Source organism: Helianthus annuus, chromosome 17 (genome assembly GCF_002127325.2).
Source record: "Helianthus annuus cultivar XRQ/B chromosome 17, HanXRQr2.0-SUNRISE, whole genome shotgun sequence".
NCBI classification, from domain to species: Eukaryota; Viridiplantae; Streptophyta; class Magnoliopsida; order Asterales; family Asteraceae; genus Helianthus; species Helianthus annuus.
Genome location: NC_035449.2, coordinates 194,728,208 through 194,800,296, shown reverse-complemented (window position 1 = coordinate 194,800,296; position 72,089 = coordinate 194,728,208). Strand labels below are relative to the sequence as shown.

At 36.0% G+C, this 72,089-nt stretch overlaps 3 protein-coding genes, 1 long non-coding RNA gene and 2 other non-coding genes across 8 annotated transcripts in view; 3 read left to right on the top strand and 3 right to left on the bottom strand.

The window, feature by feature from the left end:
* Window positions 1–30,474: 30,474 nt before the first annotated feature.
* Window positions 30,475–31,937, top strand: LOC110925502. 2 transcript variants are annotated; one of them, XR_004885568.1, is made up of 6 exons: window positions 30,475–30,535; window positions 30,613–30,863; window positions 31,310–31,417; window positions 31,512–31,580; window positions 31,672–31,740; window positions 31,834–31,937. It is a non-coding gene; the product is annotated as an uncharacterized LOC110925502 (long non-coding RNA). The 2 variants fall into 2 exon arrangements; XR_002584501.2 differs by lacking the exon at window positions 31,834–31,937 and having other exon boundaries at window positions 31,672–31,814.
* A 9,230-nt stretch (window positions 31,938–41,167) lies between these two features.
* On the top strand, window positions 41,168–41,239 carry TRNAD-GUC. Its single transcript has one exon. It is a non-coding gene; the product is annotated as a tRNA-Asp (tRNA).
* Window positions 41,240–41,329: 90 nt separating this feature from the next.
* LOC110921417 lies at window positions 41,330–53,234 on the top strand. Its single transcript, XM_022165737.2, has 13 exons — window positions 41,330–41,554; window positions 43,204–43,311; window positions 43,405–43,539; window positions 45,079–45,582; window positions 46,219–46,363; window positions 46,783–47,076; window positions 47,738–48,435; window positions 49,206–49,291; window positions 49,385–49,603; window positions 50,139–50,267; window positions 51,072–51,437; window positions 52,711–52,826; window positions 52,961–53,234. Exons 1-13 carry the CDS (start codon window positions 41,447–41,449, stop codon window positions 53,080–53,082), a joined length of 3,030 nt encoding a protein of 1,009 aa, XP_022021429.1. The 5' UTR covers window positions 41,330–41,446; the 3' UTR covers window positions 53,083–53,234.
* Window positions 53,235–53,609: 375 nt separating this feature from the next.
* Window positions 53,610–55,610, bottom strand: LOC110922925 (probable 6-phosphogluconolactonase 1). Of its 2 annotated transcripts, XM_022167115.2 has the most exons (4): window positions 55,512–55,610; window positions 55,208–55,392; window positions 54,406–54,541; window positions 53,610–54,169 (listed from the first exon to the last, which is right to left on the bottom strand). In XM_022167115.2, exons 2-4 carry the CDS (start codon window positions 55,381–55,383, stop codon window positions 53,687–53,689), a joined length of 795 nt encoding a protein of 264 aa, XP_022022807.1. In that variant the 5' UTR covers window positions 55,384–55,392; window positions 55,512–55,610; the 3' UTR covers window positions 53,610–53,686. The 2 variants fall into 2 exon arrangements, with proteins under 2 accessions (XP_022022807.1, XP_022022805.1); XM_022167113.2 differs by lacking the exon at window positions 55,512–55,610 and having other exon boundaries at window positions 55,208–55,449.
* Window positions 55,611–65,766: 10,156 nt separating this feature from the next.
* TRNAW-CCA lies at window positions 65,767–65,838 on the bottom strand. Its single transcript has one exon. It is a non-coding gene; the product is annotated as a tRNA-Trp (tRNA).
* A 787-nt stretch (window positions 65,839–66,625) lies between these two features.
* Window positions 66,626–72,089, bottom strand: part of LOC110921348 (cell division control protein 48 homolog B) — a 9,777-nt gene continuing 4,313 nt past the window's right edge. The window contains exons 7-12 of the mRNA XM_022165663.2: window positions 72,055–72,089; window positions 71,018–71,187; window positions 69,764–69,892; window positions 68,723–68,810; window positions 67,227–67,304; window positions 66,626–67,150 (exon numbers count right to left, since the gene is read on the bottom strand). The exon at window positions 72,055–72,089 is cut by the window's right edge and continues 247 nt beyond it. Of these exons, the coding sequence (XP_022021355.1) occupies window positions 66,683–67,150; window positions 67,227–67,304; window positions 68,723–68,810; window positions 69,764–69,892; window positions 71,018–71,187; window positions 72,055–72,089 (968 nt within the window). The 3' untranslated portion in view covers window positions 66,626–66,682. The remainder of the gene's footprint in view (window positions 67,151–67,226; window positions 67,305–68,722; window positions 68,811–69,763; window positions 69,893–71,017; window positions 71,188–72,054) is intronic.

Below are 72,089 nucleotides of genomic sequence, written 5' to 3'. Positions count from 1 at the left end.
AATTGAACATGCGTCAACGTCGATGGGTTGAACTACTCAATGATTACAAATGTGCCATCAAGTACCATCCAGGCAAAGCCAACGTTGTGGCTGACACTCTCAGTCGAAAAGACACTCTACCTAGACACGTGCGAGCACTACAGCTTACCATTCAGTCTGGTCTTCCTGCACAGATACGAGATGCTCAGGTAGAAGCATTGAAACCAGAAAACGTCAGGGCTGAAGCCCTACGCGGCTCAAGGCAACGATTAGAACAGAAGGAGGACGGTGCCTACTATGTAACACGGCGAATTTGGGTTCCACTTTATGGCAATTTACGCGAGCTGGTAATGGACGAAGCTCATAAGTCTCGTTACTCGGTACATCCAGGCTCAGATAAAATGTACCACAATCTCAGAACTACGTATTGGTGGCCTAGCATGAAGGCCCACATAGCGACTTACGTTAACAAGTGCTTGACATGTGCAAGAGTCAAGGCAGAGTATCAGAAACCATCAGGCTTACTTCAGCAACCCAAGATACCACAGTGGAAATGGGAGGAAATTTCCATGGATTTCGTTACTAGCCTGCCTAGATCCCAGCGTGGGAACGATACTATTTGGGTAATCGTGGATCGACTCACCAAGCCTACTCATTTCTTGGCAATCAAAGAAACAGACAAGTTCTCCGCATTAGCAGACATTTACTTGAAGGAAGTAGTCTCGAGGCACGGGGTGCCCCTCTCCATCATTTCGGATCGTGATGCACGATTTACTTCAGAACTGTGGCAAGCAATGCACAAATCTTTTTGCTCTCGATTAGACATGAGCACAGCTTATCACCCTCAGACGGATGGGCAGTCTGAGCGCACGATTCAAACCCTAGAAGACATGCTTCGGGCATGTGTCATCGATTTCGGCAACAGCTGGGAAAAGCATCTCCCTTTAGTGGAGTTCTATTACAATAACAGTTACCACACCAGCATTCAAGCCACTCCATTCAAGGCATTGTACGGACGTAAATGCCAGTCACCTCTCTGTTGGGCAGAGGTGGGGGATAGTCAGATCACAGGACCAGAAATGGTAGTTGATGCTACTGAACGGATTGCACAGATACGGCAACGCATGGCGGCGGCTCGTGACCGTCAGAAAAGTTATGCTGATAAGCGCAGAAAGCCAATCGAGTTCCAAGTTGGGGATCGAGTGCTACTCAAAGTCTCACCCTGGAAGGGTGTGGTTCGTTTTGGTAAACGGGGCAAACTCAATCTGCGGTACGTCAGACCGTTCGAAATCATAGAAAGAATAGGTAAGGTAGCCTACAAACTAAACCTACCAGCAGAACTCGGTGCAGTTCACAACGTTTTTCACGTGTCGAATCTGAAGAAGTGCCTGTTAGATGAGACCCTCATAGTTCCTTTGAAGGAGCTCACTATCGACGAACAGTTACACTTCGTCGAGGAACCAGTTGAAATCACGGACCGGGATGTTAAGGTCCTCAAGCACAAGAGAATCCCTCTTGTTCGAGTTCGTTGGAACTCCCGTCGTGGCCCGGAGTACACCTGGGAACGTGAAGATGAAATGAAGCAAAAATATTCTCAATTGTTCGCGAACAGTACACCTACTACTGAGGCTGAAGCTACCACGGAATTTCGGGACGAAATTCCAGATCAACGGGGGGAGGATGTGACACCCCAGGAAAACCATGCAACTTAACTAGCTTCCTCAGTGAGTACGTACCAAATTTCGGGACGAAATTTCTTTTAAGTTGGGGATAATGTGACAACTCGTAATTCGAACCTACTTTGTGTAACGTTACGTGCTTATGTGAACTTTGTTGATTAAACGAATGTTTTGTTTGATTTGTACTTGTATGTATGTATGTATGCAATCGGCCCAAATACACCACTCACACCCGATCGCACAACCTATTCGGGCTTTACACTTGCACACGGATCGAGGGCAGCCCAAGTGAGGGATTCGGCCCACCTCTCTTTACACGCATAACCGAGGTAGGAGGGGTGTATACTCCTCATTTGTTACATCAAGACTTCACACATAAAACCCTACTTGCTCTCTCTTCTCTCCCTCGAAGCCGACGGCACCAAGGCTCACTGTTTGGATCGTTCTTGCATTACCTACAATCGGTTAGTGTTTTGTTTGTGAGTTCTTGTTGAATGATGTTATGATTCCATGCTTAGATTAAACCAATTAGGGTTGTATATGTGATAATAAGCTAGAACCGATTTGATGTTACTAGGTTGCTATGCCTTGTTTTCGGATTGATTGGTGTGATGATTTAAGTTTTGAATGAATGTAATCGGATATGTTATTGTTGTTGTTCGGCTATCATGAATTGATGTTTAAGATTAAACATATGTAACCGGGTGAATGTTCATGAAATCGGACCGAATCATAAGAGTTGATTAGATATTGTTCATGCTATGATTTGGTTAGGGTTTATGTGAATCGGTTGTAACAACCCTGTTTGATCGAAATCTAACATGTTTTGAAACTGATTAGTTGTTGATTGATAATCACATGTTTGGAAACTATTGATTGTGTAACCGAATAAGCATAAAAATCGGGATCTAAGAACCAATCGCACAAGGGGCTCCGATCGCACAAGAGCCCCCATCACACAAGTTAGTCAATCGCACAAGGGAGTCCATTCGTACAAGGCTCCTGGTCGCACAAGGCCTGTTAATTGGGTCGTGTTTATAGTTCATGTTGGACTGTTATTGTTACTGGGCCGGACCGCCCAAGACCCCACTCGCACAAGACGTATCTATCGCACAAGTAATAATGTTGTTAAGCTGTTGGGCCGAACAAGCCCAAACCCAGTCGCGCAACCCAAGCAGATCGCACAAGTCTGCTCGGATCGCACAAGTCACTTATGTGTTGTTTAATTGGGCCGAGAATGTGTTATTGATCTGTTATGATAATTGGGCCGGGATATGTTGGATCGCACAACATGTTGTGGAGCGCACAACATGTTGGGCCAAGTACTACTGGGCTTATTTAAATCGCACAAGTTGGATGAATTGCTTGATTGTTAAAGTGTTGCCATGATCTTTACGTGCTTGTAACATGTTAACTTGTGTGAAACTTATGTGCTTTTCACGAAACCAAAACCTGACTTGTATGGTAACCCTGTTAGGACGTGGTTGACCACTCTTAGTTCAAGAAACCTTTTTGTGTATCTGCCGAGCAAACCAAGGTGAGTTCACACAGCCAAGGCATGGGGTTCCCAGGGTGGGAATGGGATTAGATGATTTACTTGTACTTACCTAGCTAATGGAACTTAATGATATGGTCCTCGGGTGAGGAAGGGTTATTGATAAGATACGACTAGACTAGTGATACTAATAGAACTGATCTTCGCACACACGCCGGGGTTGGCTGCGATAATATGACTAATCTTCGCACACATGCCTGGGATGGCTGCGAACCATACACTAAACTTCGCACACATGCCGGGTGGCTGCGATACAAATATACCTAGTCTAGAATACTTGGGAAAACTTCCCCTAATCTTCGCATACATGCCTCGATGGCCGCGATGCAAACTAATACTATACATGATCTAACGAACGAACATAAAGCTACTCATACTATTACAATTACTGAACTATCAACTGTGAACTCGCTCAACTAGTTGTTGACTCTCTGCGGCATGCCTTGCGGGACCTTAGGTACATATGGAGCTTGCACGGGGAGGAGCATGTCGTTGTGGGACATGGATCGTGGATGCCATGTTAAACGTTTAAACATTTGAACTTATGATTTACTTTGGGTTTACATACTTATGCTTCCGCTACTCAAATTATGTTTTGCTAAACACCAGTTATATTGTGATGGGTTGAATTGATAACTTTTATTATTTAATTACTACGTTCAATATGATTGGTGGCTTGATCCTGGTCATGTCACGCCTCCAAGCGGTGGTAGTCCGCGTGTGGATTTTTGGGGGTGTGACAATGACCATTAAGGAAATTGACCATCCTGATTTTCCATTGGGGGTATTCCTCTCTGACCAGAGTCGGAGGTTTGGACATAGAACCAATGTTAAAAGCATTATTCCAGGTTTGAAAGCTGGTCATATTTAGAAAAAAAGAAGAAGAGCGATTGATCGTTTGAAAATAATTTATTCAATCGGCTCTGATACCAATTGTTGGACCCAGTATGGCCTTAACAACTTCTTTTTACTTAATATGGCAAGTGATTTCAGTATATGTGAAAATGATGTGCGGAAATGGAAATCAGACTTTCAAGAAACAAGACCTACAGAATTATCAAGTTTATATCACTTTGAAACAAATTAGTTTAAAAAGGTGATTGTAAGATTATTATCTAATACAAATGAATCTTGATTTCTGTGGGTGAGAAGAGCAGTTGGAGTTTGAGTGTTTGTATGTGAATGCTAAGCTTTAAACTCAAGTATCTTCTGCCTCTCGAGCCTTCTATTTATAGACGGATGTGGGCATGAATAAACAATTGTTTATTCATGCAATAAGTCCTGCATAAAGTAGCAATTTGACATATTCATTGAATCCATCGTTCAAGTTGTATTTGTAATCATGAAAACCAATAATGTCATGCTTCGGTCATGGGTGGCAGGATAGAGTTGTGGTTTTAGACAAGTGGGTCTGTCATCAGAATTTCTGATAAGCCACTTCATCAGAAATTCTGGTGAACAAATCATCAGAAAGTTTGATGATCAGAATTTGTCAGAAACTGATGATATTTCATCAGAAATATCATCAGATCCATCGGAAATGACCTTCTCTGATAATCCAAATCAACTCTTTATCAACTTGAGATTCTTTGTAGTAGATACTTTGCTTTTCGGTTGTCCCAACTATTTTTCTTCATCTTGCTGTGTTCTTCAGGACTGTTATCTTCTTCAGAGATCCAGTTGATTGAGATTTTCTTCAATACTTACAAATAAAGTTTCCTAACAGTGAGTTCCATGAAGAAAAGGGTCACCAGACCAATGATTGCTTCCAGCTCAAGAAAAGAATTGAAGAGGCTGTCAAGTCCGGGGAACTCGCTCACTTGGTAAAAGGGGTTCGGGACAAAATGGCTGAAGGAAAGGGTAAGGAAGTCAATATGGTGGACTCTGATGAAAGGGTTCCTCATAAAAGACAACAGTTGGAAGCTTGGGAGCTTCAGTGTGTTTGCTTTCCCCCAACAGAAAAAGGCCCTCTTTCAAGCCCTCTTGTCGTAGAAGCTACTGTGGGAACGTTGAAAACATATAGGGCATACATAGACACTGGAGCGGCCACTGAAATCATGTTCGAGAAATTCTTCAACCGTTTGAGTAATGAAGAACGTTCAAGGCTTCAACCCTCTGGAACCTCCATAAATGGTATTGCTGATATCCCCCTCAAGCCTTTAGGGCAACTGACACTAAATGTTCATTTTAACGAAGGTCAGAAAGAAAGAAAGAATCCAACCACTCACCTTTGTGGTTATCAACATACCTTCAAACTATGATGTGATCATAGGAAGACCAGGACAGTGTGCCTTCTACATGGCTGTGTCTGTTGGACATGGCACAGTAAAATTTCCAACTGAAAGAGGGATAGCAACCCTTCAACCCTCTCAAGAGGCCTACCTGGTTAAAGGTGAAAGTCCCAGAAGCGAAGAAGACAAGCAAAGGCTAATCATAAATTCTAAGTACCCTGAACAAAGAATAAGGGTCAATCCAAGCCTTTCACAGGAAACTCTCTCTTATCTGGAAAAGTTGTTAACATATTACAGCGATGTCTTCGCTTGGTGTCCAGAAGACATGACAGGAATGTCACACCCCCAAAATCCACACGTGGAGTATCACCGCTTGGGAGCGTGACTGACCAGGATCAAGCCACCAATCATATTGAACATAGTATATAATAATCGAAGTAGTTTGTAAAAACCGAATTCAATACAATTGATGTTCAAACCAAACTTAGTTTAAGTAGCGGAAGCATAATATGAAAACCCAATGTATGTAATAAGTTCAAGTGTTATAAAGTTTAACATAACGACCACGATCCATGCTCCACAACGACCTGCTCCTCCCTGTGCAAGCTCCATATGTACCTAAGGTCCTGCAAGGCATGCAGCAGAGAGTCAACAACTAGTTGAGCGAGTTCACAGTTTATAGTTCAGTAATTGTAATAGTATAGTAAGCCTTGTGTTCGTTCATTAAGTCATGTATCGTATTAGTTCGTATCGCGGCCCTCTAGGCATGTATGCGAAGATTAGGGAAAGTTTCCAAGTATTCTAGACTAGGTATATTTGTATCGCGGCCACCCGGCACATGTGCGAAGCTTAGTGTATAGTTCGCAGCCTTCCTAGGCATGTGTGCGAAGATTAGTCATATTATCGCGGCCAACCCCGGCGTGTGTGCAAAGATCAGTTCTATAAGTATCACTAGTCTAGTCGTATCTTATCAATAACCCTTCCTCACCCGAGGATCATATAACTAAGTTCCATAAGTTAGGTAAGTACAAGTAAATAATCCAAAACCCATTCCCACCCTGGGAACCCCATGCCTTGGCTGTGTGAACTCACCTTGATTTGCTCGGTATGTTATTGCTTCTAGAGTTAATTAGTGTTTAAGTCCGTTACACACGACCTAAGGTACATTGCACATGATTCGATGTAAGTGTTTGCAAACAATTAGGGTTTACAAGTCTTTGTTATCCAAAAAATTGTGTTATGTGCGTTCAGTGTGTACGGAATGATATGATAAAGGTTGTTCGTGCATACGGTATTATTCAGTAAATTACAATATCATATAATCACATACAGGTAGTGTGACAACTCGTAATTCGAACCTACTTTGTGTAACGTTACGTGATTATGTGAACTTTATTTGATTAACATGTTATACGTACCTTGTGTAAATTGTGTAATGTACGAATGTTATATTATGTGTGTATGCCCGTATGAACCGAATCGCACAACATTTACACGATCGCACAAGCCCACTTGGGGCCGTATCTTTTGTAATCGGACCATAAGGGTGGCCCATGTATGGGTTCGGCCCACTCTCCTTATACGCATAACACATTAGGATGTTGTAAACATTTCACACTTTTACGAAAACACTTCACACACAAAACCCTACTCCCTCTTTCCCCCTCTTGAAGCCGACGGCGGTTCCCAAAGCCGAAGCCACCTCGTGAAGCTTTCTAACCGGATCACCCTTGTGTTACCTCTTAATCAGTTAGTGTGTTTATGATTGTTTTCATGATTGATTGATGTTATGATTCATATGTGTAATTGCTAATGTTCATGTAAATCGGATTGTTCATGATGTATGAAAACCGAATGTTTGATAAATCGGCCGTATGTTGTATGTGTGTGAGATTATATGATGAGATGATACATGATTGCTAGATTAATCCTACTGTCCGAATTATGTTACACAAGAACTCGGATAATATGTTTAGATTATAGGATTAATCCGATTGAATGTTATGATGCTTGTTCATGTTATGATGTTTGTTCATGTTGAATCGGATTAGGGTTCTTATGAGTTAGTCGATAACAACCTTGTTTGATCGAAATCTATCATGTTTTGAAACTGATTAGTTGTTGATAATCATATGTTTGGAAACTATTGAATGTGTAACCGAACAAGCATAAAAATCGGGATTTAAAAACCAATCGCACAAGGGGCTCTGATCGCACAAGAGACCCCATCACACAAGACTAGTCAATCGCACAAGGGAGTCCATTCGTACAAGGCTCCTGGTCGCACAAGGCCTGTTTATTGGGCCGTGTTTATAGTTCATGTTGGACTGTTATTGTTATTGGGCCGGACCGCCCAAGACCCCACTCGCACAAGATGTTTCAGTCGCACAACTCATCCGGATCGTGCAAGGTTACCCGAATCGCACAAGTCACATATATGATATTTATTGGGCCGAACAGGCTGTTGGATTACTTAATGTTTGGGCCGGGTTGTTACGGATCACACAACATGTTGTGGATCGCACAACATGTTGGGCCGACTTTCTTGTGGGCTTATTTTCATCGCACAAGTTGAATGTATTGTTTGACTGTTAAGTGTTGCCATGATCTATACGTGCTTGTAACATGTTAACTTGTGTGAAACATACGTGCATTACCTGACTTGTATGGTAATCCTGTTAGGACGTGATTGATCACTCTTAGTTCAAGAAACCTTTTTGTGTATCTGCCGAGCAAACCAAGGTGAGTTCACACAGCCAAGGCATGGGGTTCCCAGGGTGGGAATGGGATTGGATGATTTATTCGTACATACTCAGATGATAGAATTTAATGATATGGTCCTCAGGGTGAGGATGGTAGTTGATAAGATACGGCTAGACTAGTATACCAATTGAACTGATCTTCGCACACACGCCGGGGTTGGCCACGATATTATGACTGATCTTCGCACACATGCCTTGGAAAGGCCACGAACTATATACTAAAACTTCGCTCACATGCCAGGGTGGTCGCGATACAAATATACATAGTCTAGAATAATTGGGAATATTTCCCCTAATCTTCGCATACATGCCTAGAGGGCCGCGATGGAAACTAATACGAGACATGACTTAACGAACGAACATAATGCTACTCATACTATTACAATTACTGAACTATACACTGTGAACTCGCTCAACTAGTTGTTGACTCTCTGCTGCATGCCTTGCAGGACCTTAGGTACATATGGAGCTTGCACAAGGAGGAGCAGGTCGTTGTGGACAAAGATTCGTGAATGCTTGTTAAACGTTTATGACATTACACACTTAATACTTAAGTTTGGGTTTTTACATTTATGCTTCCGCTACACTTGATTATGTTGGTTTTGAAAACACCTTTCGTATTGTTGAATAACGATTACTACTTATTTACATGTTCAATATGATTGGTGGCTTGATCCTGGTCATGTCACGCCTCCAAGCGGTGGTACTCCGCGTGTGGATTTTGGGGGTGTGACAGATTGGTATCAGAGCCATTGGTTATAGAGAACTTGGTTTTAATATGGGGAAAAAACGTTTTTATTAAAACCAGACTATAACCAGAACAATGCTCAACGATTCACAACGACGCTTCGCTCCACGTGCAAGACTCGACATCCTAGGTAATATGGTTTATGTATATTACCTGCTTGCTAGAATTACATAGAACTTTGCTCGTAGTACGCTTAGATACACATGACTCTATTACGTGAGAATACCTATGTGCTTACACTCTTCTGTCATCGCACTACTCGCGAACCATTCTCACTTACGCTACTTTTACTATGAAGATCATGTCTTTACGAATTAACATGACTCAAGCCCAGTTGACGGCTCTCATTAACGAACAAGTTGCTGCGGCACTTGCAGCCGCACAAGCAGGAGGTATATCCTGTAGTCATAACTCACGCTAGGATCTTTAGATCCTACACTCCTAAACCAACTCTCGTGTTTGACTTTGTCCTATTCGTACACAATAGGTCAACACGCACAGCAACCTATCTGCACTTTCAAGAACTTCATGGACTGTCGTCCAAGCACATTCAGTGGCACAGAAGGAGCAGTGGGACTACTCCATTGGTTTGAGAAGCTCGAGTCGGTATTCGAGATGTGTGAATGCCCTGAGGCTCGCAGGGTTAAGTACGCCACTGGTACTTTGGAAGGAATCGCCCTAACCTGGTGGAACGCGCAAGTTCAGATTCTAGGGTTGGCAGCTGCTAACGCCACCCCTTGGAACGATTTTAAGGAACTCATTAAGTGAGAATACTGCACGCGTGATGACATTCACAAGTTGGAAGATGAGTTTTACCATCTGAAAATGACGGGGTCGGAAATTGAAGCTTATACGAAACGGTCGAACGAACTGGCCATCTTGTGTCCAACCATGGTGGACCCTCCAATCAAGCGCATCGAGTTATACCTCAAGGGTCTAGCCTCAGAGATTCAGAGCCATGTGACATCGGCTAACCTCGACAACATTCAAGACATCCAGCGTCTTGCTCATCGCCTCACGGATCAGGCGGCGGAACAGAACAAGTTGCCCAAACGCATCAGTGCTACCACTTCAGCCGCTACTCCTACTACCCCCAGTGAGAACAAAAGAAAGTGGGATGGGGAATCTAGCAAAGGTTCCGCTACCGTTCAGTCTCAAGCACAGCAGCAGCGCAAGAATAGTGATCACCAGAGCCCGGGTCAGCCAACTTCTGGTGGTCACGGGCAGGGTGGATATCGGGGAATTCACCCACTGTGTAACAAATGCAACAGACACCACAGTGGTTAGTGCAACGAGGGACGTTGCCAGAGGTGTCTCAAGATGGGCCATGAAGCTAAGGATTCAGGAGCCCACGGCCTGCAAATCAGAATCGCCAGCAGCAACAGCAAGCATAAATCTTATGCAGCGAGAAGATCATTCGTATTCCCCGTTCTGGTCAAGAACCTCTCGAAGTTCAAGGCGACAAGAGTGGTGTTGTGGTTGGCATCATCTTTTTCTTGAAGGCTCAGAAATGTTTGCGGAAGGGTCACACCGCTATTTTGGCACTCGTTACTGACGCATCAACAAAAGAAAAGAAATTGGAAGACATTCCAGTTGTACGCGACTTCTCTCAGGTGTTTCCTGAAGATTTACCTGGTTTACCGCCTCATCGTCAGGTCGAATTTCAAATTGAGCTCGCTCCGGGAGCAGCACCAATAGCTCGCGCACCGTATCGTTTAGCTCCAACTGAACTGGAAGAACTGTCAAAGCAGCTACAAGAGCTCTTGGAAAAGGGCTTTATTCGTCCAAGCTCTTCGCCTTGGGGAGCTCCAGTGTTATTTGTGAAAAAGAAGGACGGTACCTTCAGGATGTGCATTGACTACCGGGAACTCAACAAGGTGACGGTGAAGAACCGTTATCCTCTTCTGCGTATAGACGACTTATTCGACCAGTTGCAAGGGTCGTGCTACTACTCCAAGATAGACTTAAGGTCAGGATACCATCAGCTGAGAGTCCGGGATGAGGACGTCTCCAAAACAGCTTTCAGAACTCGTTACGGCCACTACGAGTTTCTTGTCATGCCGTTCGGGTTAACGAACACACCTGCCGTATTTATGGACCTTATGAACAGGGTGTGCAAACCCTACTTAGACAAATTCGTGATAGTTATTATTGACGACATCCTGATCTACACCAAGAGTCAGGAGGAGCACGAGCAGCATCTACGACTTATTTTGGAACTCCTACAAAAGGAACAGTTGTACGCCAAGTTTTCGAAATGTGACTTCTTGCTTCGTGAAGTCCACTTTCTAGGCCACGTGGTAAACAAGGATGGGATCCATGTCGATCCATCCAAGGTAGATTCGATCAGGAACTGGCCTGCACCGCATACACCAACGGAAATACGCCAATTCTTGGGTTTGGCGGGATACTACAGACGGTTTATCAAGGACTTTTCAAAGATTGCTCAGTCGCTTACACTACTGACACAGAAGGGTGTCACCTACCGTTGGGGCAGCATTCAGGAAACTGCTTTTCAGCACTTAAAGGATAGACTCTGCAGTGCACCTATCCTCTCATTGCCAGAGGGCACGGATGATTTCGTGGTTTATTGTGATGCATCCATTCAGGGTCTTGGATGTGTATTAATGCAGCGCGACAAGGTCATTGCTTACGATTCGCGCCAACTTAAGGTTCACGAACGGAACTACACGACGCACGACTTAGAGCTAGGAGCTGTTGTTTTCGCGCTTAAGATATGGCGACACTACCTGTACGGTACCAAGTGCACTATTTACACCGATCACAGGAGTCTCGAGCATATCTTCAAGCAGAAGGAATTGAACATGCGTCAACGTCGATGGGTTGAACTACTTAACGATTACGAATGCACCATCAAGTACCATCCAGGCAAAGCCAATGTTGTGGCTGACACTCTCAGTCGAAAAGACACTCTACCTAGAAGCGTACGAGCACTACAGCTTACTATTCAGTCTAGTCTTCCTGCACAGATACGAAATGCTCGTGTAGAAGCATTGAAACCAGAAAATGTCAGGGCTAAAGCCTTACGCGGCTCAAGGCAACGATTAGAACAAAAGGAAGACGGCGCCTACTATGTAACGGGGCGTATTTGGGTCCCAGTTTATGGCGACTTACGCGAGCTGGTAATGGATGAAGCTCACAAATCTCCCTACTCGGTACATCCAGGGTCGGATAAAATGTACCACGACATCAGAACTACGTATTGGTGGCCTAGCATGAAGGCCCACATCGCTACCTATGTCAGCAAATGCTTGACTTGTGCAAAAGTCAAGGCAGAGTATCAGAAACCAGCAGGCTTACCTCAGCAACCAAAGATTCCACAGTGGAAATGGGAAGAAATTTCCATGGATTTCGTTACTAGTCTACCTAGATCCCAGCGCGGGAACGATACTATTTGGGTGATCGTGGATCGACTCACCAAGTCTGCTCATTTCCTGGCTATCAAGGAAACTGATAAGTTCTCCACACTAGCAGACATATACTTGAAGGAAGTAGTCTCAAGGCACGGGGTGCCCACCTCTATCATTTCGGATCGCGATGCACGATTCACATCAGAACTATGGCAAGCAATGCACAAAGCTTTTGGCTCTCGGTTAGATATGAGCATAGCTTATCACCCTCAGACGGATGGGCAGTCTGAACGAACGATTCAAACTCTAGAAGACATGCTTCGGGCATGTGTTATTGACTTCGGCAACAGCTGGGAAAAGCACCTCCCTTTAGTGGAGTTTTCATACAATAACAATTATCACACCAGCATACAAGCCGCTCCATTCGAGGCATTGTACGGGCGTAAATGCCGGTCACCTCTCTGTTGGGCAGAGGTGGGGGATAGTCAAATCACGGGTCCATAACTTATAGTGGACACCACGGAAAAGATTGCACAAATACGACAACGCATGGCGGCAGCACGTGACCGTCAGAAAGGCTACGCGGATAAGCGTAGGAAGCCTTTAGAATTTCAGGTCGGGGACCGGGTTTTACTTAAAGTCTCACCCTGGAAGGGTGTGGTTCGTTTTGGCAAACAGGGCAAACTCAATCCGCGGTATGTCGGACCATTCGAAATCATAGAAAGAATAGGCAAAGTAGCCTACAGACTGAACCTACCAGCTGAACTCGGGGCAGTTCACAACGTTTTCCACGTGTCGAATCTGAAGAAATGCTTGTCAGATGAGACCCTCATAATTCCTCTGAAAGAGCTCACTATCGACGAACAGTTGCACTTCGTCGAGGAACCAGTTGAAATCACGGACCGGGATGTTAAGGTCCTCAAGCACAAGAGAATCCCTCTTGTTCGAGTTCGTTGGAACTCCCGTCGTGGCCCAGAGTACACCTGGGAACGCGAAAATCAGATGAAAGAAAAGTATCCCTAGTTATTCGAAACCAATGCAACCACTACTGAGGCTGAAGCTACTACTGCGGAATTTCGGGACGAAATTCCAGATCAACGGGGGGAGGATGTGACACCCCAGGAAAACCAGTAAACGATACAACTTACCTAGCTTCCTCAGTAAGTACGTACCAAATTTCGGGACGAAATTTCTTTTAAGTTGGGGATAATGTGACAACTCGTAATTCGAACCTACTTTGTGTAACGTTACGTGATTATATGAACTTTATTTGATTAACATGTTATACGTACCTTGTGTAAATTGTGTAATGTACGAATGTTATATTATGTGTGTATGCCCGTATGAACCGAATCGCACAACATTTACACGATCGCACAAGCCCACTTGGGGCCGTATCTTTTGTAATCGGACCATAAGGGCAGCCCATGTAGGGGTTCGGCCCACTCTCCTTGTACGCATAACACATTAGGATGTTGTAAACATTTCACACTTTTACGAAAACACTTCACACACAAAACCCTACTCCCTCTTTCCCTCTCTTGAAGCCGACGGCGGTTCCCAAAGTCGAAGCCACCTCGTGAAGCTTTCTAACCGGATCACCCTTGTGTTACCTCTTAATCGGTTAGTGTGTTTATGATTGTTTTCATGATTGATTGATGTTATGATTCATATGTGTAATTGCTAATGTTCATGTAAATCGGATTGTTCATGATGTATGAAAACCGAATGTTTGATAAATCGGCCGTATGTTGTATGTGTGTGAGATTATATGATGAGATGATACATGATTGCTAGAATCCTATTGTCCGAATTATGTTACACAAGAACTCGGATAATATGTTTAGATTATAGGGTTAATCCGATTGAATGTTATGATGCTTGTTCATGTTATGATGTTTGTTCATGTTGAATCGGATTAGGGTTCTTATGAGTTAGTCGATAACAACCTTGTTTGATCGAAATCTATCGTGTTTTGAAACTGATTAGTTGTTGATTGATAATCATATGTTTGGAAACTATTGAATGTGTAACCGAACAAGCATAAAAATCGGGATTTAAAAACCAATCGCACAAGGGGCTCTGATCGCACAAGAGACCCCATCACACAAGACTAGTCAATCGCACAAGGGAGTCCATTCGTACAAGGCTCCTGGTCGCACAAGGCCTGTTTATTGGGCCGTGTTTATAGTTCATGTTGGACTGTTATTGTTATTGGGCCGGACCGCCCAAGACCCCACTCGCACAAGATGTTTCAGTCGCACAACTCATCCGGATCATGCAAGGTTACCCGAATCGCACAAGTCACATATATGATATTTATTGGGCCGAACAGGCTGTTGGATTACTTAATGTTTGGGCCGGGTTGTTACGGATCACACAACATGTTGTGGATCGCACAACATGTTGGGCCGACTTTCTTTTGGGCTTATTTTCATCGCACAAGTTGAATGTATTGTTTGACTGTTAAGTGTTGCCATGATCTATACGTGCTTGTAACGTGTTAACTTGTGTGAAACATACGTGCATTACCTGACTTGTATGGTAATCCTGTTAGGACATGATTGATCACTCTTAGTTCAAGAAACCTTTTTGTGTATCTGCCGAGCAAACCAAGGTGAGTTCACACAGCCAAGGCATGGGGTTCCCAGGGTGGGAATGGGATTGGATGATTTATTCGTACATACTCAGATGATAGAATTTAATGATATGGTCCTCAGGGTGAGGATGGTAGTTGATAAGATACGGCTAGACTAGTATACCAATTGAACTGATCTTCGCACACACGTCGGGGTTGGCCGCGATATTATGACTGATCTTCGCACACATGCCTTGGAAAGGCCGCGAACTATATACTAAAACTTCGCTCACATGCCAGGGTGGCCGCGATACAAATATACATAGTCTAGAATAATTGGGAATATTTCCCCTAATCTTCGCATACATACCTAGAGGGCCGCGATGGAAACTAATACGAGACATGACTTAACGAACGAACATAATGCTACTCATACTATTACAATTACTGAACTGTACACTGTGAACTCGCTCAACTAGTTGTTGACTCTCTGCTGCATGCCTTGCAGGACCTTAGGTACATATGGAGCTTGCACAAGGAGGAGCAGGTCGTTGTGGACAAAGATTCGTGAATGCTTGTTAAACGTTTATGACATTACACACTTAATACTTATGTTTGGGTTTTTACATTTATGCTTCCGCTACACTTGATTATGTTGGTTTTGAAAACACCTTTCGTATTGTTGAATAACGATTACTACTTATTTACATGTTCAATATGATTGGTGGCTTGATCCTGGTCATGTCACGCCTCCAAGCGGTGGTACTCCGCGTGTGGATTTTGGGGGTGTGGCAGGTAGGGTATAGTAGCATGTTGTTTCTCATACCGGTTTCTAAACTTGACATCATAAACACACAGTCTTTTCAAGTATAAACAGAACTCAGGGCATGTATCATCACTATAATTCAAGTCATATATTCAATCAACAATTCAGACAGTTCATCAACAAAAGTCGGATCTTGTGTACATTCATTAAACTCAGACATCATGTATAAAGCATACAAACTTCTGACCAAGGGGTATGACATGCACAAAGTTCGGACATCACAACATCAATACAAAACTTTGACTTTAAAATCCTCTCTCAAAAAGTCGGACAAGAGGGGGGGTTTGAGGCCATGAAACTCGGACAGGGGACAAGGGGGACTTCCCCTTCAAAACTCGGATATGGGGGGGTTCCCTTCACAAGATCGTACAACATGATCCCTTGTCAAAAGTCGGACCCCTCCCCTACACATATAAAAGTCGGACTAGTGCTCCTAGGCCCAAAGTTCGGACCAAGTCCATCCACAAAAGTCGGACATGTGAACATGACTTAAAACTCGGATATTGGTTCATATGTTAGTAAAGCTCGGACAACATCTCTTATATATAAAATTCGGACATGTTTGTTCCACAAAAGTCGGACTGATTATAACACATGTAAAAAGGTCGGATCTATTAACATTTCAAAAGCTCGGACTTTAAGCCTAACATTCAAAGGTCGGACAAACATAAATCATGCAATTTCAATTCCATTGTAACAATTGTAACAGTTACGTTCTCTAAAATCAACAGTTACGTTCTTCAGTCCGAAACCCTAATTTCATATACTTTCTCAGTGCAATAATCAATTATCAATCGATCATTCTAACATATCTTGTATCTTAATCATCAAGCAAATGATTCCACAACAACCATAACCATTTCACAATAAATCAGAATCAATCAATAAGCAGAGAATATCATATGAAGAACTAGGGTTTAGCATGAATCAATCAATCAACAATTAACAATAACCAATGATTAACTATTACCTTGAATTGATTCTAGACAGAAAGAGGAAATCAAGAGTGATGAAGAACTTGTGCCAATGATGATGATGATGATGATTGCCAGAGATAATCAGAGAATATGCAAGTACGTGTTTTGGTTTTGTGTGGTGATTAGTGAGTGATTAGGGTTAAGAATGATTAGGATTTCACTAATTACTCTATACATCCCCAAGTATTATCTTTTACATAAGTACACCATCTCAAAATAATTCACAGTTTCACCACCAAGTTCACACATTTGACAAATCTTTCATAAGTAACACATAATCATGCTCAAATACAATATACTTAACTGAATCAAAACGTTACAGTTTCACAGCAAACTAATTGTGCAAGTAAACAACTAAACAAACAATGAATGTGCAATAAATGTGAAAATGGAATCTTGGAAACTCGAGTTGTCACAAGGAATCCCCCGAAACATTGCTGAGCATGAGTTAAGAATACCACCCGATGTTAAGCCCGTGGTCCAAAAGAAAAGAAGCTTGGCACCAGAGAGAAGCCTGGCCGCTTGCCAGGAGGTTGAAAAGCTCGTATCGGCCGGCATTCTCCGAGAAGTCAAGTACCAATCATGGGTTGCAAACCCGGTTATGGTCAAGAAACCAGACAACTCTTGGCGGATGTGCATAGACTTCAAGGATCTCAACAAGGCTTGTCCTAAGCACTGCTATCCACTACCGGAAATCGATCTCAAGGTTGACTCGCTCACCGGTTACCCTTTCAAATGCTTTCTTGATGCTTACAAAGGGTATCACCAAATACTCATGAAAGAAGAAGACGAAGAGAATACGGCGTTCCACACGGATAAAGGAATCTTCTGCTACAAGAAGATGCCCTTTGGACTCAAGAACGCTGGAGCAACCTACCAACGTCTAGTAGACAAAGCTTTTGCAAGCCAAATTGGTAAAAACATGGAAGCATATGTTGATGACTTGGTAATCAAAGGCAAGACGGAGTATCAAATGCTTGACGACATTCAAGAAACTTTCAAGAATCTCAGAAAGGTTAACATGAAGCTTAACCCTGAAAAATGCTCATTTGGATTCGAAGAAGGAAAATTCCTAGGTCACATTGTTGGGAAGCAAAGCATCAAGGCTAACCCAAACAAAGTAAAAGCCGTCCTCGAAACCAAACCACCAAAAACCAAAAAAGAGGTTGAAAGCTTAAACGGGAAACTTGCAGCCTTGAAGCGTTTCACCTCTAAGCTGGCTGAAAGGTCCCTACCCTTCTACAAAACACTCAAAAATTGTTCTGATAAGAAGGATTTCAAGTGGACTGATGAAGCTGAGGAAGCCTTCAACCAGATGAAACAACATTTTGCTTCCTTGCCAGACATTGCAGCTCCGGAAATGGGAGAAATAATTTCAGTCTATCTATCAATCGCTGAAGAGGCCATAAGTGCAGTCCTCACCATCGAACGGGACACGGCTCAGGTACCTGTTTATTTCTTCAGCAAAACTTTAAAATTGGCTGAAACCAAATATCCTCCCCTTGAAAAGCTTGCCCTAGCCCTAGTTCAAACGGCTAGAAGGCTTCGGAGGTATTTCCAAGCACATCCTATACAAGTGGTCACTGACCAACCAATTAAGAATGTGCTTGAAAAACCAGAAAACTCAGGAAGGTTGGCAAAATGGGCAGTGGAACTAGGTGAACACAACATCACCTACGTCCCACGAAAAGCTATCAAAGCCCAAGTCTTGGCTGACTTCATTGTGGAAGTCCCAAACCAAATAATCAATGAAGTAAACACTACCACCACTGAACCCTCTAACCCTGAAGCCTGGAAGCTTTTTACCGACGGAGTTTCAAGCGTTGAAGGGTCAGGGGCTGGGCTAATTTTGATCAACCCAGAAGGGTTGGAATTCACGTATGCTCTTCGTTTTGACTTTCAGACCACCAATAACGAGGCTGAATATGAGGCACTTATCGCCGGTTTAAGGCTGGCCAAAGAGATGAAAGTCCAAAAGCTTGAAGTGTTCACAGATTCATTGCTAGTCTCAAGCTAAGTAAACGATAGCTATGTTGCCAAAGAACCCAACATGAGAAGATATAAGGAAAAATCCAAGGAGTTGATGAATACCTTCCAAGCATGCTGCATCAAACAAATCCCCATATCCCAAAACAAAAAGGCTGATGCCTTAAGTAAGCTAGCATCTCTCACCTTTGCCCACCTCACTAAGAAGGTGTTGGTAGAAGTGCTGAAGGCTCCATCGATTGATGAATTGGAAGTCCAAGACGTAGTCACCGAGGAAGATCCAAACTGGATGACTCCTATCAAAAAGTTCCTTAAAAATGGTGAACTACCCAATGATCAAGTAGAAGCTGAAAGGGTTAAAATCAAAGCAAGGCAATATGTACTGCAAGGAGAAACCCTTTACAAAAAGGGTTACCTTGCTCCATTGCTAAGATGTGTTGGTCCTGAGCAAAGTAAGTATTTGATCAAAGAGGTTCACGAAGGCATATGTGGAGCTCATTTTGGAGCTAGGTCGGTGGTTGCCAAGCTCATGAACCTTGGATATTTCTGGCCCTCAATGCACCGTGACACCACTGAGCAATTGAAAAAATGTGATGCTTGCCAGATTCATGCTCCAATCCCAAAAAATCCCAAGCATGATCTTGTCCCAATAACCTCGGCATAGCCATTCCATAAATGGGGAATGGACATTGTTGGACCATTCCCTCCAAGCAAAGGAGGAGTAAAATTCTTGCTAGTGGCAATAGATTATTTCACCAAGTGGCCTGAGGTTAAACCACTCGCAAAGATCACAGGCAAACAGGTCATTGACTTCGTTTGGGAAAACATTATTTGCCGTTATGGATTGCCAGGAGTAATTGTTACCGACAATGGTGATGCGTGTTAGTGTGTATATAGTTTTGATATATATTTAAGCCCCTTTTTACACTTTTAGCCAAGTTTTAAATTTATAAAACACGATATTTACTAACACTAAACACACATATGGGCAAGTGCACCCATCGTGGACGTAGTATAGTGTTGGTAAGATACCGAGGTCGTCCAAGGACACAAGAGCTTTTAATACCGGTTTATCCTCAACGTCTAATCAAATCAAAAAGTGAGAAAAATGTTTTAAACTAAGAAAAATAAAAACTAACTAAATGCTGAAAAATAAAATAAAATAAAAACAGATAGACAAGATGAATCACTTGGATCCGACACGTGTGTTAGTATAACCTTTGATTATTTTCGCACTTTTGCACTTGTTTAAGAGATTATCTTAGTTATTGTAGTAGGCCCCTCTTTTGAAGGCGACGTTACCCTCAACCCAGTAGTTTGAGTCAGCAAGGATACAATCCTAAAGGGTCGGATTATTGAAAGATAATGAATTAAGTTATTAATGCAAATTGTGGTAGGCCCCGCTTTTGGCGGTGACGTTACCCTCGGCTAAGTAGTCTGAGTCAGCAGGGATACAGTCCTAAATAGCCGGGTTATAGTATTAATAGTAGTTAACTTATGAGGGGGTCAAAGAGTTTGGATCCCCGCCATCCAATACCTATGGGCATTGAAGGAGATCCTACTAAATTTGACCCAGGTCCCAAGCAGGACCTCTAAACGCTGAACAAGGGCAAGACCCTTACCAAACCGTTCCCTTAACCCCCGACCAGGTAGCCAACATACCTCCATATAGACCGTGGAGATATGAATGGTGAAAATCTTTTATTTTATATAGACAGTAAAATAACGCCAAGACACCACGGACAAACGATAAGGAAAGATCACCTTCAACATAAGTAACTAGTTATTAAAGTCATTAATACAAAACCAAATAAAAAGTGCAAAAGATTAAAAATAAAAAGTATTATACTAAACACTTGTCTTCACCAAGTGATGTAAGAGACTTAGGCAAACATGGCCTTGATTGTCAAGAACTCTTACAATCAATCTTGGATCCCGAGACGACTCACACACTCTACAATGGACAATGGATGATGGTGGTGGATGATGGTGTTATGGTGGTGGTGGGTGGTGGATGAAGTGTGAGAGAGGTGGTGTGCCAAGGGATGAAATGGAATGAAGCCAAGCACCCCTATTTATAGGCTGAACAGAAGGTGGGCACGGCCCCGTGTCCGCTGGACACGCCCCCGTGCCCGTCTGACATTCTCTCTCTTCATTAATTGTAATTCGCAATTACAATTAATGCGCCTGTTGTACTTTCACCACGCCCCCGTGCCCGCTGGACACGGCCCCGTGGTGGGCAATGGAAGCTTCTACTGGTTTGTCTTTTCTGCTGCTTCCTGGGCACGCCCCCGTGTTCGCTGGACACGGGGCGTGTTCAGTCTCTGTTTTCTCTTCTTTGCCTTGGGAGGTGCCGTTGAGGGTCCGGGCAGTCTACTTTTGTTCCTTTTCTTGTATTTATGCTAGAATTAGTTGTCTTTTTGCTTCTTTTGTGATTTTGAGCTCATTTCGTCCTGAAAATACAAAAGGAAGACAAAAACACTCTTTTTCCAACATTAGTACTTAAAAAGGGTTAGTTTTATGCCTTAATTGATGTGATTTATATGTTGCATTTTACACACATCAATGGGAAGCAATTTGCTGAAAAGCCTTTCAGCGTTTGGTCTAAAGAGTATAGGATCAATCAGATCTTCAGCTCAGTGGCTTACCCGCAATCAAATGGCCTGGTTGAAAGGGCAAATCGAAGCATAGTGGAAGGTATCAAGACAAGATTGGGAAGATACGAAAGCAACTGGCTCGAAGAATTGCCTAGTGTTCCATGGGCAATTAGAATAACCGAAAAAACAAGCCACAAGAAAACACCTTATAGCTTGGTATTTGGATCCGAGGCTGTAATCCCTGCTGAAATAGGAGTTGTAACCCAACGAACTGTCAACATGGATCCCGAAACAAACCAAAAAGAGACCATGTTGAATTTACAACTCCTAGAGGAAGCCCGAGATCAAGCCGCAATTCAAGAAGCCAAGTACAAGCAACGAATGGAAGCCTATTACAACAAGAAAGTCAAGAACGAACGTTTCAAGCCAGGGAACCTGGTCCTCAGAAACAATGAAGCTAGCAAAAAAGAAAGTCAAGGAAAGCTAGGCCCGAAATGGGAAGGTCCATATACCATCCTTGAAGCTCACAAGGGGGGATCCTACAAACTAGCAGATTCAGAAGGCAAAAGGCTTCCAAGGCATTGGAATGGCAAAACCCTGAGAAGGTTCCATGTTTAGACAGGAAAGTTTGGTTTGTATCAAAATGTATTTCGAAGAACACTATGAATACCTTTTGTAAAAAGCAAGTATTGCTTGAATGAATGAAGTTGTTTTATCAAACTTGTCTTTCTATCCTAAGATCAGGTTGAGAACCTAGCAAAAAACTCCATGGCAAGGGCCATGTAAGGGGATGAGCTCCCAGGCCACATCGCTCAATAGGTTCAAGGGTTGAACGAACCTATATAAGGGGTGAGTTCCTAAATCAATACAACTCCATGAGACTTATCAAGCCAAAGCAAAATTGTCTCATAGACAGGTCTGAACAACCTACACCAAATGTTCCTTAAGCCTTAGAAATATAACCAACAAACAGGCTTACGAAGTCAAATAAATCACAAAGAAATAATAAAAAGGATAGGTGCTATGTCTTCTTGTTAAAAAACACCAAGGCTAAGTGTCTGCAGCACTGAACCCTTTAAGGTGTAAAAAACATAAAGGCAACACAAACTCGACAAAGACAAAGTTACAAGAAGATGAAAGTTATCTAAGGAAAAATACAAGCAAAAAGAAAAAAAATTTGGCAAAAAATACAAACCAAATCAAGTCATAAAAAGCCGTCAAGGCTTCAAGCCACCTACGTGACAGCTCGAAACCCCGAAGGCTTCAACCCACCTACGAGTAGCCAAAAGGCTTGAAGGGTTAAAGCCAACCAAACTGCCTTAACAAAACAGACATAAGTATAAAAACATAACACAAATAAAATAGTTAAACATCATACCATAGCAAAGAAAGCCCTGAAAGACTTTCAAACAAGAGTTAAGGCAAGTCCTATTAACTTGCAAATTTAGCTATTGTTCAAACGGCCATACAGGCCTAACACACAACCAACAGGAACCTTAAGGGTTCCTGGAAACCTAATATTGTTCAAGTTAACATTACAAACCACAAATTGTTTTTGATGCTAAGAAAGCTACGAATCAAACATCAGCAGAGGACTTAGAAACCCAGGAACCTTCACCTCTCACCTTCTTCGCTTTTTTAGACTTCTTAGTCTTTGCATCACCATCACCGCCTACCGATGAAGCCTCCAAGCTCGCATCCTTTGGAACACCTTGTTCTGCTGAAAAGGTGTCATCACTATCACCCGAGTAGGACCTTTTCCTTGAAAGGGAACCCAATATCTCAACACATACCTTTTCATTAAGGCCTTCCGGCTTCAAGTCCTGCAACACAGCAAGAGGCTTACCAAAACAAGCAGAAACTTGATGAATGTAAGGGTAGGTCAGCTTATCCATCTGCTCAACGGAGCCTTTGAAAACATCGGAAGCCTCGGGACGGAACAAAGGAGACTTCTCCAAAGGTTGGCCGGATTCATGAAGCTTATAACCAGCAATGAGGCCTTGGTGTTTCCCCATGTTGAGCAACTTAGTATAAACTTCACCAAGGGCAAAATTAAACTCCTTGGAATGAAGAAGGTAAGTAACAACCTGATAAAAACCCTGCTCAATTAACCATTGATTATCAAGGGTGGATCGAGCAACTGAAGCCTTCAACCCCTCCTTTTCCTCATCAAAAAACCCGTTGCTGAATAAATAAGGCTTCCCTATCAGCCTTAAGCTTCAACCGATCAGCCTCAAAGCTCTTCTTCAAATCACTCATCTCAATTTCATGCATCCTAGTCAGATCACTAACCTTCTTGTCCCATGCTGCTTCTTTCTCAGCAAACCCTGTTATCTACTTCTTCATTGCTGACATTGAAGACTTCATTTTTTCCTTCTTCTTAGAAAAATCTTCATATTCTTGCATCCTCTTATGAAAACGAGCAACCCCTTGAGGAAGCATAGAAGCAAGGTTGCAAGTGCTCAAAATCATGCAAGATAACATCAAGTCATCATCCATCTCAGCAATGGTGTTGTGGACTGAAGGGGGAGCAATGTGACTTAGAGCATCTTCACAAACAGCAGCATCCTTAAAGTTGTCATCATTCTTCACAGACCAATCAGGCACATAAACTTCATCCGGATCCAACCCTTCAACATCCCTACTTGAAGAACCCTGAGCAGGGGTAGCAATAACCTTCTGGGCAAAAGGCTTCTTACCATGAATAACAATTTTCTTCCTTTCACCACCAGCTTCAACACCTTGATCTTCAGAAACTTCAATGTCATCACTCAACTCCACTGGCTCAGTGGAAGTGGATTGAGGAGCAGCCTTCAACAAACGGCGGGTAGATCGACGGGTGGAAGACTTGGGAGCACTAGGCTTAGAAAACCCTTTGACATTGGAAGCACTAACATAACCAGAGCCCTCAAACCTTTGCTCAGCAGTTCTAACAACAACATTTTCACCCGGAACGGATGGAGCATCCCCAAACACAATATCAGAGGTGTCGTCACTCTTAATGAAATCCAGGGCAGACATGACTGCAAACAGTAAAAAACAAAAACACATAAGGCATAAGTTAAGAAAAATGCAAAGAAGGCAAAACAAAAAACACATACCCGTGCCATTTCTCATTAGAACCGGATCCCGGTCGGCATTTCCCTAGATTTTACTAACCCCTAATAGGACAAGCAAATGTTCAGGGAAGGGACGAACCCTCGAAGGGCACTCCCAGATGGCTTGGAGAAAAGCATCATTCAACTCAGATTCAGAGGGCTCCGGTTCATTGAGAACGGCATCCGGGTGCCTCCACACCATCTTGAATGGGACAATAGAATCAGAAACCCAGAAAAAACGATCCTTCCATGTCCCAAGTGTTGTAACCATAGACGAAATAAGACAAGAATCAACCTTGGACGTTTCAAAAGTGAACCAATCACCATTTTTGACTAAACGAAAAAACCGGCGAAAAAGCAACAACGAAGGATCATATCCAAGGGCACGGCATAAAACCTCAAAATGCAAAACCCTAGCCATGCCCTTCGGATGAACTTGTCCAAAGGAAATTCGATAATATTCTAACAGATTCAAAACAAAGATAGAAAAGGGATAACGAAGATTCGAAAACTCAAAATGACGACAGTAAAGAGCAATCGAACCAGGGGTCGGTTTTTCAACAGGAACATCACAAGCAGGAGTAGTCGGTTTAAACATTTTATCAATACCATACTCCATACAAAATAATTCTACTTCTTCTTGGGTTAATCGGGAAAAGGATTTTACTAAATCCTTACGAGCACCCATTTTTGCAAAGAAAATACGAAGAATGTAAGGAAATACAAAGGAAACCGAGACTAACCTTGGAAAAAAGGAAGGGAATCGTAGAGAGGAACTTGATGGAGTTAGGAGGAAAGTAAAGGAGAAAATGCAAATATAAAAAAGAAAATAACCTAATGTAGGGGTAACAATGGTAAAACAGTAACTCCTGCAAAAACCGCCACCCTATGAACTGCCATATGTCAATCAAATCAGTTGTCAGTTATTCAAAATTCAAACATTAACTGCCGACAACCTTTCAAGCCTTCAAGCATTGAACCCTTAAAACCTTCAGGCAATAAATAGATGTACAAAAGTCAGAAGTCTTTGAGCTCATTCCCCAAAAACCTCTGACTTGGGGGGCTGATGACGGGGGTAGCCCAAGATCAAATAAAATGACTTAAGTACACACACGTCCGAAAGGTTAAATGGTTCAAAGGTTAAAAAGCTGTGAGGTGGGGAAAAGCAATACGGGAACAGTAACCAGTCACATCCCTGGATTGCTTCACCAACCCACCAGCCGTAAAAGCAATGCAGGTCAGCAGAACACATGCTATTATCCGGGGGACAAAAGGCTTCAACCCCTGAAAGGGTAAGCCCCTCACTACAAGTGAGGTCACTAGTCAAAAGCACTCTTCTTTGGGAGATATCTTCTCCTATATAATTGACACTTCATTTACTGAGTTGGGACATTCCGAACCAGACTTGTTTCCTTAAACTCTGGTCATTCACATCGTGCACTTGCTTCATGCAAGTTACTCCCACTCACATCCAACTCACACATATTCTATTTGTTTCCTCATCCTTTTCTGAACACACTTCAGAGTAGGATCTTCAACTAACAACAAAAATAAACTAGTGAACCTCCTTCCATGTCTTGCAAACGTGGGGGGACCCCACGACCTGCGTTAGGCAAGGTTAAACCCTTTAACCCTTCTGCCTAACCATCCTCGCTACTACGTTTGGTCTATTATTTGTTGCATCAACAGGGAGCAAGTATCATCTTCAATCGCTATGTTTCTCGCCTTTAAAGTGTCCACAGTTGGAATACGACCCATTTCAGCTCTCCTCATTAAAACATTACATTTCAACGGGACCTATTTGATCCATTTGTGATATAGGTGCTACTGTTAACACCCCCTCCTCTGGCCAACAACCTTCTCACCGCTCCTACAAAAAATTCTTCATTATCCTATCCATTTCCATCGGTCGCACTGATTGGAGATCCTAACCGAGTCCAAGTCTCTAAGCAACCAATTAGCCTCAGAGATTTCAAAAAACGACCTCGGATCACGTGACCAGTTCCATGAGAATTCTCCTCCATTAGCATTAGAAATAACCCGGTCCGCCACAACACACTTTTTATTAGCTTCTAATTTAAATAAATTCGCATAAATGTCTTTGAGAGCTTCATTATGAATCCATGGACCGATCCAGAAAGAAATATTATGACCATTTCACACTTCTCCTTTAAAATTTTCCGGAGCGTCGTATCATCAATAACGGTATACACACTTGTTATTAATCAAATAATTAATTTAAATGAACTTTTTAATTAGTATGAGAATATTGATATACCGAATCTATATATATTAATAAAGGAGATGATTTGGGCTATTTGTCCTTGAATGGTGAAGCCAAATTGATGATGTGGCATCCATTTGTTTAGTGGACTTTGATTTTGGGAGGGAATCCATCCAAACTCTCAATACACAAAAAAAAAAAAAAAAAAAACTCATTGGGCACGGGATCCGAATTTGATTCGGGTCACCCATCTCTCAAATTTGGATCGTATATATTCTCTTTCTCATACCACATCGCGTATTACATCTCACTTTCTTGAAACCCTAAATCTGAAAATACCTCTTCTTCTTCAATTGTTCTTCGCCGATTCATCATTCTCAATGACCAGGTATAAGTACTTATATGAGTGTTTATTGTAATGTTTAATCTATTGTATCTTCTTCAGACCTAATCATCTCGATTCTCTCATTGATCGTCCTTTTTTCTGATAAAGTTGATTGTGTTTGTTGAATGTTTCAACAGTTGGATTTTGTTTCAATCGATCTTAACAGTAAGCTTCTTATCTATCTTTGATTATTCTGATCCATTGATAATATTCGAAACCCTAAGATTTACCGTGTTTGTTGTGTGTTTCAACAGTTGGATTTGTTTCCATCGATCTTCAGCAGCCTAAGATTGACATGTACATTTTATTGAAGTTCTATTACAATATTTGGTCATTGATTTGGAATATTAGTTGTTGTATGATTAAGCTCATTAACCATCTGTCTAATTATTACAGCATAAGCTTCATTGTAACATTTAACCCTAATTATCATTCTCTCCTAATCGATTTCAGATTTCCAGAGCATATTCAAAGATCATCCAAATCAAAGGTATCAAAATCTTATTCTTGATGTTTTACTTTATATCTTCTTTGTAAAAAATTGATTCGAAACCATCAGTGTGTTTCATCGATTAGGTTAAACTTAAATGATATTATTTTATGATAGCTGAATCTTCACCACTTCTATCATCTCAATCATTGTTGCAAATGCTCAAGAACTATTCTTGCATATCATCAAGAACACTTCAATTTCTTATTTGTCGTTAAGATTATCAGTTTTTAATAATGATTTTGAACGTCGTTTTTTATTGTTATCCTAATGTCGATTTTCAAGAACAATACCCAATATCGAAGAAATCATAGGTATGTTTATCGTTGAGTCATCTCTTTTTTGTTCTTATTAATTTAATTTTGTTTCCCAGCCTTATTTTGTTTTGATCGGTTAGGTTAAGGTAGAAGGATAGATGTTTATGTTCAACTTTTAAAATATGTGTTTTTGTTTAGATTTGATTTGATTCCATATATATGTTATGATGATTTGTAATTATTATTTTGTTTTATTATTTGAAAGTTGAAACGCTTCTTCACAGAAGCATAAATTTATGTTTTATTCAAGATTTTTAATGTAAAACATAATAATATGATATTTCCTTAGAAAGTAGTTTTTCTTTTTTCTTTTTTTAAAGAAATCATTTTTTTGTTTGTTTGGATTGGTGTTGATCTTTCAAATTATGTTTCATTACTGTGCTTAAAGTTGTGCAGATTAGAGAAGATTATTGAAACACCATATATGTATTATTATTGAAAACTTATTGATGTTAAAAATAATGTTTGTTTGGATTTGTATTGATCTTTGAAATTATGTTACATATGTTTGCAGGTTGTTATCAAGAAAATATATGACCATAATGCAACCAATGTTGGTGACGAAGGTGGCTTTGCTCCTAATATTAAGGTAATTATGCTTTAACCATTTTCATATATTATTATGATATTCATTTTTAAGTTTTCAACATGAATATTTGTTCTTCGTCTTTGTGATATTTGTAAGTATGGTAATAATTCAAATTCTGTTCCTTTACTTTACTGAGAACATTCAGTACTACATAATTTATAAATACACATTAACTTTTTTTGTTCTATATTACATATAAATTTTAATTTTAATATTATTAGATTTTTTAGTGGCAAATTAAAATTTTAACTTTCAGTCCATTCCTAATTTAACCTTAACTACTTTTTTTGTAAATTTAAGCTAACAATAAAGTTTGTAAAGTTTTAAATTAATATTGTTTGAACATCTTTCCTAATTTAACATTAACTAATTATGTTAATAATTTAAAGAGTTAATTGCGTGGATGGTCCCTGTGGTTTCACGTTTAGTCCCCACCTTTTGGAAATAGCAGGTATGCTCCCTATGGTTTATCATTTTGTTACTCGGATAGTCCCCTGACATTGATCCTATATTTTTGGTATGTGTCTTTAGTTTTCTGTTTTTTTTTTAATTAGTAATATATGTTCTGAATGATTGATTGTTTGTATGTTCCCATGGTGAATCCTCAATCTTTTTTGAAATTCGGACTCGGAATGTTCGTCTACCAAAACAGGTTAGTTAAATGTTGTTGGTATTGTTTTTTATACTCTTTCTTATTTCTTATTAAATTATCTGTTTAGGCATAATTTTGAAACTTTATGTCATTATCTTTTGAAGTTCATATTGTTAGTTTTGCCAGTTATGAGTTTTTCTATTTAGGTTTAAAGATACCCTTAGTTTCTTTCTAAAGATGTTTTTTTCCATAAACACATTACTGTTTTTAAGGTTAATTTTTCTATTCTCAATTGTAACTTTGTTTCTGTAATTAGACATTGTTTCTATAAATAAGTCACCATTATATTTAAAAAAAATTCCTTTATTCCTTTGCAATTATGGATCCTAAAAACAACGATCCAATCGTTTTTAAATTTGATTGATGACTATGATCCTATATTTTTTTATATGTTTCTTTGGTTTTCATTTTATCAACAGACAATAAGTTATTTAAGATTATATGTTTTTTGTTTCGATTCATAGGAAATACCGTATAATTTTGCAAGCTTATTGTAGGAAGGAAAAGTTCCATATGGTCAATGTCTTGAACTTATTGATGATGACTTATGCAACTGCAGGAGTCTGAATCTTCTTCGAACACAAGAGGTAAGTTTAATTTTATCGTTTTTTGGTGTTTTTTGATCCGGTATAATGATAGTTTTCATCGTTTATTTTAATCTCTATAATTTTTAAGTTATTTTGTTTATTATTTTGGCAAATCTAACTATGATATTTTTTGAAATTTGAAAATCTTAGTTTTTTACTAATAAATTTTGTATTGTATTAATATGTATTAATGATTCTTTTGTTTTGGTTTTTTATTTCTGTTTTTCTTTTTTCATGATTAAGTAATAAATTTTATATTGTGTTAATTTTGAATCCATTAAAGATTATGTAAATTTTTAGTGTGTGATATGTTTTTACGAAATATTTATTGTGTTTCTAAAAATAAATATGTTTTAAATTTTTTTGAAACCGTTCATTTTTAATTATTTGTTTTAGAAGTTTCTCCCGATATTATAAGTTTGTTTCTATAAATAGTTTACCGTTTTAATTTTTAAAAAGCCTTCATATTTAATTTCCATATATATTGATCAGAGTATCAACTGTTCTTCATTTTAAAGCTTATTGAGGAAGATGACCCATTATTTTTGATATGTTAATTTGTTTTCTAATTATTATTATTTTTGTCATCGTTTTTTTTTCTTCTTATTTTGTTAAATTTAATTACTATTCGTATTAGATTGTTAAACATTTTTTTCCCTTATATGTAGTTCAAAGATGATTGAGATAAAAAAAACTGAACCGAAAGGGAAAGCAAGTGTTCTTTGTGATGAAAATCAAAGTTCAAAGGTTTCTGTTCATTTACTAAATTATAAGAGTTTGTAATTAACTGAATTATTTTACCTTTATTTTTTCATTTTCAAAGGTTAATGTTTTATGTTTCTTAGGATGATTTTCATCAACAACAACATTTGATTTCCCATTCGGAGATGATCCTATATTGTTGGTATGTTTCTTTGGTTTTCATTTTTTCAACAGACAATAATTTATTTAAGCTTTTATGTTTTTTGTTTCGATTCATAGGAAATACCTTATGAAAATAAGAGCCGAGAAGTCTGGTGATGGTTACAGGTGGTTTTACCAAGTGGTCATCTTTCTTGAAATGAAATCACATCCGGTTCGGCGCCACTTATTAGTTGATTTTATCCTTTCTGTTCGGTTTTTTTTTTCAAAAATTAATAATATATGTTCTGAATGATTTATGGTTTTTTTCTCATGGTAAACCATCAATCTTTTGTGACAATCGAACTCGGAGTGTTCGTCAACCAAAACAGGTTAGTTCAATTTTCTTGGTGTTGTTTGTTTATTGATATCTATAGTCTTTGGTTTTAAGTTTTGTCTTTATGCTTTATTTTGAAAGTTTATGTGATTATCTCTTGAAGTTCATATGGTTTGTTTTATCAATTATATTTTTTTTCTATTTAGTTAGTTGTTAATTCTTTAAGGATACCTTTAATTTCCTTTTAAAGTTTTTTTTGTTTCTATAAACAAATTACTGTTTTAAGTTTAATTTTATGTATTCGGAATTATTATTCGGTTTCTGTAAATAGACATTGTTTCTATAAATAGATTACCGTTATATTTTTTAAAAACCTTGCTTACTTCCTTTGTAGTTATGGATCCTAAAAACAACGCTCCTTCATTGTTAAAGTTGATTGATACGATCTTATTAGTTGAACTTTATTTAACATTGTTACTAATGTGGACTTTTTATCTGTAGTCGAAACACAAGGAGAAGCCACAGACTACCGAAAGTCATGTTGAAGAAGGTGTTGCTGGGGATAGTGTTGGTGACTTTCAACTTCCAAATTTTGAGTATATATTTAATGTATGTAACTATGTGTTAATATATGTTAACAAACTTTAACAACCAGTACATTGTTTTATTCTTATATTTTTATATTTATGACGTTATTTTTTAGGATGCTGACGACTACAAGTTTGATCGACATATAGCTGCTCTAATTGAGATGGAAGATGCTAAGAAGCTGGTAAGTGTATGCGTTCAAATTATTAATAGATCTTATTATATCTATTAGATAAGTACACTATTAAATTGTGCTACTATTTTCTTTTATGTAGTTCAATGATTGTTGGAATACAAAGAATGATGCTTTGAAAGAGACTCTGTCTGCTACCTCTCAATGTCATGTAATATTTTTTTATAAGTTTGTTTATATATTATATAGATGCTATTAATTACTTCGTGTTATATTTATATGTTTCTTATTCACTGTTGTGTAGTTGGACACGAAAGGGAAGTCAAAGGTTGTCTGTGGTGATGAAACTGTTTCTCCAAAGGTTTATATGAACTAATAACATAATTTAATATTTTTTTTCAGTATGTACATTGTATTTTTTTATCATATTATGTGTTTTACTTTATCATATTTTTTTCTTTTGTTTTATGTCAAAAGCAAGTTTGATATGAATCTCGATAATTTCTTGATACCAAAGAATATATTTCGTTTACACAAGTTGTCCAAGAATTCTCATATCGCATATCATACGCGTTTAAACGTTTCGAGGAAGAATGAGTGTGTTGTCATTGATATAATGAAGCCTTCTGAAAACATTACTGTAAGTACACATTGTATAATGTTTACTAATAAAATTCATTCATGAAATCATTATAGTTCTTTTTAATTATGATACTTATTTTATATTTTTTAAATATATAGGTTAAATCAAAGCGTGAGGCATGCAGATCCACCACGGCGACGGCTGATGTTCGCCGTAAACGTACAATCAAAAGGTTGAAAAACAATTCATTTTTAGAGTTTACCAAAGTGGCTGAAATCAAACTGGTATACGTTATGATATGATTATAACAATTATTACTTATTAAATGTCTACTAATTTTTTGATAAATGAATTTAATAATTAATCCGTTCTGTTCATTTCTCAGCATTTACCGGTTGATGTTTCGAGTGACCTGTCTCTTTCTGTTGACAACTTGCGTGACGTTACGATCCAGAACCTAAGGAGTGAGCTAACTAATATGAACACAAGAGCCGAGAAGTCTGATGATGGTTACAGGTTTGGTTTTACCAAGTGGTCAACTTTCTTGAAATCAAATCACATCCGGTTCGGCGCCACACTTTTCTTTAAGTACGTCAAGTCTTCGCAGCTTTTGATGTTGACCAAATTTGTACACAAGACTACAAAGAAAAGAGGTCGCGCGTGACGACAAAGGAAATCGTGGTTTTTGTTTGTTGGTTTAGGCTGAACAGTTAATGTGGTATTCGTTTTTGATCATTGGTGGGTATTAGTGAAGGATGGTTGACGGTGGATAGTCGGATATGTTATCGGTAGAACTGTTAGTACGTAAACAAAGCTCTTTTGTGTGAAATCTGATAAATAGCTATTAGTTTTGGTTTGAATGGATAACAAAATTTTGGTATTACCTTCCTTTTCATATTTGTCTTATTTATTTCCACATCAAAAGTTGTTTTGGTTATGATATCGATTCCTACACTCAACCATCCGAACCTCTAAATATATTTGTACGATACAATAATTCTGTTCTATGCTTTATTAATGTTAAAAAGAGTATCTTCACTGTTGGTTTATTATTGTTTAAAAATAAATTTTTATTGGTATGTCAACTTCATAAACTAGCAGTTAACATGTCATATACTATTTATCCATCTATTCGAAACCAATACTGAAATAATGTTAATTGATTTATGTTATCTTATTTTTAAAATTTGGTTTTTAAATGTATATTTTTTAATAAGTTAATATATTTTAGAAAAATTTCATCTATCTCAAACCAATAATGAAACAATACATATATAGATTTTGAGAATATTTATATGTTTTTTTTTCAAAAAAAAAAAAGGTGTTAAACAGTATTTGAACTTATGTTGTTATATAATATAAAAGTATGATACTTAAATTGATTTATTTACTAATTTACAATCAATTTTAGCTAATATGGAAACCAATTTTGGTAGACTAATAATTTTGATGAATGTTGTATGTTTTATTTGATCATAATCTTTATATATAGGATCTTAAAAAATTTAAAATTACGGTAATTTTCATTCTTTTATAATATAGATATCGAATTTTTAATAATTACAAATAATAGTTAATTTTGTAAAGTCAACCCTTTTTAGTTGATGTTAATATTTATTTGACGTTTTCAAAATTCAAAAGTATAGATGGCTTAAAGATGTTAATATTTAGACAGTGATGAGAACATTACTAATAAAATTACCAATGTAGTCTACAAAGAGATATTCTGAAATTTATACTTTCAATATTTTAATATTAATTTCCAACTTTTCTTTTTCTTCATTGATTTTTTTATGGAATTCATCTTTACTGTTTACTTCAAGATTTAAGGTTACATTAAATTTTTTGTAAATATGAGTTAGAACTTATATAATAAATGCAAATCACATTTAAACAACCATATCTTAATTTGTAAATATATATATTTAAACATCGATAATCAACAAGCATTTATAGTCGATACCATTGTTAGTTATATTCAAAAATATGGTATCTGTCATGATAATATACCACTAATTGTTTTCAAGCTTAAACTACCAACGACGAAAATTGAACATGATAAGAGGAGAACGTGCATGTCCTAAAAAGACACATAAAATCAGTAGCACAAAAGACTCATGATTGGGTGTTTCAGATGAACGTTTAAAGAATATAACATTGTCTAAAATCGAAAACTATGTTATTCGTAATGGATCCAGCTTGCATAGATTCTCACCAATGCCTGTTCCTGACGAAAATTCCACAATATATGAGACCAACAGTCTGATAAACGAGGAGCTTTCATGGGAAATGGATGAAGTTAGGGCTGAGTTCAATAAGCTTCATAATTCTTTAAATGATGATCAAAGAGCAGTGTATAACCAGATAACATATAGCTGTTGTTGTCACGAGGTTGTACCACCCATTCAAGATTCCATATTCCAATTAATCTTACTGAAGATTCCGTTTGCCATATTAAGCCTAATTCTGAAATTGCTATTCTTCTAAACGAAGCCAAGATGATTATTTAGGATGAAGCACCGATGGTACACAAACATGCTTTTGAGGCTCTTGACCATACATTGAAAGATGTTTTGAGTGTCTCTGATTCATGAAATTATGAACTTCCATTTGGTGGAAAGGCTATTGTATTTGGTGGTGACTTTAGGCAAATCCTACCAGTTGTACAAAATGGAAGCAGGCAAGACATCGTACACGCCTCTTTATGTTCATCTTACATATGGTCGAGTTTCAAGGTGTTAAATTTGACAACGAACATGTGTTTGTCTGTTGGATCGAGTAGCTCAAACATCGAGGAGATAAAAGAATTTGGTAAATGGCTTCTCGAGATCGGCGAAGGCAATGTTGGTGATTCTAATGATTGTAATTCAAGTATTGAAAGGTGGATTAGCAAGTCTTTATGTGGGTGATAGGTTTTGGAATGTGAGGATGGATGTGTTGTCTAACAATTGTGCTTTCACTGATGGATGATCTAAGTTTATTAGTGATCTTTTATTAGATACCCGGTGTAATTTTATTTTTCAATGACTGGATATGAGACTTTTGAGTTGTCGGTTTTTGATCATGAAACTGGTATTAAAATGTATTTCACGAAGGTGGACGTTGTTGTGTTGGATGATCCTATTTACGGTGATGACGGATTTGATCTACTCCTTGCGGTTAGTGTTATTACGCTTATAGTTAAATATTTATCTAATACGAACTTATTGGTTAATGTTCAATTTAAGAATGTCTAAATTTTTGAATATTATGTTTTTTAGTGGGAACACAAAGATAAGGTGTTTACATATGAAAGTGATGTTGATGAAGATGTTGTTGGTGACTATATGCGGCTTTCATCTTCCTGTGATTTCTATCGGTCTCATGTAAGTGTTCACAACATTCCTTATATATTATATAACGGTTTTAATTAGTTGGTTGTATATTTATATGCTTATTATTCACTTTTATGTAGAATGACCCAAAAGGGAAGGCCAAGATTGTATTTGGTCACGAGACTGTATCTCCAATGGTGTTTGTTATATACTAACTTAATTTAATACTTATTTTCAATACCCAAAAGGGAAGGCCAAGATTGTTTTCCATATTTTTTTATATCAAAAAAATTATTTTCTCTATACTAACTTACTAACTGACTTTACAAATATATAATCCTTTTAATGAATAAATATATTTTTCATTTTAATATGTTAATTTAATACTTATTTAATGTTTGTTTTCAATATTCAATGAATTTTATAAAACTTTATCGTGTCATTTATACGATTACATATACTGTTGACTTAAACTTTATACATCAACACTTTACATTTCTGTAAAAAATTTTCACTTATTGTTTACTTTCAATTATTTAGACTAAACCAAAGGGTCAGGTATCCAGATCCTTGACATCCACGTCTCATATGCCTTATGGTACACGTTCTCAGTTTCTGAAAGTTGATGATTGTATGGTCCTTCAGGAAATCAGCTTTGCTAAAAACAAACATGTAAGTATTCTACCATTAAATTATCTCTGATTATTTAAACAACCATGTATCGTATTGTTGTACACTTTTTTCTTATTAATATATTTTATATAACAAAAGTTTACATTTCTATATTATTTTTACACTTATTGTTTTAGGCTAAACCAAAGCGTAAGGCATTCAGTTCCTTGACTTCCAAAGCTCATGATGTTGACCGTAAATGCTCTACATCGAAAAAGTTCAAGAAAACTAATGTAATTGAGTTCACAAAGAAAGCAGGAAGCAGACTGGTAAACTTTATAATATGATTTTTTTTCCTTAAAATTTTATAATACAAGATACATAACTTATTAATGAATCAGATAATTAATCCTTTCGTTTTTTTTTTCTCAACCTTTATCGACTGATGTTTCAAGCCATCTGTGTCTTTCTATTGACAACTTGCACAATGTTACAGTTCATAACGAAAAATTTGAACTCACTAAGTTGTGCACTAGAGCCGAGAAGTCTGGGAAGGGGTTCAGGTATGGCTTTAAAAAGTGGCCAGCTTTCTTGAAATTGAATCACATCAAGTTCGGCGCCACTCTTTTCTTTTCGTAAGTCAAATCTTCTCAGCATTTGATGTTGACGAAAGTCGTACACAAGATCACAAAGAAAAGACGCCGTGCCTGAATGTTGGTTATTATGTTTATGTTAGATGGTTAAGCATGAATATTAAATATGGTTTTTGGTTGGTTTGTTTTGTTACTTGGGGATAGTACGGATGGTTGGTTAGTAATATATTTTGGTAGTATGTATATGTTGGTTATATGCTGATGATGTGGTTAGTGTGTTTCATTTACCTTTTGAACAAATAGTAAGTAAACAACACCCTATTGTATGAAAGTTGATACTTTAGTCTTAGTGTTCCTGTTAATGGATAACACAACTTTGACATTATTTACTGTCAAAACTTGGTTGTTAATTGTTTCGACGTCAAATGCAGTTTTTGTTATCATATAGATTTATCTCATTAGCCATACACGCAGTTTTTGGTAAATGGCTTATTGAGCTCGGCTCCACTCTTTTCTTTTCTTTACGTACGTCAAGTCTTCTCAGCGTTTGATGTTGACCAAAGTCGTACCCAAGATCACAAAGAAAAGAGGCGGTTCGTGAATGTTGGTTATTATGTTTATTTTAGATGGTTAAGCATGAATATTAAATGTGGTTTTATGGTTGGTTTGTTTTGAAACTTTGGGATAGTACTGATGGTTTGTTAGACAAGTATTTTCTAATATGTATATGTTGTTGATATGCTTATGATGTGGTTAGTGTGAAATGCAATTTTTGTTACCATATAACCTAAATAATAAATAAATTAATAAATAAAAAGTAAATATATTGTCGATTTTGAAAGTTTTATCTAATTTTTAAAATTAATTAACATTTGACTTTTATCATCATTCTTCAAGAATGGTTTTATTTTTCGTATTGATATGATATTTTTGGAATGTTCCACATAATTGTAATAAATTACAAGGAAACAATTATAATTGATTTCTATTAATACATATTTGGAAATATGTATCGTTAGTTATTATATAAATTTTTACAAGATTTGTAATAACATTGCTTTGTTCTATCTTAGTATATGTCACCTGTTTATATATATATTATGCAATTCGGTTTTCTATATGATAACCAAACAGTTTTTTATATATCTAAGTTTTTCGAATCAAAATCAAGTTACCTGTTCTTGATCATGAAGCAAATCTACAAGGTACGTTTCTTACATTATGTATGTTTATGAAACCGAATGTTTATGAAACCTATTAATGTATTACAAACTGTTATTATAACATCTCCATCACATTTTTGTTTATGTAACTAATCAGCATGGATTGTAACATGTTTTTATACTAATAAGCTTATATTATCACATGGTTGATAAGGATTCGTTATGTGTTTTTAGTTGATTTTATTTCATATATGTTTTAAAAAAAATAATCAGCATATATTATAACTAAAATTGATAATTAATTTAATTAATTTGAAAATTCATAATAGATAATCTTAATTGTTTTGTTTACGTTACATGTGTTTGTAGGTTTTTAATATGGCTGAAAGTTCTTCAAGGTATTTTTTTCTTTTTAATGTTATCATTTGTTGCGAATAATACCATTAACAAGTTATATTTTATTAATATCTTATTTTTTCAATCAGTATTAGAGAACCACTCTTTTGTAGACACATGAATGTAGTGGACGAACTTTTACTGGTTTTTTCTAAATTCAGACATTAATTATACTTTTTTTGTTGTTATCATGAAATACAATTTAAAGTTATGTTATGGTTTATAAATTAGAAATATAATTATAACTTATTTTGGATTCGTTGCTTTATCAGGCCATTCCTTCAGACGCTGCATCCAAATTGTGGGGTAACAATAAAGCACCTACAAATGTTGTGATACAAAGTCCAGATGGTCGAACATTTAATGTTTAAGCGAAGCCAAAGGAAACATTTCTTTTTCCATGGTTGGTCAAATGTTGTAAAACATTTACATCTGAAAAAAGGTTGTTTGGTGCTCTTCAATCCTGTCGAGTTTTCTACATTCAAAATAACACATTTCATTGATGGTGTGATTCAAAGCTCTTTCTGGACATCGCTGTTATCTACAACATGTAACTTTATTGTAAGATTATTTTTTACTTTCATTTTATTTATGTTAATATATTTACTTTTTATGAACTGATTACAAAACTAACTTTTTTATTATTTTTGTTATTATTTCTACAGGTCATTCCCGAGTCCATTCTGCCCAACTATTATGATTATACATCAAATCATATAATTTCCATTATAGATATAGGCAACAAAATCTTTCACGTCAAGATTGAAACCCTTGATGGTAAAGTCGGTTTCTCCATTGGTATTGATGTAATTGTTAATCTGTTTCAATTGGAGGTTGGTTGTTATTTAATATTTACAAGAGGTTTTGGAAATTATTTTCATTTAAAAATTATTGGAAAAAATGGTGTTGAAATTAATTTTGCTGATGTAGATGTTGATGAGCTAACTATACATTTGCTTGCTTCTTTTTATATTTAATTACTATATTGTTATTCTAATAAATGTTATATGTGATTTTCAGCATGTAGTTGCACCTATTGATGCAGTTGAAGAGCCAACTGTTGATGAACAAGAAGATGGTCGTGTTTATAAGTTTGTTCGTACGGTTTCTAAAGATTTTGTAAGTTTTAATATTATTCTTCGAACTACTTATATTAAAAATTACATTTTTATTCACATAAAAGTACATTGTTATTTTTATATTCTTCTTCTTATTAATTTTATTTTAAAAACAATACAATAACTGCCTGATAATGTTTCAAGGATGGCTAAACTTGATTTTGATTTAAAACCTATGACCGCCAGACTTCTGCATTTGACTGAGCAAGAAGAGTTTACCAATCGTACCAGACGTGAAAAGAGAGGAGAAGGTTTTCGTTATGCGTTATGCAAATGGTCGAGATTCATGAAACGTGCTCGCATTAACGAGGGTGATACGGTTCACTTTTCTTTTGATGAAACTCATCAAGTCTTGAATGTTGAATTCATTGTACCTCCAAAAAGGAGTACTGATTAGTTGTTTTACATTTAGGTTTTCGATAATTGGTTTTCATATGATATACATTTACTTTGTTATCGTTAATAGTTTTTAACAATGTTTAATGGTTTTGAATTTTAAGTTATTACATCTTATCATATGTTAGTTTACTATTAGTGTTTCTTTTAATGGATAACACAATTTTCACATTATTCACTGTTCAAACTTTATCGATAATTGTTTTGACTTACAATGCAGTTTTTTTTATGATATCCATTCATATAATCAGCCACAGACCGTTTTATCATTTATTCATACACTCTATTCATCATACAATTTATCATTTATTAATATATATGTATATATTTATTTGTTTAGAAAGATAGATTAACAACCCGTGAGTATTCACGGGTTATAACCTCAGAGATTTCAAAAAACGACCTCGGATCACGTGACCAGTTCCATGAGAATTCTCCTCCATTAGCATTAGAAATAACCCGGTCCGCCACAACACACTTTTTATTAGCTTCTAATTTAAATAAATTCGCATAAATGTCTTTGAGAGCTTCATTATGAATCCATGGACCGATCCAGAAAGAAATATTATGACCATTTCACACTTCTCCTTTAAAATTTTCCGGAGCGTCGTATCATCAATAACGGTATACACACTTGTTATTAATCAAATAATTAATTTAAATGAACTTTTTAATTAGTATGAGAATATTGATATACCGAATGATATACACATTAGATGGACTAATAAATCTACATATTGAGAAAATGTATCTTATATACATATAGATATACGATGGCCTCAACAAGTCGAGGGGCAAACCATAAGACCATAACATTTAAAAACTAGATTCTTAAGGAACTTGACGAGCTTCACACTAAAGTGACTATTAATCTAACTTTTCACACCTAGAGTATTTCTATTACTTTAACCAAACCATACAAACAATTTCCATAAAACACTTCAAATTACATAACTTTATTAGATAGTAAGAACTTTACTATCCCAAACACTAAAGTCTTATAAACCAGTTAAGATTAGTGCTGCAAATGAGCTAAGCCTGAGCCTAAAATAAAGCTAGTTAATTTATCGAGCCCGAGCCCGACATGTGAAGCACATCAGGCTCGTCGAGTCAAGCCTTAGCATAACCGAGCCAAGCCAAGCCGAGATTATCTAAACTTGTTTACAAGCCAAGCCCAAACCTAAAAATAAGCTAGTTTAGTAAATGAGCCCGAGCTCGAGCTTCACTTACCGAGCTTACGAGCATAAAAAGTCTATTATTTATATTATTTTAATTCAATATATTAATTAATAGATAATAAACGAGCTGAGCTCGAGCTTTCATAAGTTAACCGAGCTCAAGCTCAAGCTCGGGCTCGGGCTCAGCTGGTTAGCACCCTAACTAAAATGTCATTAGTAAACTAAACTACCAATTAGAAATCATAATACCTATTTATTAATCAAATTCAGAACCTATAACATCAAGTCGTTGTAGTATAGTGGTAAGTATTCCCGCCTGTCACGCGGGTGACCCGGGTTCGATCCCCGGCAACGGCGTTTTGGTTTTTCCTAATTTTTCCACGTGTCACCTTTTCACTAATTTGGAGCGAAATACCACCACTATATTTTACCTTCTAATTTCCTTTTTCCCGCCACAATTTCACACTCATCCCTTTCTCCCCCAAAATCTCTCTCTCTCTCTCTCTCTCTCACACACACACACACACACACGCAGTAATACACACACACACGCAGTCAGCTTCGATGAAGGAGCAGATTATCGCCGATGAGAAATCGGACGGTCTGGATATCGTTTCAATCGGAAAGTTATACGAAGGTGCATGGGAGAAGAAGTATTGGAGTTCATCTAGGGTTTGTTAATTCACTTTTTTTACCGATTTATCTTATAATTCACACTATCTGTAGTTCTGTATGTTGATTTTAATATTCGTATTATTCATATTCGAAGCTGTTATTGTTGGATTATGATATGGAGTGATTTTGTTTTTTTTGCCCTAAGGTAGAGTCCGATGCAAATGTGAATTAGGTTGGAGAAATGCTGGCGGATTATCGGTAGATTTAGTATTTTGATTGAAATAACAGTTTATATTTTGAATTATTCGTATCAGATTGGACAGTTTTGTAAGGAATTATCGCTCGGTATAATTTGTTCGGTTGTGAACCGATTTGCGATGCAGGATCTAGGTTTGATGACACATATATGTATTGAATATTTAAGTGTTTTTGTATTAGTCTAAAGTATATAGTCTGATTTATTTCTGATATACTAATAAGGATAGTTAATGAAGCTATAGTGTGGATATGATGAAGTTAAACTTGTGAAAAGTTTGTGATGCAAGTTGATGTTTGCTGCAAAAGAAAATTATGCCATAGCTAGTATGTAAAGAACTCATGTAGTTACACTGCAAAACTTGTGTCACTTGTTTTTTATGCTGTTAGTATCCACGTTAGGTGGTTCTTTTAGCGTCGAGCTTAGAAAGATGGTCGACCATGGTACTGAGGGCGTGTGACTTACTATTAGAGTGAACTTTCATGGAATTATAGTTTTAAATAACTTATTGGTAATTTATTTTATTTGTTTGGATGTGACCAAATCGTAATGCAGGAACTAGGTTTGATGATGACACATATATGTATTGGATATCCAAGTGTTTTCATATCAGTCCATAGTGAATAGTCTGATTTATTTCTATTATGCTAACAAGGATAGTAAATTAGTAATTAAGCTATACTGCTGGATATGATGAGTTGAAACTTGTGAAAGTTTGTGATGCAATGTGATATTTGCTGCAAAAGAGAATTAGGTCATGGCTAGTATACGAAAAGTTATGTAGTTACATTGCAATGCTTGTGTCACTTGTATTTTATTTATGCTATTAATATTCAACTTCGTTGGTTCACTTGACTTACTATCCAGTGAACTTATTGGTGGATTATTATTTGGAGATTATATTTTCTAACTATTAGGGGGGTAGGGGTGGTCATCACTTGTACAAATTCCATCACTCACAACTTCCAATCAAGTTCCGCCATGTCATCAACCATTATTCCATCACTCACAACTTTTTTTAGTGGAAATGCCCATTACTCACCACCACACCCAACAATTTCCCCCCCAACCAACAATTTCCCTCACAACAATCAAAACATCACGCGTTAAAAATACCACGCGTTATAAAATTTTACGCGTGATAAAGTGATGTGGCGGTGGTGTTTTGTAATTTTCCACGCGTTGTATAATTTCATCACGGGGATTTTCCCCTCCACCCCGGGTCCCCTTAGAGCACATAGTGCATTCATCTTTAAAGGTTACCTTTGCAAATAAACTTGTATTAAATATATCAGAGTAGCTAAACCAAGTGCAATATCAGGAAATATAATATGAATGAACCAAACTAGTTAGTTTCACAGGGAAAAGTGTTGTATATTTTCAAATTGTTTCTGCTAGATGTTAGAGTCCTGGTAGATGGCGTATATTTATTATTCTCTTATATTTTCAGGGTAAAGACAGGTATCCATATCCAGTTGGATATGTAGCACTTCGGGCGAATAACGGGAATACCTACAAGATGGCAATCTTTGAGGGACTTAAAGGACCTGAATTTGTGGTGCGTGTATTACTCTAACAATTTTAAGACTTTTGGTTGCATTCATTACTACAATGTAACAAAAATAAAAATATAAATAAGATAACTTTTCAGATTAGTTCCACGGACGGGCAATCTTGTTCTGGTCAAACTCCAGATATTGCATGGGAGGGCTTTCAAAAGAAGAGCAGTGTCCGCATAAAGTTTAAACGAGGAAAGAGATTTTCGTGCAAGATAGATGGTGCGGAGGTATTTATTTTGGCTTCATTCAAGTATGTTTATAATATGTTTTAATTTGTTATAATTCAGGGAGGATTATTACTGATCACATAAGCATACGTCTTGTTTCTTTAATTTGTTAGGTTTAAGTTAAATCTAGTGATATTCATTTTAATAGCTTAACTGGATTTGTTATATAGCTGAAGTTGCATTCACATTGTTGGTTCTTCTAAGTTCAAATGTCATGATGCTTGGTAGGTAAAATTGTAATAACAATACAAGGCTTATGGTATCTTGTTATATTAGGGTCTAGTGTTCTTATCCAATAGTTCAGTGTCATCTCTATCTTAAATCCAGGAATATGCAATATAAATACCAAAATAACAAAGAATAATTGGGTAAATGATATTCAGTTAATATGTTTAAGGCAAATCCAAGAGTTCAGTGTCATCTCTATCATAAGTTGGACACTTGGACTGTGTTAAAACAACCTGAAGATTATATGAACAAAGCATATACTAAAGTTAATATTATAAATATATACCAGTGTTAACTTTAAAGCGGAATTTCATTATCAAACGAAAGAAAACTGATCAAAAGAAATTCAAGAACACGGATGCTTTAGTGATGAAATTGGAACTGTAAACATACAAGAACGAAAGTGAATAGTTGAATACAATGGGATTGAATGAATTGAACTGAAATTATCTACAGAGATGATACCCAATTATAACCCTAAAACTAGCTTATAATGACTCTCAACCATAGTTATTAAAGGCGTTAGGCGCACTCAAGGCGCATAGGTCTCGCCTGGGGCCTAGCCGCAAGGCGCAAAAAAAGCGTGGGCCTGAGAAAAAAAAAAGTGCACAGCCAAAAAAACTTGAAACATTTTTATATAATAGAAAATTAATACGATTCTTCAAATAAAATAAAACTAAAGCTATCATATAACATTTTATATCGTCTTTTTAGTACCAAAAGTTATAAATGCTAGTTTATTAGTGTTGAAAAATAGTTTTCGTTAGATAAAATAGAAATCTAGCTGGAATCTTGCCAGAATTTAGAGAATTTGGCCGGAAGCTGTCCAGAATCTAGGAATCTCGCTGGAATATGCGCATGAACCATCACCTGGAGAATTAAAGCGCAATTGCCTTGACTTAAGGCGCAATTGCCTCGCCTTGCTAGGAAATTGGGCCTAGGCACAAGAGGCGATGGCTTTTAACAACTATGCTCTCAACAACCTATCTTTCGTCTTGACATAACTGGCCCATGTACTTCTGTTTTTAGTTAAAACCTTTATCTTTCTATCACTTAACACTTTTGACCAAAACTCTATAACCATCAACATGTGTTGACTGACTAACTCTGTTGACGTTATAACGTTGACTATTGTTGACCATTTGATTTTCCTATCTCAATAATCAACAACCAGGATAACAATGTACGTGTCACTTCAGCCATTGTCAATTCTTTTTTTTTCCCTACTAGTATCTCAGTGCTAACTTTATTGTTCTTAATCAGTGAAAAAAGCATATATTGTTAAACACATTTTCATCCTTTCACATGCAGCTTTTTGGGTTCAAAAATCCACATGTCATGAGGTTACTGCGGGGTTTGAAGGCAAACGTCAGCCAAATCACACCGAAAGATTCGCCATCTTTGTCTTTTGGCAATGGACAGCCTGAAGGAACGCATGAACATCATACTAAACATCCTGATTTGCAAGTGAATTTGGTTAAAAGTCAGGGTAAAGAGAAAAAAAGTAACAAACGTAAAGAAAATAATGTGAAATCAGTTAGTGGGCCTGGACTTAAAAGAGAGCGACCTCCAGATTTGACACAAGGTGGTCATGTACCACATTGCAGGGGGACTTTTGAAGAGAATCATAACAAAGGGGTTCTTTCAAGTTCGTCAAGTTTAAATGAAAATAATACATCTCATCTAGTATCAACTGAAGAAGGGATGCAAGTTGATTCCGTTATTTTATCCGACCATCGTGAAAAAGAGAAATGTCTTTCTGTTCAAGAAGCAATCACTGAAGAAGGTGCCAAGTTGTTAAAAGGGCAGGAAAATGTAAGTCATTTTGGCTGTTCTTATCTAAATGGAAATTAGGAGTCTTTCAGTCTATATGAGCATGTTTAGTCATTTTCTTAATGCATAAGGCCACATGGGTATAATATTTGCTTAAAAAAGTAATCAAGTTGTTAAAAGTTATGAACATGTAAGCTGTGCAGTTAATATCGGTGATATATCACCGGTATGTTGGTTATCCGCCCCCATGTAAAATATCGGTACCGATTTTATTGGCGATATTGACCGATATATCACCGATTTTCTCGTTATCAGTACCTTTCTTCTTAGTTCCACCATTCGTCTTTCTTCTTATTGCTGCTATTAGTGTTTTACGTCTTAATTGTTAGTGTTAAATGTTAGTGTTGTAATGTAAGTCTTAATCAGTTCCTACTTGCTACAATTGTTAGTGTTTTGCAAGTTGCAAAAGGTTAATGGTAGGAGAGTATACTGAATTGTTAGTGTTAAATTGCTATATATATATATATAAATTCTGCCTGATATTAAAATTACCGGTATCCCACTGCGATAACCGATAGCAGCACATTTCTCTAACTTCTTTTTTTTGTATTTTTTTGGTGAATTATATTTAATTTCACCTGTAGCAAATTAATGTAGCATAGAAATGCTTTTTCACAGCATGACCTGTCGATGCTTAGCCGCACTCCAGGGTTCACTTCTTCAAAAACAGTAGACGTAAAGGGAGACCCACCACCTCAAAAAGAATCAAAGATGTTGGATGATGTGGACCTCTATGCACCGGATACTTTGGATATAACCTTAGGTATTTTATATAATATGCTAGCTATGTAATTTTTAGAGTAAAGTACACGGATGGTCCCTGTGGTTTAACAAAATTTTGGATTTGGTCCTTTGTTTCCCAAAAGTACACTGATGGTCCCTGTCGTTTGCACTTTTTAACACATTTACTCCCCAACCAACAAATCTAAAGATTTTAGCAGGTCCAGTTAGGGACTAATTGTGTTACAAATTACAAACCACAGGGACTGTCCATGTACTTTTAGAAAAAAGTTGGGGACTAAATGCGTTACAAAGTGCAAACCACAGGACCATCCACGTACTTTTAGAAAGGTAGGGACCAAATGCAAAATTTTGGTAAACCACAGGGACCATCGGTGTACTTTACTTTAATTTTTATCCTATTATTGGCTGTTGGTGTTTTGATTAAGTTATTATCTGCAGACAGTGCATGCAATTTGGAGGTGGAGATCCCCAAAGAAAGTACATGCACATTCAATGACAAGCTAAACTCTACCCAAATTTTAGTTTCCGAAAAATGTGTAACCGACTCTTATTCAGAAAAGAGTGATTCGGATCCAGTTGGACATGAGATATCCGACTCAATGATGGCATTACTACTTCCGCGAGCTCTTCCTCTGCTTAAGACTTTTTCAAGAAAGAAAAAGAAAAATATTGATGAAATGTTCCAGAAGAGAAGTAAGGAGGTTGACCAATATCCAAAAGATGAACCTCCAGGTTTAGTATAAACAATTGATGCGTTAAATTTGTTCACAAAAGCTGTAATATAGTTTTATTACCTAAAATGCGGTAAAAAATCGGATATTGGCCAAGGACCGATATTTGAGATATCAGTAGTTGCGGTGGGATATCGGTAATTTTAATTTCATGCAGAATTTATATATATGGCAATTTAACACTAACAATTCAGTATACTCTCCTACCATTAACAAATTAACCTTTTTCAACTTGCAAAACACTAACAATTGTAGCAACTAGCAAGTAGGAACTCATTAAGGCTTAAAACACTAAGATTTAACAATTAAGACTTAAAACACTAATAGCAGCAATAAAAAGAAAGACGAATGGTAGAACTAAGAAAAAAAGGTACTGATATAGGGAAAATCGGTGATTTTTCAGTCAATATCGCCGATAATATTGGTATTGATATTCTGACCAATATTTTGCACCGATATCTCACCAGGGGACCGATAACCGATGGTGATATATCGGTGATATATTGACGATATTAACTGCATGGTTTATTACAATAATTATATAAGTTGGTTACCCAAATAATAGTCGGACCAATTTCAGTTACATCTTTACGCAGTTACCTACTTTTTGTTTCTTCGGTTGTTATCTTACGCAAGCTCTTTTGATTTTTCTGAATTTGCAGCCAAATCTTCTGAGCATTTGGAAAAGCTCAGTGGTGAAGTTCACACACCAGACCAACCTTCTACCGTAAACTTTACATTGGAGAAGCAGAATGAAAGTGTGCTCATCGCAAGTACAAGTACGGATTCAGTTGTACCTGGTTTAGAAGATTCAACAACTGTTGCACCCGATAGTTTCGAGAATGGGCAGTTTGAAGTCGTGGATTGCTCAGTTCAAGATGCTGTTAAAGCTGATCAAAATACTTCCAGTATAGATTTATGCATCCGTGAAGGGCTCGATGACGAAGTAGAAGTTAGTGTTGGCAGTGTATCTTCTATGCTAACTGTTGATGCATCAGTTTCACCGCATCAAGAGGCAGATGGTTTGATTTCAGTTTTGCAGGGTCAAAGAAAAAATCAACATGACAAGACTAAAACGGTGCACAGTGGCGAGGAAGCTAAAGTGGTACGAAATGATGAGCTAGAGAATATCTTTGAACTTGTGGGTTGCTATATGCTTCCAACTCCAATTTCAATGACAAGGTTGAGAACAAAAGGGGATGAGGTGTTTGTATGTGTTTTATGTGGCTATTTGATGGAAAATGAAAGGACATTGTTCATTTACAAGGTGTCAGTTAAAGAAGAAACCAGAGGATGCCCTTCTTTTATTGGTCACACAAGAATTATTTCACTGACTTCAAGGAATGCATCTGGTAGACAAGTAAGTTAGAACATTCTGTTTTTGTAAGAGGTGGCAATTTTGATCTGTTGACATCAAAATGAGTCGTTCTGGGTTGTATTTTATCTCTGAGTCAAATGGGTAGAATTTAAAACTTGGGTAAAATGGAAACGGGTCAAGATTCACCCAAAGTGTTTTAAGATGCTTAAACCACCTAAACCGATTTAAAATTTTAGGTATCTATATTTAACTATATTGTTTATTTTCAGAACTAAAAAAGAATAGACTAAAAAATGTGGACAGGCTGACTTAATCTGACCCAACTCTTTTGAACATGTATTAAAAATGGTCCCTTTTGAGTAGAGGTGTTCAAAAAGCTCGAGGCTTGCTTGAAAAAAGCTCGTTTTGTTTTCGAGCAGCTCGTGGCTCAGCTCGATGGATCGACTTGATGGCTCGTATGTATATGTGTGTATATATATTTGAAATGTGTGTTAAATTTTTTTATTTTTGTTTTCTATGTTATCAATATTTGTAAAAACAATAATAAAAAAAAAATAACAAGCCGGCTCGATTGGGCTCGAGCTGGCTTGAAGTTTTAACGAGTTGAGCTCGAGCTCGACTTTTCAGCTTGAAAAAATAATCGAGCTGAGCCAAGCTAGTTTGTTTAAGTTCGAGCTTGAGCCCAGCCTGGCACAGCTCGATTACAGCTCTACTTTTGACCTGTTACTTACCCAACCTGCTGGACCCACTCATTTTGCAACTTCTAATTTTACAGTCCAGAAGCTCGTGTGTCTTATTTTCCCTTTCACCAGGTTCCTTTGGATAGAACTAGTTTACAGTTAACTCCAGACGGAAAATCCCTTGTTTTACTGAATAGCATTAAAGCTCCTTACTGCAGGTTCGCTACACAAATATATATATGTTGATCATATAAATTTTCAGCTTACTGTTTGTGCGATAACTGACAAATTATTTTTATTCATGTTCTTAGGGAGGGAAGTGTGAACTGTGGGTGTTCAATGTGTACTTCAGATTGCTTCGAGAACAATGCAGTAAAAATTGTGCAAGTAAAACTCGGCTATGTTCAAGTAGTATGCAAACTGCAAACAACTAACGATGTGTGCTGTATGTTAGTGTGTGAACCGAGTTATCTTGTTGCTTCTGAAGAGAGTGGGAAAATGAACTTATGGACCATGAACTCATCATGGAGGTTGTCGCTCATATTCACTTCTTTACATGTTTGCTATGCAGTTAATGCGGTAAAAATCGGATATCAGTCAAGGACCGATATTTGAGATATCGGTTATCACGGTGGGATATCGGTAATTTTAATATCATGCAAATTTAATATCTAACACTAAAAACTCAGTATCATCTCCTACCATTAACAAATTAACTTTTTGCAACATGCAAAACACTAACAATTGTAGCAAATAGGAACTGATTAAGACTTAAAACACTAACATTTAACACTAACAATTAATAATTAAGACTTAAAACACTAATAGCAGCAATAAGAAGAAAGGTACTGATGTCGGGAAAATCGGTGATGGTCAATATCTCGCCGATAATATTGGTACCTATATTCTGACCGATATTTTGCACCGATATCTCACCAGGGGACCGATATAGTGGCGATATTAACTGCATAGCATGTTTTTGGTTTAATTTTTTTTAGGCAAGACACGTACTACAAACATACAGTTAGCTTAATTTTGATTTGCATGTTTGTTTTTCTTTTTCAGTGCACCAACAGACCAGAGCTATTTGTCAACGTCTGATTGCATGCCTAATTGTATTGTTGAGATGAAGAGAATACCGAATTTTCCAGCTCTCATCATTGGTCACAGTGCATACGGGGATTTTTACTTGTGGTAATTTCTGGTTAATAATTAGCACATTCTTATACATTATAGCTTTATGCCTTTTTGCACTTCAAATAATCCTGCTTTGTTTTGTCACTTTATTAAACCAATTAAAAGCAATCTAGCATCAAGTCATCAAACAGTTGTAAGTAACATTCATATGTTTATTTTGTTTTTTTAAAAGGACATTTAACAAGCAGGATGAGCTCAAAACTAGTATATTTTTTACTATTTTCATATTTGATTTTCTGGGAAGAAAATACTTCAGGTGGTTATACTGTATTACCTTTAGTTATAAGAGTTAAATGTCATTTTCGTCCCTGAGGTTTGGTCACTTTTGCGACTTTCGTCCAAAGGTTTGTTTTTGTGCATCTGGATCCAAAAGGTTTGAAGTCTTGCCATTTTCACCCGACCCGTTAACTCCATCCATTTTTCTCCGTTAAATGAGGGGTATTTCTGTCTTTTTAGACATTTTTTATTAAAATAAAAACACTCACTATTAAGAAATAAAGATACACCTCTGTTGCCTTTCTAGTTATGACTTTTCTTTTAAACATTAACAAATAAGTAAAAGGACGAAAATACCCTTGACTTAACGTTAAAAAATAGATGGAATGAACGAGTCGGATGAAAATGGCAAGATTTTAAAATTTAAACCTTTTGGATCTAGATGCGGAAAAGCAAACCTTTGGACGGAAGTGGTCAAACCTCCTGGACGAAAATGGCATTTTACTCTATAAAATGAAAAAATATGAAACATTAGTTTCCAGAGTGGCATTTTCGTCACACATGAATTTTTTTCATACTGTACAGGGATTTAACAAGAAGAACCCTTGTGTCCAAGTTTTCAGCTCCAAGAACTTCATCTCAACCATTCATTCCGATCAGTTTATATAGGTATCCTACTCAAGCTTTATCCACCTCAGATGCTTGTAGGAAGAAGCAAGTAGAAGACATCATGGAAGAAACACAAAGGTGGTCTTTAGAAACCGACAACCATGATTCACTTCCAGTAAACGAAGAAGATCTTTCCGTTGTTCTTCTTGTCTCATTCGTCTCAGATTTTGATCTTTTTGATGAATATTCACGTAAAGATTCGGGTGTCAGTCCAGCTGGATCCTGGAGCCTAGCATTGTTGGCCAAAAATAAACTGGTTTCAGAAAATGCTTTGGATCCAAGGTAGACGTTTTTCCTTTTTCAATCAATTCTTATCAGCTAGAGATGGAAAAACTGAGGGGTGGGTTGGGTTAAAGGGTAGGGGTGCAAACGAGCTGAGTGGCTCAATAAAAAGCTTAAAATGAATCGAGCCTTATCGAACCCGAGCTGAGCTTGAGCCTAAAATAAAGCTCGTTTATTTATCAAGCTCGAGCCTGACGTGTGAAGCTTGTTATGCTCGCCGAGCTTTACCGAGCCTTAGTGTAACATTAGTTTTTGTTAACATTTATATTTATTTTATTAATTAGTAGATAATAAACGAGCCGGACTCGAGCTCTCATAAGTTAATCACCCTCAAGCTTTGGCTCTGCTCGTTTGCACCCCCGCCAGGCCATGTCGCGCACACCAGCACATACTTATTTGATTTGTTTATGATTAAAATGTGTTAGACAGACAATGATTACGGTGATATTTAAACTCAAAAAAAAAAAAAAATTAATTAAGAGGTTTAATGCATTTTTAATACTTTCAGTCAACTTTTGACCCGTTTGATCTTTTCCACCCATAATTTTGACCTATAAGAGAAACATATAACTCAAATCGACTCATTCACCTATAAATGGGTTGAAACGGCCATATCTAATATCAGCTAATGTCAAGTTGGCAATTGTCTTACAAAACATATATCTATACTCTATAGTCCATAGAGTTGGAAGTTTTTTTTTTTTTTTTTTTTTTTTTTTTTTTTTGAAAAAGCAATCACATGCAAGGTTAATATTTAGCTTGAAGTTATAAAACAGTTTTTTTTCTATCACTAGTTTATATTCTATATATGCTACCTGTATTCTGTGGAAGTCTCTAGAATTCTAGTTTTTACTTTTGGGTGTTATATATAAGTTAGCTTTAACCAACAAGACTACCTTTTCTGGAAAAAAGATGACAACATTCTGCTACTTAATATCTATCAGAAAACAAAACCTTTGTTGGTAAAAAACTACATTCTTTAATGTCAAAATTGGATATGGAAAGCACCAAGTATAAACTTCAAAAATATCGAGATTGACACATAAAAAAGTTAGATAAAGGAATGCACTATATGTTGGGTCAATTGAAGTCTAAGCTTCCCATTTACTTATAAAATGGGTTGATTTGGGTCGCGTTCTATCTCAAATGGGTTAAATCACAAATTTTGTCTACAAGGGGTTCATGTCAAATGGTCAAACCACAGGTTTCATTCTTCTTGGATGCAGATGTTTATTTTTGTCTATTAATCGAGATGTAATCCTGTGCTATGCAGTGCCACCATAGTTGGTGCATCATCAGGTTACGGAATCATAGGTACACGTGACGGTTCTCTTTACATCTGGGAATTATCCACTGGTACCAAGCTCGGTTATCTCAGCCATTGCGCAGGTATGCTTATAAGCGCCAATACTGTATTATATGCAACATTTTTTTCTGGAAATGATAAAATTGTAATATTTGGGAACTATAATACTCTGAAATTATTTATTCTGTTTTTGTTTGTTTCATGTTCGTAAAATAAGGAGCCACGGTGTCATGTTTGGCGGCTGATGACTCGGACTCTGGCGTTTTTGCAGTGACTGTTGACGGCAACCAGCTGCTGGTATATGCTCCTGTATCATTGGCAAATAAAAAACACGAGTAGACGAGGTTTTTTTTACCTCACAATTATGTTGTGTATAGTTCTCATTTGAAATACAGTATTTTGTATGTAGCAAAAGTAAAAGAAGAAAGATTTACATTGTTTACCTGCTATATCTAAAGTGGTTAAACGCGCGGGTTGATGGGTTGTGTTAATGGATCTAGGTTGAAACTACTAATTATACTGTACACGTCATGATGGGCTGGGTTGCGTTGCGTTGGGTTGTCAACATTTATAAATTAGTAGTTTAGGTAATTACGATTATATTTTTACGATTTAACATAGTATATTGTCATATAGCATTGGACGATCTATATGACACATGTCGTTCTATGGTTAGTCTACACTCTACAGTTAAAAATTTACTTGTTCCATGCTGTCCAGTTCTAAAGTTGTTGTGTTTGACCAAATTGACCCGTTTTGTTACAAGTATTGGCTCGTTCGATCTTTGATTGCTTTTATATAGTTATTTTTTTTCTAGTTTGATCTGTTTGACCGTTAGATATGATATATAATCAACCATTAATAGATAAATTATAACTATATTGTATATATAATATATTTCTCTACTAACAATCTCATAATTTTTTTTATCAAGACCACAAAACTAAGAAAACCTTGTGAGCTTTGAAGCAGCCTCAACATCCAAAAACCACACCAATTTCCCTACACTAGGTTGAATCATCCTAGCTGGCAAAACCGAGCATTCGGGATCCATGTCATCGATAGCCATGCGCACAGCCTCTGCTTTCACTCCGCCTGTTGCCACCATTATCACGTTTGCGGCAGAGTTGATTACCGGCAGGGTGAGGGTGATTCTTTCAGGCGGTGGTTTTGGTGCGTTGGCGATAAAGGTCACCCATTCGTTTTTTTCTTCAAGGACCGGGTGGTTAGGAAAAAGAGAGGCAACATGGCCATCTGCGCCCACTTCGAGAAGGATCAGGTCAAACTTGGGGCAGTCGCTGATGTTGGAAACGTTGACTACCCGTGTCTTGACTAGCTGGCGGATGACAAACTCGTACTCGCTTGCTGCTTCTTCTGCGGTGAGAGAATCATTGATGGAATATACATGGCTTGGAACAATAGGTAACTGCAAATGCAAGATACACGTTTGTTAAACGAGTTGTTCTACATTAGCGAGTCGAATCCTACAACAAAAAAATCACTAACTTACATAAAAGTGACGCTTAACTTATAAAACCCGACACCCGTTTGTTGATCATGTTTAGCTAAATATGTTTGTGGGTTTGATTGAAAACTGATCAGAATCTGTTTAGACTGGACTCAAATTTTGTATTAGGTTCATGTGGCGACGCGCCTATTTACCTTTGACAAAAGATTATCCTTGGCAAGCTTGTAGTTGCTATCAACATGATTTTTGGCCACAACACGTTCATCAGCCCAAAATATATACCATTTAGACCAATCAATCGTCTTCTTATAGGGAGCTTCACTGAGTTTCCTGTTTTGATTTTGGGTATTCAATAATGCATGATAATTAATATACACAATTGCTTCAAGTACGAGTGTTATCGGTCTCGTTCTATCTGTTTTGAATGGCTTTTTTTTTTTAAATCATTAACTTATGTTTAAAACTTTAAAATGATAAAATGCTTATGATTATAATAAAAGTACTAACTACCCCATTCGCGTTGCGGGGCGGAGTTCGTAAAACCATGCTAAGTAATAAGCAAACGGCAATCATGACCAGAAAAAAACAAAGACAGGAATTTATACTGTCACGTGATGTAAAACGTAGTCAAAAACAAACACAAACTTATAGCGCGGACTGACGAAAAATGTATACAAACTCGAATTTATACCGAGAAAGCTTTAACTTAAAACTCTCAAGAAAACAAAAACGCCAAAAGTTCAAGGACATAATTAGATCCATACAAACTTGAGAGACTAAAAAAATTTAAATAACCTTAATAAAAACACTAAAAGACAAAAGAAAAAAAAACACCGTTCACAAATTTTTGAGTATATACGTTTTCGACCCCCGGTTCTATAGAAATTTTTGGATATATACGTTTTCAACCCCCGTCAGAAATCTCAAGTTTTGCCACTGATTTTAACCAGCTCTGGGTTGAAACATAGGATTGAACTCGTGGAAGGCGTACCTTACCTCATCAAGCTAATGATCGATCCACCAGATATAGCAACGGCGAAAACTCCATGATCTTTGATCGATTCTTCGCATAATTCTTCTATCTGATCAGCCAAATCCGTGCTAAGTTCATCCAAACATTCATGAATCCTCACTTCCATTTTATCTTTGATCAACAACACTTGAGGAGCCATATTTTAAAGCTTCACAACAACAATAAAATGTAAACAATGTAAATAAAGCAAATAGCAAGAAGAACATGTTGCGTTACATTTGATCAAGTAATATGATTATATAATGTGTGTGAAGTGAAGAAGCTTACAAAGAAAACAAAAGGTGAATGAAGATGGTGATGATTCACGTAGAAACATACAAAAGAAATGGTACCAATTTTAGACGTTTATAATACCTCCAAAACAACTTGTATTTATCTGTGGGTTTTTGTATATATTATTCATAAAGAGATACGGTGTCAATGTATGTGATTTGTATATATTAATAATTAATAATAATAACTAGGTGGGTGATTCCCCGATCGCGTTGCGGGACGATGGCTAAATAATTCTCAACCTATTAAAAAAATAGCCGCAACGATGGCTAAATAATTCTCAACCCATTAAAAAAACAGTACTATAGTTTTGCTAGAAATAAAAAGTAAAAAAAGTGTTAGGCAGCTCTTTGACACGATTTTTAGCTGGGGGCAAAGTCATATTTTTATTTTTACTTGGGGAAAAAAATCAATTTTTTTTCCCAATGGTAAAATCCTAATTTTTAGCTAGGAGAAAACCATATTTTTATTTTGCATTGGGGGCAAAAAAGTAATTTTGAATTGAGGGTGATATCGTAATTTTGAACCGAGGGGAAATTCGTAAATTTTAGCTGGGGGCAAAAGCATATATTTATTTTGAACTGGGGGCAAATACGTAATTTTAAACTGTGGGCAAAATCGTAATTTTAAAGTAGGTATAAAATAATAAACCGGTGTGAATTCGTAATTTTGAGCCGTGGGGAAAAACAAAATTTTATTTTGAACTGGGGCGAAAACGTAATTTTGGCTGAGGGTAAAAGCGTAATTTTTTTTACCGAGGGTGAAATCGTTTTTTTAGCTAGGGGCAAAAGGGTAAATGTATTTTGAAGTTGAGGCAAAACCGTATTTTTTAACTGTGGGCAACAACGTAATTTTAAAGTGGATATAAAATAATAAACTGGTTGGTCCAATGGGTATTGCTCGACGTCCATTTGAACCAATGGCAGAGAAACACTATTCCAGGGCAAAAACGTAATTTTAAAGTGTGTATAAAATAATAAACTGGTTGGTCCAATAGGGGAGGGACGGCCACCCATTTGAACCAATGACAGGATGATACTATTCCCTGCCATGTGGTTTGTATATGCTGAAAATAAATGGTTTATATTTCTTAGCAAATTTAGTTTATAATTTATAATAGTTTAAGAATATATAAAGATGTAAAGGATATAATAAATGAAAAATTATATATATAGGGTGGGGTTATAAAGTGAACACTAGTGTATTTGTGAACTGAGTGAACAAATCCTGACCACTGATTTACATCATCAAATCGTAAAATATACTAGTGTATTTTCAGCATCAAATTCTGGCCATTGATTTATACCTGTGTATTGATAATCAAGGGCTATGATTAGTTCACTAGTGTTCACATTCAAGGGTGAACGCTAATGTATTTGTGAACTGAGTGAACAAATCCTGATCATTGATTTACATCATCAATCGTAAAATACACTAAAGTATTTTCATCATCAAATCCTGGTTATTGATTTACACTTGTGTATTGATAATTAGGGGCTAAGATTAGTTTACTAGTGTTCACGATCAAAGGAGTTGTTCACAAATAAACCTAACCCAGACCCAAATGGGTAGCATGTTGCCCTCATGTACGCCTTATTAACAAATGTCAAAAGATGCAGCCGCATAGTGAAGACGTCCTTCACAAACAACCAAGGTGGCGTCCTAAAGCTCCGACGAGTACGGTGCTTTTAAAGGTAGGGGTGTAAACAAGTCAATTCGAGCTCAGCATGTCTATTATCAATTATTTAGTTATTTTTGTTTATACTAAAAGGTATTTTTTTTTTTTTGTTTATACTAAAAGGTATTATTTTTGTTTTAATCATAGTTTTATATACAAGTCTTGTATAATTATATATTTGTTAGATACTGGGACTAGCTCACTTAGTAAAGACTATTCCTTCTTAGTGGAGAGATCCTAGGTTCAATTTCAAGCTAGGGTGTATCATCTGTAAATATAGGGGTTTGGGGATAATAACATTGGCCGTTCAATATATTTAGGCTTGAGCTCGTTTTGAAGTTTTAATGAACTGATATCAAGCGATTCACAAACTAATTTGCTTGGTTACACTCCACCCCTACCAAAACTTTGAATAATCTAAATGAATAGTGAAATAATTTGCCAACGACCTCCAGCTCAACTGGTAAGAGGATTTGGGTTCTTCTGTGAAGACTCAAGTTCGATTCCCATTTGGCAAAAAAAAGTGTGAGGCATTGGTGAACAATGATAGGAGACCCAAGGAAAATTGGGTTCGATATTTGAGTCAAACGGGTTTTATTGGTAATTTCATCGTCGTGCCTATAGGCGGGTTGGTTACTGGGTTTTCCCCGGAATTGGTGGTGGACAACTCGGGTTACTCTCGGAGTATTCCGTTTGACCAGTGGATGCTTCGAAAGTACTCGGGATTTGATTTGTTGGCTGTTAAAAAAGGAAATAATTTAGTTGCCTCAAATCCCAACTAAATAGAGTAATAGACACCCATAGTTTTGAGAAACAAGTGGCTGGGAACAAAAAGTTCAAGAAAAAGTAAAGCCCACCTGAAAATAACAAAATCCAAAATTCGGGTCGGTCGTATCGGTAAGGTCTGTGTTTTAGATATTATATATTTTTAGATTTTGAATCTATAATAAAAAAAATGTTTTACATGACTTCTAAAAATACTACGTATAATATTGACATATCATCATATGACACCATAAAAATGTTTTATATGACTTCTGATATTAAAAAAATGTTTTACATGAATTCTAAAAATACTACATATATAATACTAGGCTATAACCCCATATATTACACGGGTTGAATAAATGAATTTTATATACTAAATAATAAAACAATATATCTTTAAAAACCTCCTTTATTGAATGGTTTGAATAAATATAATTTAATATATTAAATAATAAAAAGTTAAATCTCTAAGAACCATATGTATTGTACGGGTTAAATTAATGTAATTTTATATATCAAATAAAAAAAGTTATATCTTTAAAAGCATGTGTATTACACAGGTTGAATAAATGTAATAATGTTTATCAAACAATAAAAAAAGTTATATCATTAGAAACCCTCATGTATTACACGGGTTGAATAAATATCTATACATATAATAAAGTAAATCAATGTGTGACACGTGTCATTCATTGGATGCACCTATTTTTGGGTTTTCCCGCCTTTCTTTCATATTTATTTTCTAATAATTTATCTTCTAATTTGTAGATAATATTAAATAGAAAAATGTTTATCTGATAATTATAACCCTTTATTGAAATTTGAAAAGGTTTCACGCTTTTTTGGATTTTATTAAAATTCATGACTACATTATATAATTATAAGTTTGAATATATATGTCAAAATTAAAAATTATTCTTCAAAAATTCAGTAACATCCATACTCTATATATACATTTAGAAAAATGTTAATAATTGCAAATAATACTAAATAGAAAAATGTTAATTGAATACAAAAAAAAAATATAGGATATCATCAAATGTATATCGATTACTTAAATGAGTATACACATGCATGGGCGGTGATAAGGGTGTGCGGGGAGGACCACCGCACAGGGTCTGTGATTTCGAGGGGCACGTGTTTTTTATAAAAAAAAAACCCGATATCTATGTTAATTTTTTTAAAATAGCAAACCAAACATGCTCTTAGTGAGCCCAATACCCATTGGCATTAGCTTTAGGGCATGTTTGGCTAAGCTTTCTGAAAAAATTTATTGCCTTATTGGCTTTTTGAAATGTCATAATCTACAAAATGATGTTTGACAATATGGGTGTATGTGAGAGGAAAAAACCAATAAGTCAATAAGACACTCCATACTGACTTTTCCAAAACCCCATTTTTGACAATATGGGTGTATGTGAGAGGAAAAAACCAATAAGTCAATAAGACACTCCATACTGACTTTTCCAAAACCCCAATAAGTCTATAAGTTGTTTCAAAAAACATAACCAAACATGCTCTTACTGAGCCCAATACCCATTTTATTTTAAAATTAAATAATAATATTAAAACATTACGAAAGAACATATTCTTTTCGAGCTCAAACAGGGTACATGAATTTTTACAGACGACTCTGTACACATGTATGAGATTTTTTTACTATTATTATTAGTTTCATTATTTATCAAATATATATAAATGTCTCCGTCTTTGATTTGCATTTACAAGAAATATTTATTATATAGTTTAAATTGTTCAACCCGTGTAACACACGGGGAACTAATCTAGTTATTTTATATACCAAATAATAAGAAAACTATATTTAAAAAAACTAATGGATATACTCGGTACGCGATAGATATGGTGATTACGGAGATGATTATTGAAAAGAAGATATAGTGGTCAAACATGTTATTCAAGAAGCAAATAAGCAACCATTTGAGTGATAAAATAGAAATTATATTTAAAAAAACCCTTAAGATTATGTACTAAAATCAATATAATAATTTTTTAATAAAGAAAATAAAAATAAATAAATAATATATTATCACAAAGTTTGGTTTTGGTGATAAATAATTTAGCTATTTAAATTTAAATTTAAGGATAATATTTTATTAGATAAATAGAAGTATTTTACTCAACATTTAAAGTAGGATAAGAGTTAATATTATTTTTTATTTAGTTAATATAAGATAGAAAAAAATGTATGAGAATAGTTGGGGTAAAAATAAACTAAAAATTATAGTTGTTATATAACATGTTGGGTACTATAACCAATGAAGATAATATGATATAGAAAATCAAATAAATGATATTATAATGAGAAGTATACATTAAATTTAAAACTAAATAATAATTATCTATAGTTAAGTAGAAGAGATTAAACTAAATAATATTTAATAGGAGAGTTATCTATAATTAATTAGAAGATATTAAACTAAATAATAATTATCCATAAGAGATTAAACTAAATAATATTTAGTAAGAGTGTTATCTATAATTAATTAAAAGAGATTAAACTAATAATAATTATCCATAAGAGACGTGGCCTATAAAACACCATAAAAAATGTTTTACATGACTTCTAAAAATACTAGACATATGATATATCACCATAACAGTACAAATACAAATAAAAACCCACAACATGACAAACATAGATTTCTCACAGAATTTAGGAATGTGTCACTATCAAAAAAGAAAGATGGACAAAAATCAATTGTGTAGTCTTTAATGATTTTGCCACTTTTGGGAAGAACTTTAATCAATCAACCGTTCATTTTTTGGAATTTTTTTCTATAAAATTTGTTCATAGTTAAAGTGTAGATATGTAACATCCTACACAACTTCATACATACAAAAAAAAGGTTTATTGAAAATTGAGAGAATAATAATTCTTTGCCTCTTTCATTACATATCATGAATATATATAATGTTACAACTCTGAGATCTCCTAATTCGATTTGATTTGGTTTGGTTTGGTTCGGTCTGATTCTGAACCATTACACAACCTTACGGTTATGGATAAACTGAGAACTTCACAATTAATAACTGAAAATAATTTCTGATAACAAAATGGAAAAAAAATACATTAATTCCTAAAGCTAAAATGAAAAAAAAAAAAAAAAAAACTTACAATAATAATATATGATATGCAGGGGCAAAGTATAGAAGGGGGCGGGAGGGGCGTCCGATTCCCCAATCTTTTCGCTAGGGGTGCAAACGAGCCGAGCTACTCGCGAGCTACTTGAGCTCGGTTCGAAAAAAAAGCTCGAACGAGCCGAGCTTAAACGAGCTCGAGCCTAAAAAACAAGCTCGTTTAGTAAACGAGCCCGAGCTTCGCTTATCGAGCTCGAGCCGGCTCGCGAGCCTAAACGAGCTTTTTGTTTATATATTTTTTATTAATATATTAAACATATATTTATATAATAATAATTACCATTTATATAAATATAAAAAAATAACTTAATTATATGTACAATAATAATTATAATTAATATAAATTAATTAATAAATACTAAACGAGCCGAGCTCGAGATTGAAAAATTACCTTCAAGTCGAGCTCGAGCTTTACAAATAAAGCTCGAATCAAGCTCGAGCTTTCATATGTTAAACGAGCTCGAGCTCGAGCCTGGTCGAGCTCGAGCTCGGCTCGTTTGCACCCCTACTTTTCGCTCAGTAGTGTTATATATGTAGTTTTCGTATAGAAATTTTTGGGTATATACGTTTTCGACCCCGATTCTATAGAATTTTTAGGTATTTACGTGTTCGACCCCGTCGTTCGGGTTATGTACTTATGTATAATGTAAAATTATTTACTCTACTCATTGCATATTGAAATAATAATATACACTCGAACATAGACGAATATAGTCGTGATAACTTCACCATTTATTTAGGGGTGTGATAAATACACCCAATACAAGGATAAATCTACCCATTAGTCAAACTTAGTAATGATTAAACACTTTATTACATTATTTTATTATAAAAGTCAAAACTAATAATTATGTTTTTATGTTATTTACTTTATTACATTATTTTATTATAAAAGTCAAAAATAAAAGTTATATTTTTATGTTATTTTATTTTATAATACTTTTGTTACTTTTTTATATTTTGTTTTTACTACTTGTCTTGTATAACAAAAAAACAAATACATATATACAGTTAACCATTACAATTTTATATATTACTAATGGACGAAATACATATATATTGCTCAAAATCTCACAACATATTACCGGTTTGCTTGTCAGTTTAATTAGTGTTGATAATTAACTACTATTAAACTTTTATAATATTTCTATTAAATTAATCAAGTATCTATTTTTTTAATTCTTTAACGATTGATATTTTTTCAATCAATCAATATACTTTTAATTTTTAAATATAAGTTAAGTTATTATAACTTAATGATTTACTGGGAATTTATATAAGATAAATGATCGAGAGATATTACAATATATAACTAAAATTTTATTTACAAATTGCAGGTCGATACCCATTTCTATTTCGATTTACTGTTTTTGAAACTCATGGTGCACTACAGTGCCTAGTTAGTAGTAAGTTATATTTTAATGTTAATAAAATAATCATAGTATTAATAATAACTTGGATTAGTCTTGAACTACAAAAAGATCAATTCTTGTTTAAGAAAAAGGTGTAAAATAAGTATACAGAAATAGATAATGATTTAATTTTATAGGAAAAGAAAAAGAAAACTAATATGTTTTTTAAAAGAGTTATTACTAAAAAAAGTATAAAAAGTTGATCAGAGAAATAAAAAAAATATTAGATTTGTTAAAATATATAAATTATTAAAGAATAAATAAATATACACTTCATTAACTAATTAATAGAAATATTATAAAAGTTTAATATGCTGGTTACAAAGAAAACACAACACTTTAGGTAATATAAACTAATGATTGTAATTAATAATTAAAAAATAAAATAGAAATATTTGATAATTAATGATTTAGGTAATTAATGACAACAATTTTCTCTCCTACCCATAATTCTCTCTCCTGAAATATTGACTTTTGGGTATATTTAACAACACCCTTTATTTATTCTAAATTTAAAAGTCAATAATTACGTCTGAATTTTAGTGTATATAGTACATCTTATCCCAACACGTAACAAACATCTTTATAGAAGAATTAGATGCATGCTCTCCTTGCATTTCTTTTAATCTTTGGAATCTTTCTTAAATACGATACATTAAACAAATTTGAAATTACAAAAACTCAAATTTCCTAATGTTTTTTTTTCTAACGGCCAACAAATCTTTCAAATGAGCTACTGGCGAAATTAACCACATCGGGATACACTCGTCTTCGAACCGGGGAAAACCCTCACCTAGGGCCGAAGCCCGTGAACACTCGCCCAAAGGCACGACCGTGCGGTGAGGTAAAACTCGCTCAATTCAATAAAATAACTTAACTAAACAATTACAACAACATGTATAATTTTCTATAATTAGTAAGTTGTATTTCTAACCTTTAAATTATTCTTTGTTACCCTCATTTATAGATTCGCAAACTTGTTATGACGCACTTTGAGAATTGGGGGTTACCAAATTAGTCGAACCACCTTCCCTGATAACCAAGATAACTTGACAACATCTAATCGTTCTGACCGTTTATAAAAATTTCAAAATCCAAATATCCGTTATAGGTTCGATTTTTTACTATAGTCAAACCAAAACATGTTCGTCCCGATTTTATTGTATTAAACGTCACAACTTTCATATTAAGATAAAGACAAAAAAAAACCCTAAACAAGTGGTTATATACAATGCCTCTTGAAAATGGCAAGTAATAATCAATTGTATGGTATATTGGTAAATATTCTTGTGTCGTGTGTAAATTAAACTACCAAGTAGCAAGTAACCTAGGGATATCTTTATACATCAATATATGTCATTACAACCGTAATCTAGTTAAATACTAAATCTATCAGTGATTAATTAGTGATTATCGATACATCACCAATGGACAATTAGAGTTAAATGCCATTTTAGTCCCTGTGGTTTTGGTCAATCTGACAGTTTAGTCTAAATGTTTCATTTTTCGTCTGTGGGTACAAAAAGGTTTCACCGCAGCCATTTTAGTCCACTAGGTTAACTTCATTCATTTTTTCTATTAACGAAAAGGACAATTCGTTCATTTTATATGTAATTTTGTTTACTAGAAGGGTAATTCGGCCATATAAAATGACCGAATTGTCCTTCTCGTTAACAGAAAAAATGGATAAAGTTAACCCAGTAGAATAAAATAGCAACGGTGAAACTTTTTTGACCCACAGACAAAAAATGAAACATTTAATTTAAACTGTCAAAATGACCCAAACCACAGGGACTAAAATGACCTTTAACTCGGACAATTAATATCCCATGACTTTTTCCCTATCCTCAGGTAATCTTATCGGCTCTCACGGTGATCCAACGGCGAGTACCAAAGGATCGACAATCACCGACGAATTAACGATAATACTTAAGTTTTTATTCCTTTTTTAGACTTTAATTTCTTCATCCGTGACCATTGACGGATCAGTCGTAGGGCCGGACCTATAGTACAAATAACTCAGCCTTGGGCTAAGACCCCCACTTAAAAGAAAATTAATATGCTAACTATTAATATTAGTGTAAACTTATTTTTTAAGATTTGTTTGATTTCTTATACGAGCAAACCGCTCTCTATTATAGTTGTGTTAGATATTTGTTCGGTTTCAAATAGAGGTGCACAAAAAACCGGTCCCCGGAACCCGTTTTTTTAATACCAAGGTATTCTATACCCGAAACCGGCCCTACCCGTAGGGTATATATAGAGTATGCATATTGATCTCAGTACCTGGAACCGGAATCAATCATACCCAATTAATACCCGAAACCGGACAAGAATCAAAATTGGAACCGATTATACCTGGCTATACCCGATATATGATTCGAATACCTATCTTTTAAATTTATGTTAGTGCGTTTCTTTTAATTTTTTTTACATTATACAATGCATATTTAATAATAATAATAATAATAAACAAAAAGACAAGAAAATAAGGTAATAAAAACGCAATAGAGTATTATAAAACATGAAAATAGGGTAATAAAAACGCAATAGAGTATTATAAAACCTGAAAATATGGTACTAAAAACTCGAAAATAGGGTATAGAAAAACCCGAGAAAATATATGGTATTTTAAAACAAGAAACCGAAACCGGTTCCATAACCGGAACCAGTTATTAAAAATACCTGGTTTGTGCACCTCTAGTTTCAAACATGGATAAAGGAATATCGTTTATAACAATCAAAGATGGAAAACAGGCCCAAAATTATATTTCGTCTTTGGGTCTCCACTAAGGTTGGAACGGCCCTGATCAGGCAGTAAGTGATAATTATTTTTCTAGTAGTGTGGAGTGACCTAAAATAGAACCGATCAGACTAAGAACTATTTTTCTTATCATAGGCCAAGGGGGGGTTCCCGAGAACTCCCTCGGTTTGAACAAATTGGAAAAAATAGTGGAAATTTGTATGATTTGAAAAAAAAAATAGTAAGAACCTACTAAAAGCAACCCGGTGGAAAAAAAATTCATGGATCCGTCACTGCATAGACAGACCAAACGTAGTCGCAATCCGGTTTTCGTCTACCGGTTTTAATGGGCTGGAGAAACCTTTCTCGATGACAACTACGTTTAGTTAATCTGCTAACAGATAAAAGATAATGATGGTGGATCTACTAATTTCATACATTATCAACTGTTTGATAAAAGTTTTAAAAATGACCGGATTTCAAGGGATTTGAACCCGACGTGAATCGAACACGCAACCTTCTGATCTGGAGTCAGACGCGCTACCATTGCGCCACGGATCCTGGATGTTTATTAAACAATTCAAAATTAATATACCTGGAATATCACAGAATTTTGATGATATTTTTATTTTTAATTCGCTTATTAATCTCTCAAATCATAATATTACGAGCATCATATATATAGATAAAAATGTATGATCATATATATGCTAATAAAGTAACTATAGGATCACAACTGACAAATCTTTTGTTAATAGTGTTTTTTCGTATTATTCAGTCGTCCTCAACAAATGGGTGTTTGTGGTAATAGAAACAGATTAGGTTACGTGTTGTCATTTGTCTCATGGATGTCGTCAAATGATGTTATAACATAACCCATATCGCGTTTTGTTGTCAGGTTGGATTGTATATATTATTCACGCGTCCGTATTTGTGTCGTAGTATGTAAAAACCCGATAGAAAATGGTCAAAGATTGAAGCCTTGAACGGTAAGTCAACAACCACAGATAAATACCCCTATTTTATAAAGAAAAGTGTAGGGGTGTTTTGGTCGGTGTCAAAGTCCACCGACCTTTGTTTTTAAAATACAGTAGATATTAGGACACAGACACTGACATTAACAATAGTAATTCTAGCGAACCGCCCCTTCAAGATCTAGGGAACCAGCACATGATGTTATAACTTTATCAGTACCTTCAAGATAAACTATTAACGAGCAACAAACCTTCAAAATGAACTACTAACAAGCCATGAACCTTTTAAATTTTTTTAAATATAATTAAAAACCTTTAGAATGAACTACTAAATAGCAATAACCTTTAAAATCTCACTTACTATAAAAACTAACTTTAAAATGAAAAAATAACAATCAATAAACCTTTAAAATCTTAATGTATAACATATGTTAAGTGCAGACCATTTTTCCAGATGTTGGACTTTTCAAGTAGTTCATATTATAACCTAATGAACCTAACACCACGATTACACCCACAACCCCCATCGTAACAGGAACCGACAACCAGTTGTTCGTGCGCGGTTTACCCGAATACACAACCTGAAGTCGTGGTTTCCATGTAGATTTTATGTTCCTATAAGATGCATATGAATCTATTTCTTCACTGGTCAAAGCCGGGTTTAACGAGCTTTTGACGGTTTGAAAATGACGGTTGTGTATGACGGTGGCGGTTATGTCTTCTCTAAGGGCTACAATTCCAGCTTCTCTACATAAACCTTCTAACTCAGCCCCTGTGAAACGTTCGGTTTCTTGTGCTATTTGCTTGAGATCAACATCGTTGTCGATATTCATGCCACGCGTATGCACACGTAGTATTTCGTATCGGGCTTCTAGGTCTGGTGGGGGTACGTATAACACCTGTAAATCTGGATGTCAGTTATAACGGAAAATATAATATTGTTTTCCGCAAAGTGTTGATAAGGAAAAATATTACGAGATCGAATCGTCCAGGTCGCATTAGAGCGTTGTCAATCGCGTGTGGTCGATTAGTGGCAGCCAAAACAAGTATTCCCTAATAAACGAAAAAAAAAAAACATATCAGTGGAAGAAGTTTATTCAGGTTTGACCTCTAATGGGTCGGGTCAACAGTGTAAAATCAAGAAAATGGCTTTAAAGAAAGCAGGGGTTAAATGGGGCGAACGGGTTGAAAGCTATGCAGATAATGCGGTAAAAAATCGGATATCGGTCAAGGGCCGATATTTGAGATATAGGTTATCGCAGTGGGAAATCGATAATTTTAATATCATGCAGAGTTTATATATATAGCAATTTAACACTAACAATTCAGTAAATACTCTCTTACCATTAACAAATTAACCTTTTGCAACTTGCAAAATACTAACAATTGTAGCAACTAGGAACTGATAAAGATTTAAAACACTAACAATTAACAATTAAGACTTAAAACACTAATAGCAGCAATAAGAAGAAATATGAATGGGAGAACTAAGAAGTAAGGTACTCATATCGGTGAATATCGCCGACAATATCGGTACCGATATTCCATAGTTATCGATAGCGAATAGCGGTCAATAGCGACAGACGACCTATATGCTACGTAGCGATAGCGACGAAATAGCGCCCGCTATTTTGTGTATAGCGATAAGGTAGTAGAAAATTTTAAAAATAAAAATATAGCTATTTATAATTATATACATATATTATAATGTTAATTTTATACTTTATATTCATAGATTTGTAAGTTTAAGAACCAAATGTAAACTAGTAAAGATAGAGGGGGGTAAATGTTAAAATGCACAAACTAATTTTACTCTTTTTATCTTAAAAAATTACAATTTAAATAATAAATGTAAACTACAGAAAGATTGAGGGGTTAAATTGTAAAACTACAAACTAATTTAAACCTAAAAGTCACCCAATTGTTACCTCCGCCGTCAGAACTCCAAATCTCAGAACTCCAATTCTGTAGACGAAGACCATGAAATTACAGAAAAGCACTAGAAAAACTACTATGAACGCCATCAAAACAAGGTATCTCTTCTTTCTTTCCTATCAATTTGAGCCTTCGATTTCTATCTTCCTCGTTTCCGGCAGAATTGCAGCACCGGCGCCGAAATTCGCCGCCGGAATACGTTCCTAGTCGCTATTTTTCCCGCTTTTCAGTCACTAGAGCCACTTAGCGCCGGTAGTCCGCTTCGCATCGCTAAACGCAATAGCGCTCGCAACAGGCGCAATCGATAACTATGCGATATTCTGACGAATATTTGACACCGATATTTACAAGGGGGACCGATAACCGATATTAACTACATAGGTTGAAAGTGACACAAACTGTATTTTTAGTTCATAATACTTTCTAATTCATTTTATCTAAAAAATAGAAGAGTTTTTGTAATCTATCAACACTAACTATTTATAAATATATAAGAATATAGTTTAGAATGAAAGTGTTGTTATTGGTATACGTACTTTAGCCTCTTCTAGGCCATCCATTTCAGTGAGCAGAGTAGACAGAAGTCTTTCTGCAACTGTTGTACTGCCACTTGAACTGGTTCCTCTGCAGATTTTATAACAAAGGTTGAAGATAAGATTTCATTTAGAAAAAAAAAAATTAAAAATTTGATCCATATTTTAAGTTAATGATTCAGGTTATGTTTAACATCTAAAGGCCAAACGAATAAAAAAATAGCATGAAAGGAAACTGAGTAAATGGGTTAAACTAGGGGTGTTCAAAAAAATCCGGATCCAAAACTGAATCCGAAATATCCAAAAATCCGTATCCGAAATTTCAGATTCGGATATGGATTTCTACAAATTTCGGATAATCGGATTATCCGATATCCAAAAATTGAAAAAGTTGTAAATATATATTTTATGAGCACTATGTTTAGTTTAAAATATAGTAAAAATCAGTAAATAATCGGATTCGGATGTGGATTTATGAATGTTTTTATTGTTTTAAATGTAGGAAATCTGGAAAATCGAATACAGGTTTAGTTTTAATCTATGCACAATTTTTGATTTTTTTTATAAATTCAGATATTCGTTTACATATCGGAATTCACATCCGAATTTCGGATGCGGGTTCGGATATTAATATTATTAGACACAACGTAATAGTGTGTTAGTATAGGGTTATGAGTGTAACAATGTGGTCTATATAAACCACATCTAATGTAACCCTAATCACAACTACTAATACAATACAATTCTCTGATTTAACTAATATTCACTATCCGAAAATTTTGGATTACCTTGAACACCCCTAGGTTAAACGAGTCGCAAGTCACGTTTATTTTTAGTGCGTAAAGCCTCCTAAATCATCCCTTCAGAAATCCATATTTGTTAGTGAAATAAAAATATTTTGTGATCGCATTTGTCACGGTAATTGTTTATAATAATAGCATATGAAAGTTTGGGCAAAAAGGGTGTTTAGGTTAACCCAGCCCGGCCCATACCAAAATACACATTTTGGGCCGTTACACAAGCAGCCGATTGGTGGATACTTACCGTTTAGCTGCAACGACATCAGCTTCATCAAAGAAGATAATGCTTGGTGCAACAAGGCGAGCTCTATGAAATGTATTACGTAATAATGCTTCACCTTCTCCAACATACATGGAAAATAATTCTGCACCACTGAAACATAACTAATAAAAAATTAACTACATTTTAGCAATAAGTATATAATTAAGGACGGATTAACCAGAAATTAAGTTTTATCTTGTAATTAAAATCTAAACAGACCATCAACAAGATATCATTAATGTACCAGTTCTGTACTTTAACTTGATGACTGCAAGCTACTTTGTTAATAACACGTTGGATGATAATATAACATTGGATACAAAAGGATTTTTGGTTACTAGAATAACACATCATTCAATCCCATTCATCTATCTAATCAAGTGAAAAGGTTGAAAATCAAAAAGAAATATCGCATCAACTTTCATGGCACTGGGGTTGTCCTAAGGATATTACAAAATGAATTGGTAATTTCAACTAATTTACTAATAATTGGGTCAATTCGAGTTATAATTTATCTATTAGTAACGAGTCAAACACTCAAATAGTCAAATGTATAAAATAAAAAATAAGCTAACAAAGAATTGGGTTGAAAGTTGCCCAAAGTGTAGTTTTAAACTTTAAATGCATACATTTATAACTGTGACGATACAGTTTTACTGACTGTATTTAACACATTAATTGTTGGTTTTAGTTAGATAAACATAGCCCTATAATCCTATATGTTTAAAACAGTAGATAAAATAAGCAAATTGCTACGGGCCAGTCTACGTGAAGATGAAAAAAAAAAAAGCATGTCGCGGAAGTATTCAAAAGTCACAGAAAAGTTATCGGTTCAATTCGTTATGGTATCGACACTCGTTATAACCATAAAAGTGAATATCTGCGGCGGGTTTGAAATGTGATTGACTAATTGAAATAACCTACTTACAACGATACATATGGAAAATTTAGAAATACATTACGTAGAGGAAAAAACTAAAAAGAAACCACAGACTGTGAGTAAAAGAAAAAAAAACACTAAAAGTTGAGGGCCTAAATAGTAACTATAATAAAGTGTAAGGGCCAAAGTTGATTGATGCCAAAGTTGAGGGGCCAAAGTTGGTTGATGTTGACAAAATAGCCTTTTGAGTGTATCTATATAGAATGCACCAAGATGTAAGAAAAAGCATGCTTTGGTAATTAACAAAGAAACATGTACAAAAATATATAGTTTTAAACAATAAAGTAAGGTCAAACCTTAAAGAAAAGAAAGAGGCTTGAGCCGCATGAGCAGCTGCTTTAGCAAGAGTAGTTTTTGAGCATCCCGGAGGTCCGTGAAGAAGAATACCACGTATAGGCGACACACCCAACTTTTCAAATGCTTCGGAATGTTTTAAAGGCCACTCAACTGCTTGCTTCAGTTTTTTCTGCTTCATGCAACAAGTCATCATAAGTCGATACGACTAACCATTAGTTTTTAAATGGGTCGGCTTAGGTTTATTTTAATTAAAAAACGTGTCAAAAACCGTCCTATGTGTATTTTTAATGCATAAACCCCCTAAATCATTTTATTAAAAAAGTAGACTATTATAGACAGAAATATATTTTTGTAATCATATTTGGCACATTAACTTATTTCTTCAAAAACTAAAATATCTTGACAGAAGATGTTTCAAGGGTGAACCTGACCTGTACAACCAGTACAAAAAGTTACCACCTTGACCTAGGAGTGCTAAATGAACCGTGTACGCGGGTTGGCGGGTCCAACACGACCCCAACCCGAAAATTTTTACACAAACCCGAACACGACCCGAGCCTGAAAATCATGTCATACATATGAACCCGACCACGACCTGAATATTCGTGGGTTGACCCGAACACAAACCATTCAACCCAAATTCTTGTTTCTTCTAATTTTTTCGCAAATTAATATATTAAAGTTAAAGTTTTACTACAAAAAAACACAAATGTATATATAACAATTACATTTTAAATATATAATCCTATGTCGATATGCATAAAATACCCAACCAATTTAATTTATGACATAAAACATATTGCAAAAAATAGTAAATAATATAAACGGGTCAACCCGCCCGGGTTGACATGAACCCGACCCGTTTAGACTAAACCCAAACCCGCAAATTTCATGTTAGGTTCGTGTCGTGTTTTCAGGTCGTGTCAGAATTGCACACCCCTACCTTGACCCATTACCAAACCCACCCATTATGGCATGTTTAACCATTTGTAAACTTTAAAAATCTTCATTTTGCGTAGATATTGATTTTACAGACCTTTAAATTGTGTAGTCCCCCAATGTCATCCCAAG

Bases quoted from the DNA above. Each gene is read 5' to 3' on its own strand.
- LOC110921417 (XM_022165737.2), top strand. From the start codon at position 41,447: ATGAAGGAGCAGATTATCGCCGATGAGAAATCGGACGGTCTGGATATC. The intron at 47,077-47,737 runs GTTTAGTATAAA...CTGAATTTGCAG, and splicing joins TCCAAAAGATGAACCTCCAG to CCAAATCTTCTGAGCATTTG. The intron at 52,827-52,960 runs GTATGCTTATAA...TCGTAAAATAAG, and splicing joins TTATCTCAGCCATTGCGCAG to GAGCCACGGTGTCATGTTTG.
- LOC110922925 (XM_022167115.2), bottom strand. From the start codon at position 55,383: ATGGCTCCTCAAGTGTTGTTGATCAAAGATAAAATGGAAGTGAGGATT. The intron at 54,542-55,207 runs GTAAGGTACGCC...AAATCAAAACAG, and splicing joins TCGATCATTAGCTTGATGAG to GAAACTCAGTGAAGCTCCCT. The intron at 54,170-54,405 runs GTAAATAGGCGC...TTGCATTTGCAG, and splicing joins AGGATAATCTTTTGTCAAAG to TTACCTATTGTTCCAAGCCA.